This window comes from Erythranthe guttata, chromosome 11, assembly GCF_056151865.1.
Source record: "Erythranthe guttata isolate IM_541 chromosome 11, IM_541, whole genome shotgun sequence".
Taxonomy (NCBI): Eukaryota; Viridiplantae; Streptophyta; class Magnoliopsida; order Lamiales; family Phrymaceae; genus Erythranthe; species Erythranthe guttata.
The window spans coordinates 15,255,015-15,327,103 of NC_142543.1; the positions used below are offsets into that span (position 1 = coordinate 15,255,015).

Below are 72,089 nucleotides of genomic sequence, written 5' to 3' on the forward strand. Positions count from 1 at the left end.
TTATTTTAGAGTTCCAATAAGACATTAATTGCATTTTTATCAATTTTGCCCCATATTATTCTTAGTTAATTAAAAAATAATTAATAACATGAGTATTTTCGTATTTACTATGTTAGTTTTGTTACGGTATAATCTATGTATATTTATTGACTATATTTATTGACTATCTTAATATATGCGTATTTCTTAAAAAAAAATCTTAATATATGTGTAACTATCATAAACGCCATATAATAAGTGACGGACGGAGGGAGTAATTAATATAAAACGTTTACAATAATATATATATATATATATTAGGTTAGTGTTCGATTATGAATTTAATATGTATTCATATTCATTCCAATAGTCAGTATTTTGGTTTGAAACGAAAAATGACAAGTCACAACTTATACTTTTTATATGCCATGCAATATACATCCCATTATATTTTTAGAGAAAATACAAAACACTCGGAAGACTTAGGTAGTGTTTGCATATAAGCTTAAAGAAACAGAACTCAGTAATTGTAAGGTGGTGTTTGCAAGAGGTTTAAAAAAAAAGAGAAAAAATGAAATTGTGAGTTAGTGTTAAATGTTTATTTTTAAAAGGTGTGAATGTTTGCAAACTCCATGAAAAATCAACTATAATCAATATATTTTAAGAGAAGTTCCTTCAAAGATGCTTTTCACATTTCAGTATAAAGCAAGAGAAGTAGAATCAAAATTTAATATTGTAAAATACTTGAAAAGTGATTTTGAATAAAAATGCTCCGGAATCACTTTTTAAAAGTTTTTGCAAACACCACCTACTTAAATTTGTATTAAGTACTTATTACTAAAGTTTTATGGATTTATAAATACGATGGAAAATTACCAAAATAACTTCTAATTAATTACAAAAATGTCATTATATAGAAAAAACACGTTCATGTATGTTTTTCAAATTAAAGTTTAAATCATCTTATTTTAAAAGAAACAAAAACAAAATCTCATACTTCAAACACCCCAAAAACAATATGAGCCAGAAAAGAAGCGTTGAATCTGTTACTAAAACCTTTTGCAGACACCAACCAAATGACATAACTCCTAATTCAAGTTTTGATGTTATCGATGTTGCACAGTTATATCGTAGCGCTTAGATCCAAATTATGACAATAATTGAATAATCATGAATTTCATAAACTTTCAATATTTTCAAGGTAAGAAATTCATAATAATATTCATTCATTTTATTCCCAAGTATTTTAGAATTTATATATTTCAAAATTACATAATGGTGTAAGTCAATAACAAGCATTCTATAGCATTATTTAAATACTGGTAAATCCTCAAGTACTAAAGCGATTTTATAGTTGTATAATAAATAAAATTAGATTATATTATTCCAATATTTCAATGCATAGAAAAATTAAAATTGAGACGTGCAAACATAAAATAATTAACACGACACGTGCAACGCACGTGCACTTGATCATATTGTTAGAGAACCTAATAAATAAGAAAAACATTGACCATCAATAATTTTATGTTCCCCTCAATTGAAGGTGCATGTCTTCATAATTTAAAAAATTGAACTATAAGTGAATACAAAATTTATATCGAACAACTACATATATCGTGGAAATGTGAAACTTATTGCAGCAACTTTTGCTGTCGAAAAGAAGGAAACTCGAGATGAAAAGAAAACAAATAACCAACTTACAAATGATAATCCAAATAACCACAAGCAAAACATGTAAGTTGATCATCCATATAGAAGTAATGTCGTATGTTGAAAACAATTTGACTTGCTTCAAAATGTTTGCAGAGTCTGAACTTTCTGACTTACCTATCATTTTAGGAAGGTAGATCAAATATCCAAAAGATTTACAAAACTTAAATAACTTCTTTTTATGTATTTGTTGTATTTGTTGAATGGATAACACCAAACTGAAATCTTTCCGAGATGATAGGGCTTGATGAAGCTGACATCTTTGAGAATTTTAATTGGAGTCTTTTTTTTTTTTTGGTCTGTATTTTTGAATCCTGAATCGCAAATTTCATAAAATCACAAAATTTCGTCTCGAACTCAACCCTATTTGATCCTACGGAGAACAACACATTAAAAACGAAATAAAATCTTAAGTGAGACAACAAATCTACATTTGCGTGACCTTAATGGCATTTTAATTGCAATGGTTCAACCATTATAAAAATCTGCTAAAAACAGTAAAAGACTACGTACAAACTTAATCGAATATACGAAAAACAAAGGAAAAAACACACACACACACACACAAATTAAGTGCCAAATCGTAACAAACAACAACAAATACTATTTTCAAAGACCAACAAATTTATTTAACAAGGAAATTATACCAATTTTCTTTTTGGCACCGCAAATCAAATCAGCAACATATAAATGTCAGCGGAAATAACTCAAAATGAAAAATGTTATGATAGAGCAATCAGAATGCCAATCTTGATCTTAACTTAGTTGCCATAGTGTAATCATAAAATCCAATCATCTCTATTTATGGGAGAAAATAAAGTATTGTAAGCTCAAGTCAAAATAATATTAGTGATATTATTTGTTCATGAACTTCTTATATTTTTCAATTCATATTTTTTCCCTCTAAATGTTAGGGTCCAGTGGCTATAGATAGTTTCCTTTTCAATTTAATAAGTTTTATTTTACTATAAATTAAAAATCATGACTTAAGTTTTAGGCCCTGATTGAATCATCAGTCTCCTTCTCCTTCCTGCAGACAATGCCTCCCACCTTACGTAAAACACTTGTATTCGTTGTCGTGCTCTCATAAAAAAATTTAATGTTATTAGATATTAAATTCCTTTAACACAAATCTTCGATTTGGTTCCCGTTACTATTCAGGTGAGTTTCAGGGAGATATTATTATAGAAAATCTACGAACCATTCAATGGGCTACTAGAGAGAATTATGCCAGTATACTTTATATGCTTTATCACTGTTATTATTGGAGATATTAGTAACAAATGATACACTTCACTAATAGCTTAATATTTTGGTTGAGGTAGTCATTCTACATGATATCAGAATCAGACCAAATGAAAGGTCATGAGTTCGAATCCCACCGCCATCCATTTCAAATATTTCAAGTGCAAGGCTTCAAATGTAATTTGCTTGAACTTTAGGGGGCGAATTGAAGATATAAGTATTAAATAATAATAACTTAAGTTTTTGGTTGAGGTGGTCATTCAACAGTTTATTTGGTTTTTTTTCCCCTTTATAGCAAGTTGATGTGATCCGTCAAAACTACAAGATAAGAATGTTGGATGTACATCATATGTCTTAGACATAGTAGGCAGAGGAGGTGCAACCGTACAGGTGAAGTCAACAACAAATGAATTTTCCGATCCATGGTGTAGTCACATGATGATGAACTTGATAGATGAAGGACAAAATGAAGCCACCCAAAATGCATAGGCAGAAATTTCAGCTCAATCTTGTATTCTCGAAGGGTTTTACTAAATAGTTAGTTTAAGGAGGCTAAGTGAAGAAATTGTTGTACATGCATTTCAAGGGGCTACTAGAGAGAATTATGCCAGTATACTTTATATGTTTTTTTTTTGATATTTCATGACATACCAATGGTTGAAGACAAACTGTTTTAGTTTCATTAATATATTTCATTATTTTATTTAGAATTGTAGCAGGTTTTACTGTATAAAAGTCAAGATTATGCTCTTGATACGCTCTTTTAGAATGCATTCAAATAGACAATCAACTGAGTGCTCTAGAAGATAGAAGGCACATTTTACTACCATTGAGATACAAGTTCACTTGAGATATATCTTTCAATCTCTGTAACATATCAAATATATCATTGTATGCAAACTTATGGACAATATCTAAAGTTCTTCCATGAATTATTTATTCTTTATAATTAGACATAGTTTCACTTTGTGAAATTATTATGTCATTACTTTGACAGGATGATGGCCTGGTACATAATATGTCAAATCAAAATACACTGAGGTATGTTATTAAAATATGCAAGCCTTTTTTTTGTTTATGAGAACCTCTCTTCTTCAATGTTTCGAATTTAACCAAATTCTCTAACTCTTAAACGATCAAGACCATTATAGAGCTACTCTAGACTTGCGTTCATGTGGAGAGCTAACCTTCTCTTTACACTACTGTGAAGCATATAGACCAACTAAATTTGTGTAGAGTATGTTTGGAACATAATTTACATTCATGCTCATTGCTAGCTGGAAATTATGTTAATGCACCAAGCTTCTGAGTTTTTTGTTTATTTTTTTGATATATGTTTCATCGTTCAATAAGGCAAAAAAATGGAATTGGTTAAGGAGCGGGTAATCCATAATAAACAGAACCTGTTGCAGAAGGACTAGGTGTGCCGTGAGGAACATTGCAATTGGATGATGCATCTTTGTTGTACATTGTTGTCCCACCAGATAGTTATAAGAGTTGTATTAGTTTTCACAGAAAAATTATTTTCACCATATAATAATATTACGACACGTGCACCTTGCTAGTTTTCTAAAAATCATTAATGATATTTCTAATTGTTAAACTTTATATAAATGACAAAAAACTTCTTGGGGTCTTTGAAGTTAGGGGCCCTAAGACACTGCAGGTATGTGGCACCGACTCTCAGTCTGACTTAGTCATTCGTATTTTCTTTTCCTCAAATTATTACATTTCTTCAATCCGAACCATCCTCAATTCGCATTCTCTCTATCGCCTCGATCAACCAAAAATATCCATAAAAGTATTTGTTTACCATTCTCAATTGAGTAAATTGAATTGGTACAGCTGTTTGTGTTGTGAAATCAACAATATCCACTCATTTAGGAAACCGTATATTTGATAGTTCCATTAATTGATTTTGTATTATTTACTTTCTTTAGTATGAAGATTTACCTTAGAGTCAATTATGATAATTTCTTGTATATATATCTCTGTAAAGAGGTTCGGTGAAATCAATATCAACGTAATATATCTTCTTTCTCTACATGGTACCAGAGCAGGATAAAATCCTTGCCTTTTACTTCCGTTTCTTTTTATAATTCTTGTTCTTTGATTTCTTCACCATGGAGGATGATTCAAATAAAAGTAAGTGCATTAACAAAAATGATCCATCCTATCTTTTCTTTATTCATCATTCCGATCACCCCGGAATGATCCTCGTATCCAAACCTCTCAATGGTGATAATTACGGAACATGGAGCCGCTCGATGAAAATTTCTCTCAGCGCAAAGAACAAGTTGGGTTTCATCGACGAATCCGTTCAAGTTCCTTGTCAAATAAAGTCACCAGAAGAGTACTCCTCATGGAAGCGATGCAATGACATGATCCTTTCATGGATTCTAAATTCTTTTGAACCCGATATTGCCGATAGTGTGATATACTCAACTACATCACATGAGATATGGCAGGATCTTGAAGAACGATTTTCTCAAAGTAACGCACCAAGAATCTTTCAACTTCAACATGAAATGGCGTATTTGCAACAAAACCAAATGTCTGTTTCAGCCTATTACACCAAGCTAAAGGGTCTTTGGGATGAATTAACATCCTATAATGAACCTTGTCACTGTACTTGTGGAAAAATAAAGCCACAATCAGAACGTGAGGAGAGAAATGCTTTAATGCAATTTCTCATGGGATTAAATAAATCCTATAGTGCTGTGCGTGGACAGATTCTTTTGATGCAGTCGCTGCCGACTCATCGAAAGGCTTATTCCCTAATATCCCAAGAAGAAAAACAAAGAGAACTTGGAAATACAAGTGGGATAAGTGAAGTGGCAGCCATGGCAGTTGAACGTGGACAAAGAACACTAACTCGGGGCGAAAACCACTTCATTTTGCAGCCACTGTGATAAAGACTTTCATACAAATGAGACGTGTTATAAATTGCACGGCTATGCAGAAGGACACCGACTCCAGAAATCGTCTAATGGTGGTCACCATAGAAAAGGATACACTCCTTCTGCAAATTCGGTAAAAACGGGGTTTTCCGTTAAGGAATTACAGACTACTATGCCCAATCAGTCAGAAGCACAATATCAACAAATTCTCTCGTTTATGTCTGAAAAGGGAAGTGAATCGCAACCTCCTCAGACCAATTCAACCGAGCTTTCCACAGGTTTGTTGGAATCTTTGACAACTCACCTCCGATGGATTATTGACAGTGGTGCGACTGATCACATTACATGTTCTAAGCGATCATTGAAAGTCCACACCAATAATCCATCATTACCGCCTGTTTCGTTGCCTAGTGGAGAGAAGGCCGCTACGACTTCTATTTGCAATTTTTCCTTGAATTCCAATATTCAATTGAAAGATGTTTTATGTGTACCAAATTTCAATGTTAATCTTTTATCTGTGAGCAAACTTACACAAAGTCTCAATTGTTCGATAACCTTTTTTCCTTCTTGGTGTATTTTGCAGGACCAGGTTACGAGGACAACGATTGGTTTGGGTAAGCAGCAAGATGGATTGTATCACCTTGTGGCGTTAGTATCTGCTAAACCACAAACACACCCTCCCGTCAAACAACCAGTTTGCCTTTCTACCTCAGTTTCTGCCGATATTTGGCATCAGCATTTAGGACATTTATCTTTTCCTCGTTTGCAAACCTTGTCTAAAATTTTACCGAATTTTTATCGTCGTTTAGAAAATATATGTGATGTTTGCCCTCTGGCTAAGCAAACTCGTCTTCCTTTTGGAGTTAGTTCTATATCTACTGTCAAACCTTTTGATCTAATCCACATTGATATTTGGGGTCCATATAAAATATCTTCCCTTTCCGGTGCAAATTATTTTTTGACTATAGTGGATGATTTCAGTCGATATACTTGGGTTTTCTTAATGCGTCACAAGCATGAGACACAAAGTCGTCTTAAATCCTTCTTTGCCTTCATTACAACTCAATTCCACACACCAATAAAACAAATTCGAGTTGATAATGGGGGGGGGGGAGTTTGCTTCCATGAAACATTTTTTTTCTGATCAAGGAATTATTCATCAACATACTTGCGTTTACACACCCCAACAAAATGGTGTCGTTGAACGTAAGCATCGCCACATCCTTGATATAGCTCGAGCTTTTACGTTTCAAGCTCATCTGCCTCTTAAATTTTGGGGAGAATGCATTCTTACAGCAACTTACCTCATAAACATATTTCCTACAAAAAAATTATCCCATAGAACACCTTTCGAAGCTCTTTACTCAAAAAAAAACATCCTATAACCATATTCGTGTTTTTGGATGTCTCTCTTTTGCCACCTTAGTTCAACATTCCACCAAATTTGATCTTCGTGCACGAAAGTGCGTGTTTTTGGGGTACCCTCACGGACAAAAAGCTTATAAGTTGTATGACCTTCTTAATCACAAAATTTTTACGTCCCGTGATGTCGTTTTCCACGAAACCACTTTTCCTTTTCAAACTCCATCAATAAAAGAGTCCAATGGTCTAGATTCCACCAATCTCGTGTTACGCGTTCCGTCTGATCATTTTGAAATTCCAGCGTCTGGGGAAACTCTAGATTCTTCTAATCTTTCTTCCTATGTATCACTCCAGCCATCAAGCCCAAGATCTAGTCCGCCAGTTCAACCTATTCGTCGATCCCAACGTCACAAAATCCCTTCTGTTCTTCTCAAGGACTTCATCACCAATCATGTGTCATCTTCGTCGCCTGGTGGTAGCAAAGGAACAAGGTACCCGCTTTGTAATTTTGTTTCTTATAAAAGATTTTCACCCTCTCATCTTTCCTTCATTGCCAATATTAGTAGAGATGTCGAACCTTCCAACTTTTCAGATGCAGCCAAAGATCCTCACTGGGAGCAGGCTATGAAAGTCGAACTTGATGCTTTGGAGACCAATAATACATGGACCCTTACAACTCTACCTTTAGGCAAAGATGCTATAGGGTGCAAATGGGTCTATAAGATTAAGCGTCGTTCTGATGGTTCTATTGAGCGATACAAAGCTCGGCTAGTTGCTAAAGGCTACACTCAAACTGAGGGTGTCGATTACCACGATACTTTTTCTCTGACGGCTAAAATGATCACAGTTCGTTGTCTCCTAGCCATTGATTCAGCCCGTTCTTGGTCTTTACATCAACTTGACGTTCATAATGCATTTCTTCATGGCGATCTACATGAAGAAATCTATATGTCCCTTCCTCCTGGTTTTCACCGACAGGGGGAGAAGTTGGTGTGTCGGCTTAACAAGTCTTTGTACGGTCTTAAGCAAGCATCTCGGCAATGGTTTGCCAAATTTACCGAGGCTATCATAACTGCTGGTTTTGTTCAATCCAAAGCGGACTATTCTCTATTCACGCGTAAAACGGGAAAATCTTTTACAGCCTTACTAATTTATGTGGATGATATCTTGATTACGGGAAATGATGATAATGCAATTCAGTCCATCAAACATTTTCTTCACTCTAAGTTCAAAATTAAGGATCTTGGAGACTTGAAGTTTTTTTTGGGAATTGAAGTATCTCGATCCAATAAGGGGTTATATATTTCTCAAAGAAAGTATTGTCTTGATATTCTTCAAGATGGCGGTGCATTAGGAGTAAAACCCGTTACTTTTCCTATGGAGCAAAATCTCAAACTTTCCGATTCTGGAGAGCTTCTTAATGAACCATCTCGATATCGAAGATTGGTAGGCCGCTTGATTTATCTTACTATCACAAGACCAGATGTCACCTATGCTGTTCATGTACTAAGTCGATTTATGCATGAGCCGCGTAAACCTCACATGGATGCTGCACAACGAGTATTGCGGTACCTTAAGTCAGCACCAGGCCAAGGCCTATGTTTTCCAGCACAAAGTGATTTAAAGTTGCGTGCCTACTGCGATTCCGATTGGGCAGGTTGCCCAACAACCCAAAGATCAACAACGGGATATTGTGTTTTCCTTGGAAAATCGTTGATTTCATGGAGAAGCAAGCGGCAAAAGACAGTATCTTTATCTTCAGCTGAAGCGGAATATCGATCAATGACAGGAGCATGTTGTGAGATTTCTTGGCTTAAAGACCTCCTGAGTGACTTGGAAACTACACAAACTGAAGCTGCTACACTTTATTGTGATAATCAAGCAGCTTTACACATAGCTGCAAACCCGGTCTTCCATGAGAGAACACGACACATTGAGAGGGATTACCATTTTATTAGAGATAAAATTCAAGATGGATCAATTACCACTACTTACGTCGCTTCAAGAAACCAATTGGCCGACGTGTTCACAAAGCCGTTGGGGAAGGATGACTTTGTCGCAATCTTAGTCAAGTTGGGAGTTCTCGATATTCACTCTCCAACTTGAGGGGGAGTGTTGTGAAATCAACAATATCCACTCATTTAGGAAACCGTATATTTGATAGTTCCATTAATTGATTTTGTATTATTAACTTTCCTTAGTATGAAGATTTACCTTAGAGTCAATTATGATAATTTCTTGTATATATATCTCTGTAAAGAGGTTCAATGAAATCAATATCAACGTAATTTATCTTCTTTCTCTACAGTTTGTGGTAAACTTTTATTGTGTGTTTTCAGATTAATCCCTAATTATGTTAACTAATCTTGCTCGGATATTTTGTGTCATCTTGGATGGTTTCATGGAGAAAAGTATCACCTAGAAAGGCCTCCATACTTTCTAATGTGACTAAGCATATGTGTTTTATGACAGATGTAGGAATTTAACAAATTTGGCTGAAGATAAAAGAAAAAAACAAAAAAGAAAAAAAAAAAAAAAGAGAAAATTTAGTAAATATGAATGCTTTAACTTGTTAAGATACGGGGCACTAGGAATTGCACTATGAAAAATGTAAGATTGCAATATAGAATAATCATATGGTTCGTTTAGTTGTTAAGATATGATTAAATAATCTAATAAAATTCGATTTTATTATTGAACCTTGGAAGATTCAATAAAAGAAGCTTGCAAAATAATCTATGACAATATAATATTTTTAGGGCCAACACAGGAAGTTATTGTTGGAAGAAAGAAAACAAAATGGAGAAAGACATAAATATTTGGAATAGTAATGTAACTCACGGCTCTTTTCATTCCTGAAACACCCCCAATTTACTTCCGCATAAATGACTTATTAAATAGAAAAGAGCAATTTTGCTCTATCATTTTTTTTATAGAATTGACAAGACAAGTGTTTGTAGACTCGTACTAAAGATAAGATCCTATTTATAAATACATGAAGAGAGCAACCTGCTTTACCAAAACACCAGTTATATACACATCCACTAATATAAGTGTCCCCTAGTAAGGATAATACTTCAAAGTCAAACATATGTACATATCTTTACCAACATAACTGATTACTCCACAACTGTACAAGAACTACAAACCACAAGAACAACTGAAAAAATGACCATGCGACAACAGACACAATCCAAAACAATGTCGTCATCCAGACACATTGATCATCGGAATCTTGCTAAAGCTCCAACAACCTGCCTCTCGAGCAAGAGGTTAACCTGGATTAAACTCACCTGTAATGCAAAACTATATGAGTTAATGCCCAATCTCATGCATGAACGTGAATGTTATGATGTGACTAATGTACCATGCTACAACACCGACGTCTTACAACCTTAAAATGATGTTCTCTTTACAACTTTTTGGAGGCAACCCGAGCTTTATTGCTTTTTGTATTTTTATTTAAGTTTTCATTTTTGTTTCTATTTTCCTAGGCATGCATTTTAATTACTTTATTTGATTTTTAATTTTCAGGGTCGAAATTATGGTCAGGAGGTCCAGACGGCCGTCCGAAAATACAAGTAGAAATCCAGATGTCCGTCCAAAAGCCTGATGCCCTAATCTCAACTCACGCAGTTTGAGATGGTCGTTAGAATGCTCAAAGTTGAATTTCAACCTACGCATTTTGGAATGGCCGTCACAAACGAAGCACAAAATCTGGGACAGTCGTCCGAAGAGAAAAACGGGCATATTAAAAAAGGGCAGAAACTCATATTTTCCTAACATTCACAACCCCTATAAATCCTCTCTCAAGCCCTATTTTCTCTCTCTCAATTCTTGGAAATTGTAAGTACAAATTTCAAAACCCACACACTCAAACATGTAAATTTGATCATTCATGTTGGTATTGGTAGGCTAGGCTCACGAATCGACAAAACTCTCCACAACCTAATTCTTCAAGTCACGCCCACAAGATGTTCGATAGTTTGCTTGAACCAAGTTTGGGGGTTCGATTATCATCAATTTTTCACCAAAGTTAGTCAAATCCGTCCAACCATGTCGTCCAACAAGAGAGGCCGCACGAGCAAGGCATCTTCTTCAAAGGGGAAAGAGAAAGAAAAGAAGGGATCCACCAAGCAGACGAGTGTTCCCGAACCCGACAAAGACGCCTTTACTGTCGAAGGAACCGCCGCCCTCTTCGAAAAACAAACGAAGAAGACTTGAGAAAGAAAAGAAGGGATCCACCAAAGGGGAAAGAGAAAGAAAAGAAAGGATCCACCAAGCAGACGAGTGTTCCGCAACCAGACAAAGACGCCTTTACTGTCGAAGGAACCGCCGCCCTCTTCGAAAAACAAACGAAGAAAACGATCATCACGGAACGAGCACTAACAGTCACTCTATCACACTTCGCCAACCTAAATCAAGAAATCTTCAACCGAGGGTGGCAAAAGTTGTTTGAGCCCGAACCTTTTTACAACATATCGATCGTCCGCGAATTCTATACCAACACGTTGATACTCAAACCTCCCAACCACGCCTCAAGTGTGGTACGTAAAATTTACATCAATCGGAGGACGAACGACATTAACCACTATTATGGTCTCCGCACCCTTGGTCAAAATTGGGATGCCATGCGAGATGAAGTTACCAAGAAACAAATTGGTGTGGTGTTATGTGGTGGGCACCCTAAGTGGATCGAATATTTGGACAAAAAGATATACGAGCTAAGTTGGAAGAGTGTCAACTACGAGGGAAAATCATGGTTGTCATTAATTTGCGCCAACGTGATTCCGACTATCTTTTTTAGTCGGTTCAACCACCAACGATGTGCTCTCGCCTACTACATTATCACGGGAAAAATGATCGATATAGGGTCCATTATGTACGATCAACTATGGCGGACCATGCACGACAAATCCAAGGGAATTTTTCTTCCCTAGCATCATCACAGGATTGTGCACCAAAGAGAAAGTCCCCAAATAATTGAACGACATCGTGCTAAGCCTCTGAAATCCAATCGACGAGTTTGCCGCCTCACAATTCAAGGAAGCCATCCACAACGAGCCACAAGCTTTGGCAGAAGCCGCTTCTCAACCACAAGTAAGCAACGACAACGAAGCCTCGAGCTCCAACACCGATCGATGATTCTGGAGAAAGATAGAGTGAGAGATGGCAATCACGAGGAACAAATTAGCGACTATCAAGCACAAGGTCAACACAGTGGAGGCGCTCTAAAGGTGGTCGGGCAAAATGCTACAAGCCACCGTACGATACATGAGATGTGGGACGACCGATTGTGTGGAGCCGGGACCTTTACCGGCACCAATTCTTGAGCCCGTGCCCCCTTTCAACGATGAGGAACATGCGAGAGATGGAGAGGAGCACCCTGATCACGTTGACTGCGATTAATTAGGTGGTTTCTATCCTTGAACTTCGTCTTAATTTCATCGAGGGCAACGAAAATTTGAAGTTTGGGGGTGGTAAAACACTTACTTGTACTTTATTTGAGTTTAATTTGCATGCCTTAGGTTTTATTTTATTTTAGATGTTTTTATTTCTTCAGTTGTTTTATATAAAAAAAATTAAATAAAAAAAAATATTACTTGAGTCGAATGCGTCGGTGAGTTGTGATGATGAGAGATGACCAATGTTTGATGATGAGATTGCTTCTTTTTTTGTGACGAGGACCAGATGTTTGGCTAGCTTTCGATTTAAAGGAACTTAATTAGAAATGAATTATTACTAGAAATCACACTTTGTGCATTGCTTTTGTTGGACGTTTTGTATTTTAATTTTGGAATTAATTTATGCTAAATCATGCTATGTTCGGTTGTAGAGCTCACCTTAGGAAATTTATAATACGGAGCATTGAGAAGTGAGTGATTTGGGATATGATTTTAGCATTCTTTGAACCGTTTGAGCCTTTCAAGCATCAAGGAGATGCATAGAACGTACAATAGAGGAAAAAAGGGCACAAAGAGAAGGAAACAGAACGAAAAAGAGAGAGAAATAGGAGAAAATAAAGGAAAACAATATGGAAAGAAATGGTATAATGGGTATTAACCTAAGATTAGGGGGTCACAAAATTCATAAAATATTATATGTGTTTGTTTACAAATGGTCAATTATAAATTGGGCCCACATTTTATTATTTTACGTAACGATGAGGTTATCCCTCATTTTCCCCTTATTTTATATACTCGTTGAAGAATCAAAGTATTTCATTTGCTATATATCATCCAAAGAGTCATAGTTTCAAATAGCCACAAGTCACAAGTCACAAGATGACATATTAAACTATTGCTAGATAATTTATTGGATATTATGTCGTTTTATTTATTTATTTAAGGGTAAATAGCACTTAACCCTCTTGTGGTTTGGACATTTTACACATGACCCTCTTATGGTATGAAATTAAGCATATGACCCCCTTTGTGGTTTTGAATTTTAAAATCGAATAAATTGTCAATCATACAATAACTAGTATCATATACCTTTTGTGTTGTAAAATTAAATAAAAAACACAATAATATATTATATTTCTCATTTTACAAAAAAAATACATTAAGCTTTTCATTTTATAGAATAATTATTTTTAAATTAAAACAAGAATTTTTGACTTGATAGGGGTAATTTAGTCTTTTCCAGTTTTCTATTCAAGGGGGTTATGTGCTAATTTCATACCATAAGGGGGCCGTGTGCGAAATTTCAAAACCACAAGGAAGGTCATCTGCAAAATGTCAAAACCATAAGGGAATTATATACCTAATTTCTAATTTCATACCACATGTTATTCAAAGTTCAAACCATCAATTACTAAATTCATTAACAATCCATATAAGCTAATGCAATAAAAGGAAACTTTTGAATTACTGCTATACATTCATAATCATTAGAATCTGCATTTCAGGGCCGGCCCTAGGCCGGTGCAAACTGGGCAACCGCCCAGGGCCCATTAGTGCTAGGGGGCCCAAATTTTTATGTAGTTTTCCTATATATATATATATATATATATATATATATATATATATATATATATATATATATATATATATATATATATTTATATATACGTATAAATATTTATATTTATTTATATTTTTTCCCTAAACTTCTCAACCACATTAAACGGTTGCAACCCCAAACATACAGTATAACTCTTAATCTTCTGCCCATAAATCTCTCCAACTAAATCCATAAATATCTCCATAAATCTCTTTAATTTTGTTCAATTCCAACGTGCATCTTTTAAATTACCGATATTTTTGCACCCATCTGTCAATTTAAATGAACTCAATTTCAATTTTTACTCACTTATTTTTAGTCGTTTTAACTAAACATTTCTCCATCTTCTCTGATTTTCTCCCGTTCCAAGCCATTCTCGAGTTTTCCACATCTTTCTCAAAATCGAAATCTTTGAAATTGGGTGACTGTAATATTGATTTTATATTATTTGTTTTCAAACCCATGGAGATTATTCTGTGTGTTCAAAGTGCTCAATTCTAAAGCTTGCGTAAATTGTGATTTCATCAATGGGGAAAGGTAACCAATACCCTCACTGTTTTTATTAATAAAATACACTACTTAATTTATATTTACTTTTATTCTTAATATCATTTATGTATTTTTGATTATTTGTTGTATTTTGCATATTAACATATTCAACAATTGAAAGTGTAAGAAGTTGACTCTATCACAATTTACTGGTTAAATACAAGAAGGCTGCGTACATCAGGTTTTATTGTTCTTTTATTTTTTTATTAATATTTTTTTGGTGGTGTCTTTTTTTTCATCTTTCTTTCTGTGTGCTTCTTTTTTATGTATGCTTCTTTTGATTGGGTTGTACTGTTTAATTTACTTCTATAAGCATGAAACAATTATCTGGAGCTCGAAAAAAGCAAAGAAAAAAAAAACAAGAAAAGATTGCCAAAAGTTTAGAGTATTCTTTGAACAGATATTTTGGTCCTGCAAATTTAGTTTGTGGTCAACAAAATAATTTTGATGCAAATGAAGAATTATTAAATAATGAAGATGCCATAAATGTTGAATTTGTAGAAAATGAAAATGTTGTGAATGCTGAATTTGTTGAAAATGAGAATGTTGTGAATGCGGAATTAGTAGAAAATGAGAATCATGTGAATGAAAATGAAGAAAATAAACATATTGATGAGAATGATGGGAATGAAAATGACCATTTGAAAACAAGCTATGTGTTAGACATTTTTGACCCAAGAGTTTGGGATGGTTTGGATACAAAAATGAAAGATTTACTTGTTGAAAAGGGTCCCAAAAAAGAATACGATCTCAAGTTTCCTTTGGATAAAGAATCTAGACATTTTTCATATACATATTATGTGCAGATGCTACCAAACGGTGAAACTCGGGATAGAAAATGGTTGGTTTACTCAAAGGAGTTAGATAAAGTATTTTGTTTTTGTTGCAAGTTGTTCAAAGTAATGCACACTAGAAGTAATTTAGCAAGCGAGGGGGTTAACGATTGGAAACATTTGGGTGATAAGTTGAAACAACATGAACATAGTGTTGAACACCTTACTAATTTGAGAGCTTGTGTTGAATTAGAAATGCGATTAAATAAAAATAAGACAATTGATAAAGATTTGCAAGAACAGATTAGAAAAGACACAAAACATTGGAAACATGTAATGTTGAGAATAATTGCCGTTGTTAAATGTCTTGCTACACAATTTGGCATTTCGTGGTACACATGAAAAAAATTATGAAGATAGTAATGGTAATTTTTTTGGCATGCTTGAAATGATTGCGGATTTTGATCCAATAATGCAAGAGCATTTTCGCCTAATTCGTAATAAAAAGATACATTATCACTATCTCAGTCATAAAATTCAAGATGAGCTGATATCTATCTTATCTTCTAAGGTAAAAACTGCAATAATTAGAAAGATCAAAGAAGCAAAGTATTTTTCAGTGATTCTTGATTGTACACCAGATGCAAGTCATAAAGAACAAATGACTCTGATATTGAGATGTGTAGTTGTCTCATCTTCTCCAATTAAAATAGAAGAGTACTTTCAAGAATTTTTAAATGTTGACGATACAACGGGATTAGGACTTTTTAATGAATTACAAGTTGTCTTACAATCTTTAGGACTTGATATTGATAATGTGAGGGGGCAAGGGTACGATAATGGATCTAATATGAAAGGTAAAAATCAAGGTGTGTAAAGAAGATTGCTTGATATTAATCCTAGAGCATTTTACATGCCATGTGGTTCTCATTGTCTTAATTTAGTTATTTGTGATAAGGAGTGTAAACGAGCCGAGCTCGAGCCGAGCTCGCCTCTTTTGGCTGGCTCGAGCTCGAGCTCGAGTTTATTTTGTTGAGCTCGAGCTCGAGCTCGAGCTCGCGAGCTCCTCTTTTTTTGGCTCGAGCTCGAGCTCGTGTCAATTTTGTCGAGCTCGAGCTCGAGCCCATTGTCTTTATTTTTTTTTTATTTTTTTAAATATTTTTTTAATTATTATTTTATTATTAAAAATTAATTAAAAAAATAAAAAATAAAAACTAAATTGTAATTATATATATTTTTAATATTTGTATTTATTTTTATAATATTTTACATTATTTAAATAAAAATAACATATAAAAAATAAAAAATAATAATAAAAAAATAATAATAAATCCGGCTCGCGAGCTCATGAACAACTGAAAACCGGCTCGAGCTCGAGCTCGAAAATCTCGAGTCCGAGTTCGAGCTTTTTACGAGCCGGCTCTTCAAGCTCACGAGTCGGCTCGGCTCGTTTACACCCCTATTTGTGATATGGCAAATTCTTGTACTCGAGCAAAATCATTTTTTGGAGCATGTCAATGTATATATAATGTGTTTGCTAATTCAACAAATAGATGGAATGTTTTGCTTGATTATATTGATAAATTAACTTTGAAATCATTGTCCATGACAAGATGGGAAAGTCATATTGTATCTGTTAAGGCAATATTGTCCCAAGTCTCCCAAATAAGAGAAGTTTTATTTAAATTAGCAGAAATTAGTGAAGATGCGAAATTAAGTAGGGATGCTTACACTTTGGCCTCCGGTGAACTTTCAAGTTTTGAGTTTATTTTGAGCTTGGTTATTTGGCATGATATATTGCATAAAATTAATTTAGTTAGCAAAAAGTTACAATCCGAGGATATGCGTCTTGATATTGCTATAAAACAATTAACTGGGCTTGTTTCTTTTTTTGAAATGTATAGAGAAAATGGATTTTCTTCTGCTATGATTGACGCTAAAAAAATAGCATCTCAAATGGAAATTGAACCAATTTTTTTCGAGAAACGTAGAATTGCTAGAAAGAGACATTTTGATGAGATTTCTAATACCGAAAGGGAAAATCAATCTGCGGAAGAATCTTTTAGAATTGATTATTTTCTTCTAGTAGTGGATATTGCTATTGGTCAATTGAGAAGCAGGTTTGAACAAATGCAGTGTTTTGAATCAATATTTGGTTTTTTATTTGATGTTGCAAAGTTGATTTCATTGGATGGTAATGAGTTGATGAGTTCTTGTGTGAATCTTGAAAATGCTTTAAGACATGGCGAGAGTTCTGATATTGATGCAAAATATTTATGCTCTGAACTAGAGGTGTTGCAAGTGATGTTACCGAATGAAGCATGTGATGCAAATAAGCCATGGACATCTTTTCAAATTTTAGAGTTTGTAAAAACAATTGATATGTTTCCAAATGCGATGATTGCTTATAGAATTTTGTTGACAATACCCGTCACTGTGGCATCAGCAGAGAGAAGCTTTTCAAAATTAAAATTGTTAAAAAATTATTTACGGACCACAATGTCTCAAGAAAGGTTGAATGGGTTAGCACTTTTAACTATTGAAAAAGATATGTTGGAAAATATTGAGTACGACGATATCATTGATGACTTTGCCTCTAAAAGTGCAACTCGAAAACATTTTCAATGAATTATTTCACTTATTTTGTTTGATATGCAGGTGTTTAGCTATAACATGAGGTGATAATTTCTTTGAAAGCTGATGATGGAAGATTGGGAGAAAAAACATTTTTTTGCTGGGATGGGAGTTCAAACATTTTTTTATCTCATTGTGTTGTGTTAAAATTGAAATGTTATGACAATTTCTTTTTAATATGTGGGTTTTTTCTATTGTTGAATATTTTTAAACAGCATTTTGTTGATATTTAAATTTCTTTTTTTATAATTTATCATTATTTTATAAAAGGATTTATAGAAAAATAAAATCGAGGGCACAATTTATCTTTTTCGGCCCGGGCATTAAAAAGGTCAGGCCCGGCCCTGCTGCATTTGATATGTCAAATAAAGACATAAATTATATTCTATCATGTATATATTTTCTATTCAGCAGGATTCTGTTGACCCTCAGATTCCGTCCACATTCAGTAGGGTATCTCGTGTCTGAAATTATTTCGAATATCGTCATAGAATTCTTTTTTTGCTTGTTACCTCTCGTTCAGGTCAAGCTATATATTGAGTCCAAGACAACCATAACCTTTCGATGCACGAGGCTCTGAAAAACGCCTTTTGTCCCTCTTGCAATAGCTCAGGCGTTTGTGAAGAAGAGAAACGCCAAAATCTACAGAGATTGAGAATCGAAAATGCACGTCTGAAAGAAGAGGTGAGATTGATCGATATATTAAATACTAAACAATCATGATCTTTATTTTTGCAAATGAAAAGTTTCGTCATTTTCCGTATTTAGCAAGTATAGCAACACCTTATGTCCGAGTTTATTTAATTGCACGAGTAAAAGCATATATTCAAGAAACATGCAATCACTACGAGATTGCTTATTTGGGACTTATTTGTTGGCGCCAGATTTCCACGAAGGAAGAAATCCGCCTTACTTGGGAAGTAAAGATTGGCTAAAGATTTGTTCCCATGTTTATTTTGGAAATTTAGAGTCCTACCTTTGTAATACTTTAGGACTTAGATTTATTTCCTTGTACTTTACTCTTGTTAGGAATCTTTTATAGCTATCTAGATTAGAACTAGATATTGACTAGGATTTTGTTTCCTAGTTATTCGATTCCTTTGGAAGACAGGTCTTTTGAGGCCGATCTCACGCCTATATAAGGCTCCTCACCTCACAAAGACCGTGACACTTTTTGTTGGGAGAAAAATCACTCCGTTGCTTTGAAGAATCGCTGAAACGTTCTGCTGAACAGAACTGTGCCATCGTTGGATGTGTCAACATATACAGATTGGCTGTATAGATCTCTTGGGAGATCAACCGCGTCACTGAAGGGAGTTCAGGCCAGAAAGGAGTTCTAGGCACGCGGTGTGGAGCTGCTGTTGGAAGAAACACGGAGTTCGAGTTGTGTACAAGAACGGCATATTACATAAAGAGGGAGTCTTTAGTGTTTTTAATAAGTCCTATTAATGTACACTGTAAATCTGAACTAGTGAAATCGTGTTTGCAGGTCCACGTGGATGTAGGGCACAATTGTGTCTGAACCACATTAATTCTTGTGTTCTGTTTATTTACTTTAAGTAGAGTATAACTGTGCCAACACAAGATTTACAGTTGTAACTAAATACTGTTTCCACAACTTAACTGTTACAACTTAGGTCAACTGATTTCTATAGGCATATAAATCAACAATTGGTATCAGAGCCTCTCACTAGATATACATAGTGTGTGATTTTGGGAATTTGATTTATTTGCCATTTATTATTCGTAGGTACTATGAGTTCTCATATGGAAGGAGGTTCCACGACTCGCCCACCACTACTCACGGGAACCAACTACTCCTATTGGAAGACTAAGATGAAGATGTTCATAAAATCAATGGACGAAGATGCATGGCGAACGGTGTTAATTGGATGGAAGCGACCCGTTGCCACAGATGAGAAAGGGATTGAAACTGAGAAGCATGAGAAAGACTGGAGCAAAGCCGAACAAATTGCAGCAAACATGAATTCCAAGGCCTTGAATGCTATATTCAATGGAATTGATATCAATCAATTCAAGATAATCTCTGCGTGTGAGTGTGCTAAAGAAGCATGGGAGAAACTCCAAACAGCGTACGAGGGAACTGCTTCAGTCAGACTATCCAAACTTCAAATGCTTGCCACCCGGTATGAAGATCTTCGCATGGAAGAAAATGAGACCGTGAGCGAATTTAACTCCAAATTATGTGACATATCAAACGAAGCTCATGGCCTCGGTGAAACTTATCTTGAAGTTAAACTTGTACGAAAAGTGCTCAGATCTATGCCAGACAGATTCGCGTACAAGATCACTGCCATAGAGGAAGCAAGTGATGTGGACTCATTGCGACTTGAGGATCTGATTGGAAATCTACAAACTTTTGAAAACAAGTTGAACATCAGCAGAATGGACAAGGAAAGGAAAATCGCTCTGCAAACTGTATCGGACACCACAACATCTGTGCCTACTGTTCCTATGTCAGCACTTGAAGTCAAGCTCACAAAATCCATGTCCTTAATAGCAAAAAATTTCGGGAGATTCATCAAGAGAAATGGACATCCTACAATCTCTGAGAGAAAACCCAGGATCTCTACAGATAAGCCAGAAGTCAAGAAGGGAATTCGATGTAGAGAATGTCATGGTTATGGTCATATCCAAGCAGAATGTGCTAACACTCTGAAAAAACAAGGAAAATCACTTGCCACAACTTGGAGTGATGACACCTCAGAGTCTGATGATGAAAGTGAAGCTAGTGACGATGATACAAACAATGATTTATGTGGAACTTGCAGAATCACAGATGCCACACTTGAGGACATCACGTGCACAGAACCGCCACATCTCAGGTATGTCACACAGGAAAATGAAAATTACGAAAATCTAAATATGCCCTTTCTGTCCACAGGGAGTGACGAATCAGAAGATGAAGGTGAAGAGTCCATCCAACAATTTCAAAAACAATTGGATGACCTCCTGAAGCAATGTCATGAAGTTAGTAATGAAAATAAACTCCTGAAAGAAAGAATCATAGAACAAGAGGAAGAAAACAAAGGAGTTATCACAAAACTGAATGACAGGATTGATGAACTTGAGATGGAGATTGAAGTCTTTGAAGTGGAACAGGACTTTGCACAAAGAGACATCGACAATCTCAAAGATTTGTTGAAATATTGGCAGGACTACGATGGTGAAAGAGCAAAAAGAATGAGGAAAAATCTTTTTCCAAAAGTGCATGCTGATGATTACCAAGATGTTTCACCGCCTGTTAGCACAATGTTTGAGGCTTCTGTCAGTAAGTTAAATCGCACTGCATTTCTTCCCTCAAATAGATTAGATGAAATCATAAATGCTCATCCTTCCAATTCCAAAAGAGTTGGATTAGGGTATAGTGATGGACAATCTAATGCTAACACAGGGTCAAAACAGAAAATCTGATTTGTCAATTCCACATCTTCTTGTGTGAACAACCAAACCTTTCCTACTAAGTATATTCCTATCTGTCACTTCTGTCACAAATTAGGGCATGTCAGGCCTAAATGCTTTAAAAGATGGAAATTGATAAATAAACAGTTAGCATATCAGACATCCAAATCCGCTGCGTGGGTTACTTACTCTCAAAGTAACAACTCTTATAAACAAAGGATGACAAATGATAGTACTAACTGCTGGTCAGCTATTTTATCTTTAAATGCATGTGCTACTAACTCTTGGTATTTTGACAGTGGATGCTCCAAACACATGACAGGTGAAAGGAATTTCTTATCAAATCTGCATAACATGTCTAGTGGACAGGTTACTTTTGGAGATGGAAATAAGGCTTATGTAAAGGGAAAAGGAGACTTGAATGTTGGAGGATTGCCAAACTTGAACAATGTTCTATATGTGGAAGGTTTGAAATCAAATCTTCTGAGTGTAAGTCAGTTGTGTGATCTATACGACTCTGTATTGTTCACAAAGCGTAAGTGTGAGGGATTTGATGAAAACAAAAATTGTGTTCTAACCGGATACAGGTCGTCAGACAATTGCTACAAAATTGATCAGATTGACAAATCGGATCAATGTCATCACACTTCTTCTGATCTCACTGATCTCTGGCATCGAAAACTAGGTCATTTAAATTTTCATGATCTAATCCGTCTCGTTAATACAGGTTGCGTGAAAGGGGTACCACAACTGAAGACTGACACACCTGAGTCATGTGGTGACTGTCCTCTGGGAAAACAAGTACGGACATCTCACAAGAACACAGATCATGCAGGAACTAGCAGGACCTTGGAACTCATTCACAGCCATTAAATAATTGGAAATGAGATAGAAAAACTAAAATGTATTTATATCTTATTTGCAGTGGGATGTCTTATCCAATGGGAATCCTGTAATTCCTGTTGCACATATCTCAACCGGGACACGTCCCGGAAATCGTATTTCCATTATCCAGGTTAGTTACCGATTTATTTAATTTATTTATTTATTATTTGAAGGCCGATAAATGTACCATAAGCTTCTCAGTCAATGTGATCGATAGTATGAAAATAAAATTAATTAGTGCCTTGATAAATGCTGGGGTGTTATAGTTCGTTTACTCGTGAATTGATTTCGAACAGCGTAGTTTGATTAATTGTTAATTTATCATAAATTGATATCCACCTACATTTGCACTAAAACGGAATTGAAATAAATATTTACGTGTGCACTATTAGATCAAATACGGTGCAGAATTCATCATAAATTGTCGTCGCACTGCATTTGCAATACCAAAACTGGAACTATTGTGCATTTTCAGTGTAGACACGACGCAATTTATCAAACACACAATTAGCACAATAAAGTTTACTTAACAATTTGTTATTATCTTTTTAACTTTAATTTAATATCATTGAACTAATTTTTTATTTATTTTAAATCTGCAGCCTTTTGTACCCAAAGAAAACAAGATGGTGGTGCTGCAAGAGAGTAGCATCGACTCACTAGGGGCAGCAATAATCTACGCCCCGATGGATTTAAAAGCGCTCCTCTCTGCGGTGAATGGGGACGACGCAACAAAAATATCGATTCTGCCGTCGGGTTTTGTGATCTCTACCAATGGCCGTGCTAGAAGAGGCACCAACGGAGCTTCGACCAGTTCTAACACCAGTAGCGGTGGCTCGCTTCTCACAGTTGCTTTCCAGATATTAATTTGTCACAACCAATTGGCACCGCAACTGAATATGGAGTCCGTCGCCACCGTGCATACCCTAATCAGCTCCACCGTTAAAAAGATCAAGGCGGCGCTTGATTATCGTGATTAAATTCGGATTTTTTATCTTCTCGAATTTTATTTTTATTTTTTTTCATTAAATCTTACTTTTTGTTTTGTTTTTTTTCATTTTTATACCGTTAAAACAGTTACTAATATTCATTTATATATTTATTTAGAACTTACTGTTCAATGGTCTGAAATGCATTTAGCTTGAATTCGTACTCTCTTCGTTTCGTAATTATCAGGAATTTTATTGAATAAGCAACTCCTTATGATCCAGTTTATTTAGTTGCACGAGTAAAAGCATATATATTCAAGAAACATGCAATTCACTATCACAACATTGGTCAACAAGTGCGACACACGAGCTGGATAAATCCGTCACTATCGAGACAGCTGTTGCAGCCATGAACGAATTTGTGGAGCTCTTACGTATGAACGAGACACTGTGGATCGAAGCTCCATTGCGCAACGGGAGATATACTTTGCATCGAGATAGTTATGATAAAATAGTTTCCATCGGCAATATATATAATTTAATTAAATGTTAAGCTTATAATTTTGATTAAACTTCTGATTTCCGACTTTTTTTTTATAAATAAAAATTAAAATTTGAATGATTTGCAAATATGACTGTTGGTTTTCAACGGTAAGAAAAAAATGAAAAAAAAACATAAATAACTCTAATTGTTCTTGATCTTCTTCACCACTTCTAAATTTTCAGATTGTGAGTTTTATTTTCTTTCTTTTCTTTTCAATGATTGTAGAAATTTAAGGGAATTTGATTGGATTTAGGTGTAGTGAATGAGAATTGAAGAAATTAGAAGTAGAAGGTTGAGTTTTTTAGAGAATAATCGATCAATATTATTGGGCAATATCCGCCAAGTCCGAAGGTAGGGTTGCTCCCTCGCTACAAGAATGACCATAGCTCGACACAAACATATGAATCAATTTATTACCAGATCGTCGAATAAAATCAAACGTACAAGATACAAAGACTCTAGATAAAGACAGACTTTGTTCAATGAATGGCCCATACGGGAAGAACCGAATGATTCTTGTCCCAAAGCGCTGTTATCACCTGTAAATTGTCCCCTTCCACAATAATGTTCGGCCACTCCTTTTCTTGTGTTGTGATTAATGCCCTGAGAATAGCATGGGCTTCTCCATCTACCACCGTAGGCCATCCGACGAACTTGTGAACCATTCAAAACACGCATTCGCCCCTAGAATTGTGAGCGACAAGTGAAGTAGCATAATATGTCTCACCTTGCGGAAAGCTTGCATCCACATTAATTTTGATCACTCCATAGTCCGGTGGCTTCCACTTCATAGGGAGTCGTTGAGGTTGTGTGACAGACGAACACAGTTGATGTTCTGAATGCTCCTTGAGGTAGTCTCTACACTAACCCAAAACTGTGACCGCTTGTAGACTGTTCTCCCCGTCCATTTCCTTGTTTTGTTGGTCCTAACACTTCCACATAATCGTAGTGGCCAAGTTTAGCGAATCCTAGTCGAGGTTGGTTACTAGAAGCTCAAATAATTGCAAATAAGATTGGATTGAATGCACTTTTAGTTGATCAAATGGCGGGCATATCCAAATATCGCCCACAGCTCGACAAGATTGGAAAGATTGGAGAACATGTAATGCTGATTCAACCCCAACTCTACATCTCATGCACTGTGGAGAAAAAGATATTTTACGACGATAAAGATTCTCGTTCGTGGGCAATATATCTGAACAGAAATGCCAGAGAAAGATTTTTATTTTTGGGGGAATTTGAAGTTTCCAGGCGTATTTCCACCACTCCCAGGCCTCACCACTTCGGCCAACTTCCTGCTTCGACGGTCTCTTATTTTTCTGATCTCCATATGTAGAAGGTTGAGTTGGCTGTCAATACTTGAAAAGTTTTATAGCGAAGAACATGGAGAAAAATGAATTGAGGGCAGGAGGGATAATTGCACCAAAAGGCGAAATTCCTCGCCCCCAGGGCCTTGGCCCTGGTAACTAAACGGCTCGTTAAGGTAGCGGATCCGGACCTTGTGCCCACAAGGAACCAACCCTCATTGGAGTTGAAATTCCCATATTGGGGCTGCCAGGATTCGATCCTAGGACCTTGCACCAACTTGATACCTCCGGAACCAGTTGAGCTACACCCATGGGGGCTACTAATATTTTAATTGAAACCATATCTAATGGTTGTAGTTCAACATTTCATATCTCTTAAAAAAAATATTTTTTTGGATCGATATATATATATAAATAATTAAGGTTGTTCAAAAAAATTTAATTTTCTACAACATTGTATATGAGTAAAACTTGAGCCATAATCTAAAGGCTATATAAAATGGCAGCGACTATTTGGAATCACAAATTTACTTAGGGCAAGACCAAATTAATTTTTTTTATCAAATTAAGTATAAAAAGACTATAATAACCTTAATAAAATACAAACAAAATAAAAATTATTTTATTAATTTACTTTTGCAAGACCAATTTAAAAAAAGAAAAATTAATAAAAAAAGAAAGAAAAAACAAATTGAAAAACGAGAATTGAAAAACGAGGAGGAGGGAAGAAGGGAAGAAAACAAAAAAAAAATCAATTGCAGCACTCGCCGTCGCCCTTCGTCGTCGCCCCGTCGCCGTCGCCGTCGTCGTTGAAGTCCACCACCTTCCACGTCGCCGTTGCAGTCGACAACCACTAGAACCTCCCACCTGCAACTGTTGTTGTCCCAACCCCGCCACAACAATATCACGAAAAGCAAGTAAGGAAATTACTTTTTGAATTAACTTTTTTGAGAAATAAAATGTGATAAACATAATTTTATTGTTAGAATAATGAATACAAGTCATTTTAGAACATAGTTGATAATTTTAGGGTTCGATTCTAACACTATTGTTGAAGGAGTTGCGGTTTTACAAAAAATGACCTGTACTTGTCGATTTTTTGGAAATATTTCGACATATTGGTGTCGATTTTTTCATCTAATTTTGACAACACACAATTGTTGATTATTGGAACTTTTTTCAACATCTCAATGTCGATATTTGTACAAAAATTCGACATAAACCTAATGTCGTGTTTTGAGAGAAAATTCGATATTGCTGTGTCGATTTTTTTTACAATTTTCGGCACAGAGCTTATGTCGACTTTTTGTACAAATAGCGACATTGAGATGTCGAAAAAAGACTGGTAAACTGATTTTTTTTTGCAAACTTTTTTTTTTATTCTATATAAATGATTAATATTTTATTTATAATTTTTCAGTGGAACCGCGTATTCCCCAAACTGCTCCACCATCGTCGACCGCTCCACTACCGTTACTAACATTTCAGAGGAATAAACTTAGAAAGAAGTAGATAGTTGGATGATTTTGATTATTTTTTGGATGTTTTTAATTTTTAGATGATTTTAGATATTTTTGTTGATTTTGGATGTTTTTATTGATTTTGGATGTTTTGGATAAAAAATTATAATGGACGAGTTAACTAATTATTTCATCAAAAAAAAATTATATATATATATATATATATATATATATATATATATATATATATATATATATATATATATTTCATCAAAAATATATTTAATGCACCAATTCTACATATCAATACATATGGTCTCTTGTAGTGATACGTAATTACGATTAACTAACTCTTTAAAAGCAATAATTCTAGACTCCATATCAATAGTTTTCCAAGCACTAGCTCTAGGGTGGTGGTATCGCCTCCAATAATCTGCTACAGGGGGCAGAGGACAATTCTTCTTCAAAACAAGATGCACAAAATGATTTCCATCAACAAGCGCTATCCCATGCTCTTGTCTTTGCTCATCTGGCACGGGGTCACTAGAGAGTGGGAGAAATGTAAGACACTGCAGCTGCGTTATCAATACGAGCACAATGTCATATTTAGACGCAATAAAGTGACCCATATCCGGAAACGACATCCAATTTTCATAAGGGGCAGGTGTAACCGAACACCTCATTTTCGCTTCCAATTCATCAAGCGTATCTCGAACTTTTTGGATATTCATGTAGATAGCATCATTCATAATGAGCTCATCGACCAAATCTCTTCGTACTAGACTCCAATTATCTTCCCCAAAGCCCATCATTGATGCAACCGCCCGAAATCCACAATGACCATTCGACGCAACATTTTTTATATCTCCAACATATCTTCGGAACTTCAGATGTATTTGTTTAATATATATATCATTGGTAGTTTTTTTTCGAACCTGCACAAAAGAAGGTTAAATTAGTAATATAGAATGGGAAAAAAAATTACAGTGAAATATCGACATATTGATGTTGAAAAATATGATAAATATTGACATGTTGATGTCGAAAAATGTGACATATTTCGACGCTAATTCGTCGAGAATTGTTGTTTTTTTCGACACGGAGGTGTCGATATTCTACTGATATATTTTTACGCCTTACTATATATTACCGGTAGTTTTTCCAACACCGTCGATTTACCGGTGCTTCGATTGAAGATGTCGGTTACCATTGATACAGTGATCGGCTGCAGCATAAGCTATTCACGTTGCTTTTGGATACCAGAAATAGGAGTGCAACTCTCAGGAGTCATAATCTACAATGTTTAACCAATATCACGTATTACTAAATGAGAAACCAAAAAATGAACTATGAGATAAAAACTTCAAAAAAACTATCTTTGGGGAACAACTATCTTTGCTTGAATTAAGCTCGTACTCAAATTTGGATGGGTTGCGTCGGGTTGATTTATCAATACGCAATATTTTTCCGGGACGACATTTGGTAACAACCTTTTGCATTGGCTCAATGAGAGAGTTACTCTCGGGCTGAGTAATCTCCCGCAATTTCATAAGCAATTGAACCCTTTTCTAGGACGTTTTATTCGTAGAAGTAATACCCACAATCTCTAGGAATGGGAGTCCTAAATTGTCATTCCTAGTCGCATACCCACTTTACCGTCATTATCATTCCTAGTCGCATACCAACTTCGCGCACCCATGTGACTAAATTGTCCCTTGTTGCAAACTCCTCATGGATGGTAAATTCATGTGAATAATCCAAAGCTAATTCCCTACATGCATTAGGTCCACTACACGCGCTAGGTACAAAACTCTGCAAGAAAAATCGGAAATTTGGTTACACAATTGTAACAGTGAAAAATCGACACACCAGTGTCGAAATATGCTCCGAATATCGACACACTAGTGTCGGAAAATTCAATAAAAATCGACAGTAAAAGAGTACTGTCGATTTATGTTGAAATTTTCGACACTAGTGTGTCGATATTCGGAGCATATTTCGACCTGTACACGTTGAATTTTTTGTACGTGAAATGAGGTGCGAAAAACGAGAAAAACGATCACAAAGTACAATATTTCTTACCACTTTGTGTTCTTCGACCTTAGAATCCTCCATATATATGTCTTTTGTATCCATAATGTCCTTTTCAAGTTTTAGTAAGATTTGAGGGTTTTGTGTGATGAGGGTTTTAGAGAATATGGAAGATTTTTTTGTGGAAAAAAGTGTGTAAAGTGAGTGTGAAGAAGAAGATGTTGGGGTTTTGTTGGGGGAGTGAGTTCCCTCTCGTTTTTTCCTTTTTTTTTATTCTATTTTTTTTTTGTTTTTTTTTGATCTTGCAATAGCAATTAGCCTAATTTGAATTAATAATATCTAAATTAATATTGGGGTTATATTTGTAATTTCCAATCTTGATCTTAGTAAGTTTATTTATATTTAGGTCTTGCACTTAGTAATTTCCATCTTGCATATATTCGTTGCCATATAAAATACTACGTAACATGATTCAGAGACTTATAATCAGATCCTTCATTGTGAGATTTTGCTTTTAGAAACTCTAAAATTTTATCGGGTCTTTACTAAGAAAAAAAAAATCTATCGAGTCTCCAAAACAGAATTTAAAGACTCGATTTGCTTCTCCATTGGAGATGCTCTAATTCTGGTTTACAGCAGAAGTTCGATATGGAGACCTGATTTGCTTACTTCACTGGACTCGTATGACTTTGTTTTATAGTAGAACTTCGATACATTAATAATCTCGCGTAAATAATATTTTTTTCTAATCCTCATTCCGTAAAAAGACATATTAAATTTTTAGTTCGGTATTTAAAATTCCATTAAATTAATAGAATTTTATCAATTCTAACTATATTAATTTATAGATGTTTATCTATATTTTTATTTTGACAAATATATGGATGGGGTTTTGGTCCGGATTGGAATTTAAAAAGGGAAAAAATAAAAACAATAATAAATTTAATTGTTAATAGAGTTTTAGAATGTTACTCAAAACGATCGAAGTTTTTTTGTCGTGTCGAACAAAGCATAATTATAATCGTCCATTTTTCACCTGTTGGAGATGAGGCAGCCGGAGGAAGAAGAAGCCGCTGACTGGCGGCGCAGTGGTGAAAACTGCCTATTGGACGCCGCCAGAACGGTGGCGCAGCCCTTGCCCTATTGTCGCGGTAATTTTTTTTTGTGTTTTTCAGTTTCTTCTCCGCGGGGGAGATGGGAAAGAAAAATAAAAGCGAAGAAGTGAAGATGAAGAAGAAAAAAGAGGGAAAAATGCTGCTTGATGTTTGTACATCGCGCTGCAACAGGTTGTACCTTTGGGCATTGCGAGCTCTTCTGCAATTTATCTTCCTAATTTGAAATGCCTATTAGACGCTGCCAGAACGGAGATGGGAAAGAAAAATAAAAGGGAAAAAGTGAAGATTTTACATCACTACCTACTTTGAAGTTCTATTGTTAGTTTTTTTTTTTTTTTTTTTTTTTTTTGTGTGTGTGTGTGTGTGCCGTAGGTAGTGATGATTTTACTGCAATAGTTATTTGTTACATGATTGATGCTCGAATAAAACTACTTCCATCAACCGAAACCCCGATCGATTATTCATTACGTGTCGTAGTGCTTCGTCATCGAGAATTTATTGATACGGACATTGCATACATTTTTCTGCGTTGGAGGAGATTAGATTTCAACATTTCACCTTAATTAGGTTAATAGTGAAATTTTGATAAATTTGATAAACTAATATATATCTCGGGATTAGGTTTTTACGTTTTCACCTTACGATTAGACTTCAGCATACTATATTGGAACTCATAGTGTTTCGTACTGTTAGTTTTAATCGAAATTGGATGGACTAAGGGATAGTTTAAATGAAGTATATTCCCGATTTTCATGCAAGGAGCTTTGAGGAAAAAAAGATATGTATCAATTTACAAAAGGATGGAGCGTGATGTGTAATTAATGGTTAATTAAAGCCATGTTGGAGATAATGTATACGGCTTGTTCATTATAGGAAAGTCGAATGCGTAGCTACGTTGATTTTTCTTGATGAATTGTAAAATAAAGAAAGAAAATAACTTCGTTCACAAGGTACGTAAATGTCTATTAATAGATGTTTTCAGAAACTAGCTTGTGTTTTTTACTTAGGTAGTGATAATTTTACTGCAATACTACTTGTTGCATGATTCATATTTGCATATAACTATTTCCATCAGCTGAAACCCCGATTAATTATTCGTTGCTTGTCGAAGTGTTTCGCGATTGGGAATATGTTTATTGATACATTTTTCTATGTGGGATATGATTAGATTTCAATGTTTCACCGTAAGTTAGTAATTAAATTTTGCTAAAAAATATAGGTATGATTTGTGCATGGTAGATGCAAGAATCAGAGAATATATGCTACTCTTTGTGACCTTGCATGAAACGAAGGGCTTAATCATCGAAAGTTCAGACAACTCGACTGGTATAAAGTCGTCAAAAAATATGGCTCAAATTCATTGTTTTCATAATTTTAGTTACCAACTTGCAATTATTGAAGTATGATAGCATAAGATCTTGTTATTATCTTTTACACCTCGGAAAAGATATTCCGAGGTAAAGTACTCTAGCATAATATGTTTGGAACTAATAGTATATTTAATTGAAACTTAATGGACTGAGTTGTTATTTAATAGAAAGAAGGAAGCACTTGTTCCCGATTTACGTGCATGGAGCATCGAGGAAATAAATGTATCAATTTAGATGGAACATGATGTTAAATGATTCAGCTGTTGGTAACTTTTATTCAACCTTTATGTTTTAGGAAGTCGAAGGCCATATATATTATATATATATATATATATATATATATATATATATATATATATATATATATATATATATATATATATATATATATATATATATATATATAGGCATGTTTATTTTTTCTCGATGAACTAGTAGAAAAGGAAAGGAAATAACTTTGTTTACAAGGTGCGTAATGTCGATGAATAACCGATTAGCACTCTCGGCAATATGAAACTGAGGGAAACTGAGATCTTCTCTGTGATTATTAATAGTGTATATAAATGTTCGTTTTAGGAAACCGAGGTCTTCTCCGTAATATTGAATTCATGACAACGAATACGCGATAAATATATATTTTGCTTTTCGCGTTGATTAAGCTATTGGTCTTCAGTCTCGTTGCAGATAAGAACAATCAGAATCAAGAAATGTCAGATTCTGAATAAATGTTATTCAAACCATCAATTACTAAATTCATTAACAATCCATATAAGCTAATTGAATAAAAGGAAACTTTCGAATTACTTAATCATTACTTAATCATTAGAATCTGCATTTGATATTTCAAATAAAGACATAAATTGTATTCTATGATGTATATATTTTCTACTCAGCAGGATTCTGTTGACCCTGAGATTCCGTCCACATTCAGTAGAGTATCTCGTATCTGAAATTATTTCGAATATCGTCATAGAATTCTTTTTTTGCTTGTTAGTCCTCGTTTAGGTCAAGCTATATATTGAGTCCAAGATAACCATATTCTCATATAGCAGAATTATTTACATATTTTTTTTATTCATACTTTGTTTTCCAGAGTTTTTCGACTTAGGTGAGTCCGTTTTTTCGGTTTTTATATGAAGTCTTTGTATATATATATATATATATATATATATATATATATATATATATATATATATATATATATATATATAATGAATAATATTTTTTTTTGTTTTTTTTTTGTGGTGTAAGGAATAATATATACATATATATATATATATATATATATATATATATATATATATATATATATATATATATATATATATATATATATATATATATAATGATAATATTTTTTTTTTTTTTTTTTTTTTTTTTTTTTTTTTTGTGGTGTTAGGAATAAAAAAAGAGCTGTTGTGTTTGATACGAAGAGATGGATTTGTCTAACAGAGGAAATGGATCGGGCGACGAAGAAAACTGCAACTCACGAGAGGGCAAGAAGCAATACCACCGTCACACTACCGAACAAATTCAGCAGCTCGAGGCGTACGAATAATTTCTGTCTAAATAATTTTATTCCATTTACATTTCGATTTTTCATAAACCTTCATTTGCATGGCTGAAAATTTCTCTGTACATTCGAAAGACACGACACTTGAAATAGAATTTCTCTATATAATATTTTTCCGTTTCCCGATTTATGATATTTACGCAGTTTCTATAACGAATGTCCGCACCCGGACAAGAACCAGAGGCAACAATTGAGCAGAGAACTCGGCCTTGACCAAAAGCAGATAAAGTTCTGGTTTCAAAATAAAAGAACTCAGATAAAGGTGCTTTATTCTTTATACAGAGCACGCAAATATTTTTCTACGGTCGTTTTACGACGATTTATTTACATGTTTCTATATTATGTTTTGTAGGCTCAAAACGAGAGAGCAGACAGCAATTCCCTCCGCTCGGAGAACGAAAGAATTCATTTCGAGAACCTTTCGATGCACGAGGCTCTGAAAAACGCCTTTTGTCCCTCTTGCAATAGCTCAGGCGTTTGTGAAGAAGAGAAACGCGAAAATCTGCAGAGATTGAGAATCGAAAATGCACGTCTGAAAGAAGAGGTGTGATTGATCGATCGATATATTATATACTAAATAATCGAGATCTTTATATTTTGCACATGAAAAGTTTCGTCGTTTTCCTTATGTCCGAGTTTATTTAATTGCACGAGTAGAAGCATATATTCAAGAAACATGTAATCACTACGAGATTACTTATTTGGGACATTTATTAATTATCGATTTTCGTAAACCTTTTCTTTCAGCACGAACGAGCGGTCAACTTCTTAACCAATTACATGGGAAATCTAATTCTGCCTTCCGTTGGAACGGAGCCCAGTGCTAGTGCACCTGGTCAACAATATATGTCACAACATTGGTCAACAAGTGTGACGCATGTGGATAAATCTGTCATTATCGAGACAGCTGTCGCTGCAATGAACGAACTTCTTGAGCTGTTACGTGTGAACGAGCCACTGTGGTTCGAAGCTCCATCGGATCATGGGAGATATACTTTACGTCGGGATAGTTATGATATGATTTTCCCCAAGTCAAACCAGGTCAACACTTCTAGTGCTCGGTTTGAGTCTTCGAAAGATTCGGGCGAGGTGGCAATGTCTGCCACACATTTAATCGAAACGCTTGTTGATGTGGTATGTATGCTACACATTGGAGTTGTGTGTGTGTGTTTTTTTTTTTTTTTTTTTTATTTTTTTTTTTAAATCTAAGTGAAAATTTATTTGCTAATAATTTGCAGAACAAATGGAAGGAAAATTTTCCTACTATCGTCACAAAAGCGACGACCCTTGAAGCGATCGATACTGGAATATTTGGTGGTTTGTTACATTTGGTAAGGACCTCAAAAAATCCATATTATTATTATTATTATCATTGTTTTTTTGGGGATATCTGAATGGATAAAAAATTGAATGTTTTGACTTATTTTGGTGCGCAGATGTATCAAAAAATTCACATTTTGTCGCCTCTTGTTGCTCCCCGGGAATTTTTCTTCATTCGATATTCCCGCCAAATTAATTCGAGCACTTGGGTGTTGGTGGACGTGTCCTACAATTTCATAACACAGCTCCAAGATTCCGTTCCCACTCGTTCTTGGAGGTTTCCTTCAGGGTGTATTATTCAAGATATTTCAAATGGAAAATCAACAGTGAGTTCTCTATATAAAAACCCATTTGTTTCTTTTTAAGTGCATCTTTATCTCATATTATGTGTCGATTTAGAGTTTCGAGGCAGAACTCATGGGTGTTTTTTAGCAATTCGATATAATACGGGGTGCCGAATGCTATTAACTCTATACTTTTTACGCTGTCTACATACTGAATATCAATTTTCTTGAATAGGTTACATGGATTGAACATGTGCAAGTGGACGACAAATTATCGACTCATCGTCTGTACAGAGACTTCGTTTGTGGTTCTCAAGCATATGGAGCCAAACGATGGATTACTACTCTTCAAAGAATGTGCGAGAGATTTGCATTCTCAAATGGGCTAATCGCCACACCTACAAACGAACTCGAAGGAGGTATATTATTATTATATTATTATATTCCGACGACTTCGATAAATGGAAATTGTAGTTAAACCCGATAATTACTATTTCCTTTCATTTGTCATTCAGTTATCGAGTCACTTGAAGGAAAGAGAAACGTAATGAATCTTTCCCAAAGAATGGTGGAGAGTTTTTTCGAAGTATTGTGCATGTCGGATAAACTCGATTTTCCGAATCCGTCGGAATATCAATATAGCGGAGTTTGTGTCGCTCTCCGAAAAAGTGACGGACCTCATCAACCTGATGGATTCATCGTTAGCGCAGCTACCTCGCTTTGGCTTCCCTTTTCGAAGGAGCATCTCTTTAACTTCTTCCAAGACGAGAAAAGAAGAGCTCAGGTACGTAACAAAAAAAGTTACCGACTTTTGTCTCGATTGTCAATTTGCAACTTTTTTTTCTTTTAATTAAATAATTGGACCTTATAAGATTATGTAATCTTGTCCTGACTAATCCTATCTTGGCAACCAAACGATGCCTTAATGGATTGGAAATAATATTGAAAAACTAAAATGTGTTTTTATCTTATGTGCAGTGGGATGTCTTATCCAATGGGAGTCCTGTAATTCCTGTTGCACATATCTCAACCGGGACACGTCCCGGAAATCGTATTTCCATTATCCAGGTTAGTTACCGATTTATTTAATTAATTAATTTATTATTTGAAGGCCGATAAATGTACCATAAGCTTCTGACTCAATGTGATCTATAGAATGAAAATAAAATTAATTAGTGCCCTGATAAAAGCTGGGGTGCTATGTCCGTTTACTCGTAATTTGATTTTGAATGGCGTATAATTTGATTAAGTGTTAATTTATCATAAATTTGCACTAAAACTTGAATCAATATATTTATTTACGTGTGCACGATTAGTTAAAATACGACACAGAATTTATGTAGCACGCAACTAGCACAATAAAGTCGTTAATTTATCATAAATTGTCATCCCACTGCATTTGCACTACCGAAACTGGAACTATTGTGCATTGTTAGTGTAGACACGACGCAATTTATCGAGCACACAATTAGCACTATAAAGTTTATTGAATAATTTGTTATTACAATTATTATCTTTTTAACTTCACTTTAATATCATTGAATTTTTTTTTTTTTTTTTAAATATGCAGCCTTTTGTACCCAAAGAAAACAAGATGTTGGTGCTGCAAGAGAGTAGCATCGACTCACTAGGGGCAGCAATAATCTACGCCCCGATGGATTTAAAAGCTCTCCTCTCTGTGGTGAATGGGGACGACACAATGAAAATACCGATTCTGCCGTCGGGTTTTGTGATCTCTACCGATGGCCGTGCTAGCAGCAGAGGCACCAACGGAGCGTCAACCAGTTCCAACACCGGTAGCGGTGGCTCGCTTCTCACAGTTGCTTTCCAGATATTAATTTGTCACAGCCAATTGACATCGCAACTGAATATGGAGTCGGTCGCCACCGTGCATACCCTAATCAGCTCCAGCATTAAAAAGATCAAAGAGGCGCTTGATTATTATGATTAATTTCGGATTTTATCTTCTTGATTTTTTTTTCCTTAAATCATACTTTATGTTTTGCTTGTTTTATTTTTATACTTAAATCAGTTACTAATATTCATATATACAGTCGAATTCTTTTTGCACATGAAAAGTTTTGTCGTTTTCCGTATTTAACAATTATTACAACTCCTTGCGATCGAGTTTATTTAATTGCACGAGTAAAATCATATATTCAAGAAACACGCAATCAGTACGAGATGCTTATTTGGGACATTTATTGATATCGGTTATCGTAACACTTTTTTTTTGCAGCACGAACGAGCGATCGACTTGTTCACCAATTATATGGGAAATCCAACTTTGCCTTTTGCTGGAACATAGCCCTTACAAGCACACCTGTTCAACAATATATATCACTGCATTGGTCAACAAGCGTGACACACGAGATGGATAAATCCGTCATTATCGAGACAGATGTCGCAGACATGAACGAACTTGTGGAGCTCTTACGTATGAACGAGGCACGGATCGAAGCTCCATTGGGTAATGGGAGATATACTTTGCATCGAGATAGTTATGATAAGATTTTCCGTTGGCAATAGTTTCTCCGTTTTTTTACTGGATAGAACAAAATTGTTTGTTGCTGCAAAAGACTTCTGATTTTGAACAGCTTATAAGTTGATTAAATGTTAATTTATGATAAATTGATATCCACTACATTTGCACAACTCAAACTGGAATGGACATAAATATTTGTGCGCGAGGTTAGTTCGAACGCGGGCAATTTATTTAACGCGGCGCAATTTATTTAACACGCAATTAGCACAATAATGTTGTTAATTTATATTATCCACTACATTTGCACTACTAAAACCAGAACGGATACAGATACGTGTATGCGTGCACTGTTTGTTTAAATACGGCGCAATTTATTTAGCATGAAATCAACACTATAAAGTTTATCAAACAATTTGTTATTATTATTGTTATCGAACTAATTTCTTCATATTTGCAGCCTTTTGTAGCGAAAGAAAACAAATTAGCATCGACTCTCTAAGGGATGACGCAAGGGAAATACGGATTTTGCCCTAGGGATTTTTGATTACGTATCGCCCGGAAATTATGTTAAGCAAATGATTGCAATATTTAGCGTTTACGTATACTAAAATAGGGGTGTGTGTGTGTGTTTTTGTGTGCGAATAATGATAACCATTTACTCGGTGTATTTCATTTACTTGGTGTAATATCAAATAAACCGGTGCTATATGCGTTACTCGGTGTTTTCATTGGTAGTGCAACTACCTCCTTCCTATTTCGAAAGAGAATCATCTTTTTAACTTCTTCCAAGATGAGAAAATAACAATAAAAATACATAAAAAGGTTACCGACTTTCGTGTTGATTGTAAATTTACAATTTGTTTTGTTTAGTCCTCGTTTGGTTATGCAGATCAGCCCTGGGTAATTGTTAGATGTTTGATTGGATTGCACAAGAGTAGATAATCTTATCTTGACTAATCATGGATTGGCAACCATACAAGGTTTTAATGGACATCATGTACTACTTATTCATAAAGGGGTGCAGACAAAAAATTCTTTAAAAAAAATTCAAACAATGTCATATTTTAATAGGCTCCAATTTCATCATTTAAATCAATTTAACCTTAATTTGACATCAACTTTCATCAATAATTCAATTTTGACCCATAATCCAATTTTGACTACAATTTCGCCCGTCATTGTCGGTTCCGGCGTTGAATTTTTTATTAATATTATTATTTTTTCCCGCCACTGATTGGCGGCGTTGACCTTTTTTTTTTGCCCGTTTAAACAGTAATATTGTTGTGGTAGACAGTTATATTAACTACACTACTACTTGTTTTTTGATTAAATTCAAGTCATTTGGGGGGGACTCGAAGGCCTTTTACCCTATTGCAAAGGCTATGTACCAACTATGCTAATAAGGGTTGATAACTATATTACTGTTTAACACAGTATTATTAACTATATTACTGTTTAACACTATAATATGATATATTACTCTCTAGCGCAATAATATCAACACAACAAAAATCACTATTATTGTGTAATAGAGTAATATTAATATGTCGACCGTTCAACAAAAATAAACATAATAGAAAATCAAAATAATTAATGTTGATGAGATTGACCAATAATATTATTGGAACGACAGTAATATTACCGTCAATCACAGTAACATTATTGTGTTTACAATAATATTACTATAGTAGACAGTAATATTATTACGTTAATCGGTCAATAAACCAAACAAAATAAAAACCAAAACAAAAAAATATTGATGTGGTTGACAGTAATATTATTGTGTTTACAGTAATTTACCGTCAACGACAGTAATATTATTACGTTGACACGTCAACAAATCAAGCAAAATAAAAAAAAAGCCAAAAAAAAAAATAATATTGATGTGGTTGACAGTAATATTGTGTTTACAGTAATTGTACTGTCAACGACAGTACAATTACTGTCGGCGAGGAGTCCCATCTCCTCGGCAACGGACCTGAATCTGCCCTCCACAAATTGGGGCAGATCATCCAACGATCTTGACAAACGATCGAGTTCTTGCTTCCCATCAGCAAGTCGTTGCAAGATTGGTGGATCCGTTGGATCTAGGGGCGGTCCAACCAAGGCTTCAAGACGTTGCATCCTTGATTCCATTTCTAGTATCATCACATGAGTAGGATTTGGATTTGTCGAAGATCTAGAATCTTCAGCCATTCCGAACATTAACACATTCAGAACCCTTGAACCAGGCTCTGATACCAACTGTCACAGGGGTTTCTTTGATTAAGAAATTTTCGCCCGTGCGGCCTGATTTGCCCACCAAATCAGTCAGCCTTCCTCTCGATTCTCTTCGAACAAAACGCACAAACACGAGTCTTTTAAGTCAACATAAACAAACACAAGAGTATGCAGCGGAAAACAACACACAAGCACGTTTACGGGCAAAGCCCAACCTTTATATTAATTTCTCACAAAGAATACAAAGGAGACTAAGGTGCACACACAAAATCCTCACTCAGAATGCCCACAATTGCAATCCGAACTCTCTAATGCTAGATGGGTCGGGTTTGTGCACTCATAGCCATATAAATACAAGGAAGAAGGTAATTTTCACATAAAACTACCTAGGGACACTTTGCGGCATACTTGCTTGACACTTGGCTAACTATTACAAGTAATAAGGGGCAGTTTTTCATGCTTTCCAGGCCTCAACCGCTCTGCAACTTCCCTCAAGACCGCTCACATGGCTGGTTTTCGAGGCCCATCTTGATTGGGTGCGCGCGTGCGCACCAAACGGCTCAAAACAGCCCGGCCGGTTGCTAGGCATCTGCCTTGCCTTTTCCGCACATTTTGCTTGCCTTGCCAATTACTTGCCAGTTCTTTGCCCACACGGTCATTAGAATGCCCGCACATCGGGCTGCCTTCTTTGACTTGCCAACCGGTCGTGCCAACTTGCCCACACTTGTCAAGTCGTGGTCGATTTCCTTCGAACGTTCGTTTGCCCAAGTTCTCGGCCACATGCCGGTTACTGCCCACGCTTGTCCGCATTCGCTGCCGAGCAACGCCCGTGCCAGCCGTAAGTACTTTCGATCACCGTTCCCACTTGGATAAAGTCGTTCCTTGTTTTCTCGGACAAACACCCCAAATTCTTGCCCAACACTCGACCACTCATTGGCCGATTGTGTGGCTGTCTTGTGCCAATTCTTGCTTGGCATCATTTCTTGGCCATGACTCGGCCACACTCGAGTCATAGCCGATGTCACCGACTAAGGGGGTAACATTAGCCGTAGTGCTGCATGGGGTGACGGTTAGTGCTGCGACCTCCGCGATGATTGAATCGGCCACCCCCGCGCTGATAGTGCGAAGAACCACCTCCGCGGGAACTGTTGCCACTGTTGGATGGACAGTTCGCATTGGAGGCCTAGAAAACAGCAACAGCCTGATCCTGTAGCGATGAAAGAGTGGACGAGTATTCCTTCGGAACTTGGCGCATGGCCGCAACCAGTGTTCTAAAAATCGGCCGAGGCGGCCGATTAATCGGTCTTCGAGGCGGAGGCGGTCCAAAACCTTTACGATTTTGGTGTAAAGGTTTGAAAAATCGGGTTTTTGCCTGTGAGGCGGTTTTAGGCGGTCTGAGGCGGTCAAACCTTTAAGGCGGGTCAAACTCGGTGGCAAAAATCGGTCAAAAATCGGTCAAAAATCGGTTAAAATCGGTTAAAATCGTTTTTTTTTTTTTTTTTTTTTTTTATAATTCAAAATAAAAGTTGGATTTTAATAAAAAAAAATAGGAGTTTATGCCTTATTTTGTTTATGTTAATTGTTATTGTTAAAGAACTAATGATGTATGCCACGAATGTTCAAGAATAAATGTAAATTAAAAAAAAAAAAAAATTATATTTATAAGGATATTTATGTATTATGATCTTATGATTATTAATCTTTTATTATGTTATTAGGATATATACATGATGGAGATATAACTATGTTTAAATATTTTTTTATATATGTTTGGAGTATTTATAAATAGTTTTTAGAAATATATTATATTAAATTTTAAAAACCGATTTATTTCCGATTTATCACCGATTAATCACCGCCGCACCGATTAATCGTGAGTCGGTGCCTGACCGACTCGGACCCGATTACCAATTTTTACAACCTTGGCCGCAACAAAATGGCCTGCTTTGACATAGAAACCTTTGTTGGCATCGCATAATTTTAGGATCCTGTCTGTTGACCGTTAATGAATCTTAAAAACCACAAAACATCAAATTGACTATAACCTTCACACAGCAAGAGCATAAAACCAAGAATTGGAAAACACAAGATAACATTATTGATGAAAGATCGTTTACCAATCACTGAAAAAAATGGCCTGCAAGAAACTTATTTTGACAACGAGCAACATGTTTGGGTATTTTATTAATATGATTTTAGTGTGAGAAATTAAATCTATTAAAGGATCTAAATATTGTCACTAATGTATTATGATCTACACACTAGAATTACAAGAATCAAATAACCAATACATATATAAATTGTACCTATTCGATCGAAATTATCAATTTTACCAGCTATCTGGTTATAGACAACATGTTGTTCATGACGGTGAAAAGTAAGAGCAAGTAAATGCAAGAAGAGAAAAGATTGGACAGTGTTGAGAGTTCTACAATAAATAAAAAAAAAATGATAACCTACTATACAAAGAAGGAAATATCTGTAAAATCTACATAAATTACATTTTTACCCTCTAAAACTCTTAGCAGTCGAAGCTGCTCCGTAAACCTCTAAATTGCATCACCTTACCCCACCATCACCACCACCACAAAACAAAAGGAAAAAAAGAAGAAAGAGCGCTTAAAACTGCTTCAAATGTTGAGTGTGTTTCAACTAGCTATACAATTTATTCAGTCGGCATTTCGGTCATCTAAATCAATAACAATACACGGAGGATAGATAACTAGTGGAGATATGACATTCAAACGTTTTACGGAAAACAAATGCTATGATATATTATTCCTGCGACCAGTACCTACATTTACAGATTGTCATTCACAAATAAACCATACAAAATTATTCACAAAACTTGCACACTAATCATACAAAATTAGGCCAAAAAAAAAAAAAAACAGAAAATAAAAATACAACTAGGAAGATAAAAACAAAACCTTAACTGCCAAACCTCGGATAGTGCGCCTTCATACTCGTCGGAACTTGGGGATACACCGTGAAGTGAATACTTGTAATCGACCACGCAAGAAGTAATCTCCAAAATTGAAAACATACCCAATTAAAAAAAAACAAAAATGCTTGTTAATAATAAACAAGAGAAATATGAAGAAGAAAAAAAGTGTGGTAATCGTATCGATACTTACAGAGAAGATGGCGCGAGAGGAGCGGACGATGCCGTTTAAGAAGGTGGAGGGGAAATCGAGAGCGGTGGTGGTATTGGAGTTGAAAGAATCGTATGCGAGGGCTGCGACGCCGGTGGCGGTGAGAAGATACACTGAGGTTTTGGCGCCTAATTTTAAAACTCCATACTTCCTCATCTCAGGTGATCTTGTTGTATCGATGAGTGATCGGTTCTGGTAGGTTCACCAGTTTAGTTAGTATAGGAGAAATAGATTTGGAGAAAAGAGAGAATGAATATCTCTCACGTATATTAATCATATATATAGTTACATATAGGAAACCCTAACCTATTACACAAGGTAACCTAGTATACAAGGTAACTATAATAAATAAGAATAATAATAATATACGTAATATATATATATATAATATATACGCTAATACACCCCCGCAGTCGAAACGGGAAAGGAGAGGACGTGGAGTCTGGAGACAAACTGTTGGAACAGTTGAGTAGGGAGTCCTTTCGTGAAGATATCGGCAAACTGGTAGGCGGATGGGACGTGAAGAACTCGAACGTGTCCCAAAGCAACTTTGTCTCTGACAAAGTGGATATCGATCTCCACATGTTTAGTACGAGAGTGTTGAATAGGATTGCTGGATAGGTAGACGGCACTGACGTTGTCAAAGTAGACAATAGTGGCTTTCGAAAGTGGGTAGAGCAACTCAGAAAGTAGGTTGCGTAACCAAGTCGTTTCGGCGACGACATTTGCGACAACTCAATATTCGGCCTCCGCACTCGATCGAGAAGTAGTGACCTGTCGTTTGGAGGACCAAGAGATGAGGTTGTTGCCGAGGAAAATACAATAGCCCGATGTCGAACGATGAGTGTCAGGGCAGCCACCCCAATCGGCGTCGGAGTAAGCGATAAGGGAGAGGTCCGGATTGGGGGAGAGCTGAAGGCCGTGATCGAGAGTGCCACGAATATAGCGAAGGATACGCTTGAGAGCAGCCATATGAGGTTCCCTCGGATCATGCATGAATAGACATATTTGTTGCACAGCATAGCAGATGTCTGGACGAGTAAACGTGAGGTATTGCAGTGCACCGGCAAGGCTGCGATAAAGAGTAGGGTCAGCAACGGGGGGTCCAGTGGTCGAAGACAACTTGCTCTTTGTGTCAGCCGGCGTAAGACAAGGGTTGCAGGAAGCCATGTGTGCACGCTCTAGTATCTCGTCGGCATACTTGCGTTGAGAGAGAAATAGCCCATTCAACGAGCGGGTAACTGAGATGCCGAGAAAATAGTGAAGATCGCCAAGATCCTTCATTGCGAACTCTTGATGAAGGGCAGCGATGATAGAGTGGAGCAATTCAGGTGTGGAGGCCGTAAGTACAATGTCATCGACATACAGCAGAAGATAGGCGCATGAACTGTTGCGACAGTCGCGTGAACTGTTGCGATAGTCGCGTGAACTGTTGCGACAGTACACAAAGAGTGAAGTGTAGGACTTGCATTCTCTGAACCCCATGGTAGTAATGTGAGATGCAAAAAGCTTGTTCCAAGTACGTGGTGCCTGCTTGAGACCGTAGAGTGCTTTGTTGAGACGACACACGTGAGTGGGGCGAGATGGATCGACGAATCCGGGAGGTTGCTCACAGTAGACAGTTTCAGAGAGATTGCCATGTAAGAAGGCATTTTTCACATCAAGCTGGTGGATTGGCCATGATCGCGAGAGAGCAATACTGAGAACTGTTCGAACAGTGGCTGGTTCGACAACTGGGCTAAAAGTCTCGTCAAAATCGATGCCAGTCTGCTGGTGAAACCCACAAACAACCCACCGTGCTTTGTATCGCTCAAGGGAGCTATCAGACTTGAGTTTCTGTTTGTATATCCACTTACCAGAAATAACATTAGTGAACGGGGGGCGGGGCACTACATTCCAAGTATTGCTTTTAATTAAAGCAGTATATTCCTCAATCATGGCGTTTCGCCAATTTTGGTCAAGAAGAGCTTGGCGATAGTTGGTGGGAATGGAAGAGGTAGAGGACGCAACGAGAGAGAAAGGGACTTTGGGTTTGTGGATGCCCACTTTACTGCAAGTCACCATAGGGTGAGCAGGGGAGGTGGGGGAGGTGTGGGAGTAGGAGAAGGAGATGTGGAAGTAGGAGAAGGGGTTGTGAGCTGGTCGTGGTCGAGAGGTGGTGCTGCAGGTGAAACAAGTGTTGGTTGTGTTATAGGACTGTTGGACGAACTGTTGGAACATGGTGGTTCACTGTTGGAACAGTTGGAGGAACTGTTGTAACATTTAGACGAAGTCTGAGGGAGGAGGAACATGGAGGGTGTGTTTTCGTCCAAGGCAGAGGTATGAAGTGTGTTTTTGGGGGGAGTTGACTCAGCAAAAGGAAAGTGAGTTTCATCGAAGGTAACATGACGAGAAATTATGATTCGGACAGTGGATCTATCAAGGCAACGATAGCCTTTGTGAGAGGAAGGGTGACCGAGATAGGCACAAGGAGTAGAACGGGGGACGAGTTTATGTGGTGTGGTGGCGGTGAGGTTGGGATAGCAGAGACAGCCGAATACTCGAATATGAGAGTATGTAGGTTTGATGAGGTAAAGAGCTTCGTGAGGAGTCCGGTTTTGTGTGGTTTTGGTAGGTAAGATATTGAGTAGGTGTGTGGCCATATGAAGGGCTTCGACCCAATAAGTATGAGGAAGATGAGCTTGAAAGATGAGGGATCGAATCATGTTAGTTATAGTGCGGATCATTCGTTCTGCGTGCCCGTTTTGAGGGGAGGTGTGGGGACACGAAAAACAATTTAGGATGCCGTGTTTAGTGAAGTAGTTTTGAAAATCCACATTTTTTAATTCACGACCATTATCACTTTGTAAGGCTTTCAGGGGATGTTGGAATTGAGTTTTGAGAAGTGTATGAAAATTGACAAACGTTGTAAAAACGTCAGATTTATTTCGAAGAGGAAAAGTCCATAAATAATGGGTAAAATCATCAACTAACACAAGATAATATTTGAAACCCGAAAGACTATAAACAGGAGAAGTCCATAAATCAGCATGAATAATTTGAAATGGAGCAACAGTAGTAGATTTTTGAGAAAAAAATGGTAGACGAAAATGTTTGCCTAATTGACAGGCATTACAAAGAGACTCCCTATGGTCTTTATTATGGGAAAAAAAGTGCTAGAAAATAAACGGGACATGATGTGTTTGCCGGGATGGCCTAGACGCCGATGCCAAAGAGTGCGAGACAAAGGTGTTGCGACAGTGAGGAAAGCAGCGGGAGGTGAGGTGGGAGGAGGGACGCCAAATGGATATAGGTCACCGGAGCTATTGCACCTGAAAATCTCGACTCGACTCCGAAGATCCTTCACAGAAAAACCAAACGGGTCAAATTCAACCGAACATGAGTTATCGCGGGTGAACTTTCGAACAGAGATAAGGTGTTTGACGATATTGGGTGTGACATAGACATTTGTGAGGCGGGAAGGAGTGGTCGGAAGAATTGTGTGGCCTATGTGGGTTATAAGGTGGGTGGAATCATTACCGATGACGACATGTTTGGGAAAATTACTGCCAGGATTAAAAACAAAATTGAAATTACCTGAGTGTGGTGCCATATGAGAGGTCGCCCCGCTGTCCATGAACCACTGTGACTCGGTAGGCTGCTGAAGTGTCACCGTATTCAAACGGTTTGCGAGATCCACCTCGTTGGCACTGTTGCAGGAACTGTTGCAACTGTTGATGGAACTGTTAGAGCTGTGGCATGGTTGCTGGTGCGGATGAACTTGAGTAGGAGCCGAGTGGCCGGTGTAGGGTTCATGGGGATAATTACAGTTTTGGTCCCCCAAGTTTGCACGTTTTTCACTTTTGGTCCCCCATTTACCGTCGTCAACAAAATACACACTAATGTTGTCACATTTTAACACATTTGGTCCCTCCGTCTGTTTGACCGTCAAGAAGTAACGGTCAACTATTGAATTATGGCTGAATTTGGGATTTTTCATAAATAAAAATTGCACTCAGACCCCTGCATTCTTTTAAAATATTCTAAAAATCCCTAAAATTTTATTCAACCCTAATTTAACCCCAATTTCATCATTTAATCAATTTTGACAAACGACCCCGATTTTTACCAGCATTTCCGCTGACCATTGACCGACGTTTTTTTTTAATAGTTGTTTTTCTTTTTTTTTTCGGCATTGACTTTTTTTATTTAATATTGATTTTGACGCCGTTCACCGCCATTGTATTCTAAGTTAACAATGTTGACTTTTTTTATTTTATTTTATTTTTTATGAACCTTTTCTTGTGACTTTTTTTTTTCTAATCAACATAATTACCGTAGAACACAATAATAATACTATATTAATATCTAGTATCATAATATTAAAATTTCAAACTGCTAATAAAGTTTTTATCTAAAACTCTAGGGCACAATTTAAAAAAAATCTAAAATTCATAATTTGTTCCCCTCAAAATTTTCTTCGTGGAACCGCCTGTGCATCCCAAATTTCTTCCCAAAAAAAATATGAAGAAGATGAATTAGACAGGTGCGGAATAATTTGGAATGAGATAACCACTCTAGTACAACGATTTTTGGGGCTAGCAACGGCGGTTAATTTTTATTTTTTTTTGTTTTTGTCTTAATAAATTTCCGTTATTGAGATGCGTTGACTTTTTCTTTTTTTCTTTATTTGGACTTTTTTTATGATATTTTTTTCTTGCCGATTATCAGTTTTGAATTTTTTTAAAATTATATTTTCCCATTACTCAACAATTTAAATAAAAATAAAATAAAAATCAAGAGAAAAATGTCAACGCTGTTAACCCGACATTCAACATCGGTCAACAGTGGGAAAAAAAGATCAATCGAAAAAAGAGTCAACCGAGTTAAAAATAAAGTCAACGTCGGGTTATCCAATTTTGAAAAATTGGGGTCATTGGTTAAAATTGGTTAATTGATGAAATTGGGGTTAAATTATGGTTGGATAAAATTTTAGAGGTTTTTATAATATTTTGAAAGAATACAGGGGTCTTATTGCAATTTTCTCAAAGAAAAACCCCAAATTCAGCCGTTGACCGTTACTACTTAATGGTCAAACAAACGGAGGGACTAAATGTGTTAAAACGTGACAACATTAATGTGTATTACAAAATAAAGAAATATATAATGTTTATAAAACTAAAAGTAACTATATTATAAAATTCGGTACAATTAAATTACTTATAGAACTGTTCAAAAAAATACAAAATAAAGTTTTATAACGTGAAATAATTAATATGAAATCTTGATTTATTTATATTTAATACATATTTATTTCATAAAATTCCAACTAAAAGGACTAAAAATTAAAATTTATTAAAGGATATAAAATAAATAAACATTCAAAAATTTAAACATAAGAAATTGGTTTTTGGTATTTTTTTTGGGTGGGGTGTTTTTTTGCTTTATCTTTTTTAGGGGCATTTTAGTCGTTTCACTACAGTCAACGGGTTTCATATGGATAAGGGGGCGGTAGGCTAAATAAAGTCCATCACATGGGGGTATATGATAATTTTTTTAATACAAGGACTTTTTCGGCAATTAGACTTTTTACAGGGGGGTGTATGCAATTAACTCTAAAATTTTAGAGGTTTTCATAATATTTTGAAAGAATACAGGGGTCTTATTGCAATTTTCTCAAAGAAAAACCCCAAATTCAGCCGTTGACCGTTACTACTTAATGGTCAAACAAACGGAGGGACTAAATGTGTTAAAACGTGACAACATTAATGTGTATTTTGTTGACTGCGGTAAATGGGGGACCAAAAATAAAAAAACGTACAAACTTGGGGGACCAAAACTGTAATTATCCCGGGTTCATGTGGTCCAGTAAAGTAGGCTTGAGCCGCTGGAGTGGATGGGTGGCCCGATGTATTTGGAGCGGATCCCAGAATTGACGGTTGTCGGTGAGGTACGCGCCAGAGTTGAGATGCGCCATGAGCACTATGGTAGCCGTAGTGCTGCATGGGGTGACGGTTAGTGCTGCGACCTCCGCGACGGTTGGATCGGCCACCCCCGCGTTGATAGCGCGAAGAACTACCTCCGCGGGAACTGTTGCAGGAATCGTTGCACCTGTTGGATGGACAGTTCGCGTTGGAGGCGTAGAAACAACAGCGGTCTGCTCCGGTTCAGCAATTCTTGTTTCTTCCATCTGAAGAAGCGATCGAGTTTGTAGAAAGGTGGGAAGGGGATTCTGAAAGGAGATGAGGTTGGCGACGGCCCCGTAATTTTTTTGGAAGGCCGTGTAGGGTTTGTAGGACGAGTTGTTTGTCGGAGATTGGATTTCCGACATCGGCCAAGTTGTCCGCCGTGGTTTTGATTATTTGGCAATAATCGTGAATGGAGAGAGTGCCTTTCTTGAGGGACTTGAATTTTTCTTCAAGTTGAATGGCTCGATAATCTTTGTTATCGGTGAAGAGAGAAGAGATGGCGGTCCATAGATCACTGACGGTGGAGGTTTTTGAGAGAACCATGCTGGACAAATCATCGGAGATGGTGCCGTAGATCCAAGATTGGAGGAGATAGTCGGCACGCTGCCATTCATCGGCGGAAATCGAATCCGGTCGGGGTTTTCCATTTAGAAGATCGGAGAGGCAGAAACGACCGACGATAATTGTGAAAAAGTGGCTCCACTTTTGATAATTGAGATTTTTCAGATCTAGAGTAACGGGGATAAGAGATTTGATATTAGAGATGGCATGAGCAAGGTGAAAAGGATTGAGAGGGGCGTTGGAGGGAGAAGAAGTGTCGCCGGCCATGGAGAAGAAGGGGGGGCGACGGCTATGGAGAAGAAGGGGGGGCGACGGCTATGGAGAAGAAGGGGTGGTGACGTAGTGTCTGATACCATATAGTAGAAATAGATTTGGAGAAAAGAGAGAATGAATATCTCTCACGTATATTAATCATATATATAGTTACATGTAGGAAACCCTAATCTACTACACAAGGTAACCTATTATACAAGGTAACTATAATAAATAAGAATAATAATAATATACGTAATATATATAATATATACGCTAATAGTTAGACATTTCAATTGTTTGGTTTCAGATCCGGGTCATGTTCTTGAATCAGGTTCATGGCTTGGGTTATTCGAACCCTACCCAAGTCCTAGGTTACCGCTAAAATTTCCAATTTCCTCCATCAAAAAAAAAAAATTGGAACAATTTTTTTCATTTCGATTTTCGAAACTCCATTTTTGACTTTCCAATTCTTTTTGGACTGAAATTGGAACTATATAAAAAGCGTGTAATTTTCAATTTCGATTTCATTTAATTCTTGAAATTAATTTAAAAAAATGCGGATTTTTACCGAAAATACACCTTTAAATAATATGATTATATATCTTAATTATTTTAATTAGAACAATATAAATTAAATGCTTAATTATATTCTTACAGTAGTATTACAAATATTAGTAATGTTACAGTTCTAGATACTAATATTATTGCATGAGATAGTAATATTATGATCGAAGACAATACTATTATGGTCGAAGACAGTATGGTCATAGTCGGAGATAGTAATACTATGGTTAAAAGCAACAAAATTGCAGCAGGGCAAGACGATAAAATTAATTAATCAGTAATTTTATTATTTTCGAGACAGTACTATTACAGACCAAGATAGTAATATTAATGAAAATATTTTTTCTTAAGAAAAAAAAATCAACGTCAGAGACCAGAAGGTTGACCTGCTCTTATCATGGACTTATTTGTCATTTAGCCATATTTTCTTCAAGGGAAAATTAGAGAAAACCCCCCTATCTAGGAAAATGAGTTAAGGAAACACCCCCTCCTAAAAAATAATTAGAGAAAACTCCCTTAGCTAATATTCCGCCCAAGTGATATTTTCATAATTCCAAAACTACCCTTAATTGTCTACTATACTCTTTCAAAACCCTAATCTTATTTTCTCTTCTCTCCCTTCGCTTCTTCTCCAGTCTCTTCTCTGTTTTTTTTCCCTCTCTATTATACTTTTCTCGCTCAATTCTTTAGATTATCCTCTCTTGATCGGATTGGAAGATGAATAACCAACCACCAACATCACCGCCAGAACGACGATGCCAATTCCGTTGAAGCCATCGTCGTCGTCGTCGTTGCAAATCGTAACAAAAGACACAAAGATGATGATGATTTTGATAGCGATTCTGAGTTCGAATACCACGATTGCTACATCGGAGGCGAATAGAGGTAAATTAAATTGTCGATTTATCGCCGGAATCGGATTTTGATGGGTGGTGGTTCTGATTTGGTTGGTGGTGCGAGTTGTGATTTTATTTATTTATTTGTAATAAAAAAACCGTCATAATATCAAAGTAAGGTGGTGATGGTGTTGTGGCGGCGGTGTGGTGACGATGGGGAGGCAGATTTAGGGTTTTTTGGTGGATTGAGAGGATGACGGCGCGTGTAGAGAATTCCGCGCATGCTGAAACCTTAATCGACTATGTACATCTTCATAGTCGATTAAGCTAATCGACTATGCTCTGGTAGTCGATTAAGGTTCATCGACTCCAATTTTTTTTTATTTTTTTTTGGATTTTTTTTTATTGATTCAAATTGTATAAAGCATTTATAATGTATGTATATTTTTTGTTTTTGTAATATATAGTTGATTTTGCATTTTTTCGCAGTTGTGATTTGTTTTTTTTAGTAGCAAATTCTTAATCGACTATGTTTCACATCATACTCGATTAATATGCTTCATTGACTCTATTTTTTTTTTATTTTTTTTTATATTTTTGTTTATTGATTCCAATTGCATAAATCAATTATAATGTTTGTATATTGTTTGTTTTTGTAAAATATAGTTGAGTTTGCATTTTTGTAGTTGTGATTTGTTATTTTTAGTAGTCGGTTCCTTAAACGACTATAGTTCATCATAGTCGATTTAATATGCTTCATAGTCGATTAACATACCTGATAGCGAAAAAAAGTTTAAAAACGAAAAAAAAAAATTAAAAAAAAACTTAAAAAAAAAAATTAGAAAAATTATTTTTTTTTAAATAATAATAATAATAATATCAAAAAACAAAAAGAGAGAGAAAGACCCAGTCATGGGATAGTGGGCTGATGGGTCATGAAGATGCGTAAGTGGCTGAAATTTGGAATATTTTTTTCTCAAATGGTGCAAAATAGTTTGGACCTTTCTTTATTCAAAGAAATATTGAAGGGTTCTATCAAACAAACCCCTATTTTCAAATAAGATATCTTACTGATTTCCCAGTATTTATTTATAAGAAGAAATGCTAATTTTTATTTTTTTTATAAGAAAGAAGAAATGCTGAAATAGCCAAATAGTATGGGACATGTATTAATACTTGAGTTAATTTTTGTTAGGCCAAGTCGATAAGAAAGCTGCCCCTAGGTAGGGATGGCAATGGGGTGGGTCTTGAGTTTATATATTTTTCGTGGGTCGGGTCTTGGGTTTAGACAAACTCGGTCCAGAACCGACCCGTTGCCATCCCTACCCCTACGAGCACTAAATTAAATTAATCTTAGATGGTGGATAAGAAAGGAATATATAACTAGGACTTGGGTTATCTTTTTTGGAGGGTAAACTTGGACGTATAAGATATCGATAGTATTAATGGTCAATTTGTTGAATATCCTTTTAAGTCTAATTTCTTTTCATATTAGAGAATTTATGTTTTCGCATTCTGCTAAAAGTTCAATCGGCAGATGGAAAATAGATATTTTAGACCGAAAATAATTTTCTCCTCCATCTTCTCCAGTCTCAAAACCCCACATCCAAATGTTTCTTCAACCTCTGACCCCGACCACTCCTTAATGTTGATTTAATTTTGTTTTGTTACTATTTAAATTTTACGTTCGATTAATTTACTGTCGAACTGATACTAAAATTAGGTATTTTTTACTATGTGTTTTATTTTACTAACAACTTTCGCATTACAAGTCGAATTGCATTACTTCAGTTTGCATTAAAAACTAGATGGCAAGTCCTTCACCCAATATTACATAGAATAGACCATCGCCATCTATTCCATCACTACAACAACTTCTATAAATACCATTCGTTTATTTCGTCATCGATGAATCACACTTATTCAAGACAACCTCCGCAATGGCTACCAAATATACATTGTTCTACAAACGCACTTTATCCGCTAGATTTTCTCAACGCATATATCAACCGATCTATACACTTACTAGAGCTTTAACTTTCAAAGTAACGAGGCAAAACCCAGAGCTAATCCCTCCAGCAAAGCCCACACCACATGAATTCAAACCTCTATCCGATTTCGATAATTATGAAGGCCTCCGTTTTCAAGTTCCGATCATACAATTCTACCGTAAAAATCCCTCCGTCGAAGCGGACCCCGTTGAGGTTATCCGTAAAGCTATCGCTAAGGCGTTGGTTTCCTACTACCCGTTTGCCGGGCGGCTAAGGGAACACGCCGCCAGGAAGCTGGCGGTGGAGTGCACCGGTGAGGGGGTTATGTTCATTGAGGCGGATGCTGATGTGGCGTTGGAGCAGTTTGGTGACGAACTTAAGCCGCCGGTGCCGTGCCTTGAAGAGCTGCTTTATGACGTCCCTGGTTCCGGTGGAATCATCAATGCTCCGTTACTGCTTATACAAGTATGTATTTGGAATATATATATATATATATATATATATATATATATATATATATATATATATATGTGGTTGTTTATGTTGTGGTTCACTAAAATAAAAAAAACAACAATATTACTGTATGACACAATAATTTATTATGTAACCAGGTAATTTTGTTGTTTAATATTACTGTGTTAGATAGTAATGTAACAACATTATTACTGTGTTAAACAGTAATTAGTTATATTATTGCTAAACACAATATTGTTATTGTTTTACCGGGGCAAAAAAAAGGTTTTGAAAAAAAAATAAAAATAAATGAACGGACAGGTGTTGACCGGTGGTTAGAGGCGGCGGAAAAAAACTAGAAAGAAAAATTTGGAAAAAAAAAAAGAAAAGAAAGATTCAACGTCGTCTGAGACCAGCGTTGACCATCGGCCAACGACTGGCTGATCCGCGGCGACAGTTAAATTGGAGTCAAAATTGAGTTAGTCAAAACTGAATAATTAGTGGAATTAGGGTTAAATGTACTAAATTGGATTGTATTAAAATTTGAGAGGTATTTTAGACCTAATCTGTTTTTGTAAAAAAAAAGTTTTGGTTGGAACAAAATGGTATTATTTGGTAATAGCCAAAGAGATAAATCATACATTCATATTGCCATCTTATTACTTGAACATATGAGGCAATCCTTTTTGAATTCTTTTCTCGGATTGCAAAGATTTTTCAATCTTCAAAACCTAATCACGTGCAGGTCACGCGCTTGAAATGTGGCGGGTTCATCTTCTCCCTCCGCTTCAACCACACAATGAGCGATGGCGCAGGGATTGCCCAGTTCGTGTCCGCCGTCGGGGAGCTCGCCCGCGGCGCCGGATTCCCTTCGACACCCCCGGTTTGGGAAAGACACCTCCTCAACATGTCATGCACGCATCACGAGCACAAAGACATACCGGACATCATAAAAACCCTCACCACGCTCAACAAAGTGGTGCACCGTTCCTTCTCGTTCGGTACCAACCAGATCTCAGCCCTCCGCAGCCATCTCCCGCCGCACCTCCGCCATTGTACCACCACGTTTGAAATCGTGACCGCATGCCTCTGGCGGTGCCGTACAATCGCCCTCTCTCTGCACCCTGACGAAGAGGTTGGAATCCTATGGGCCATGGATTCTCGAAGACGGTTCAATCCACCAATCCCCGATGGGTACTACGGCAACTGTTGCATTTACCCCACAGCCACAACCACGAGTGAAATCTTATCGAAAAACCCGTATCACTATGCGGTGGAGCTCTTGAGGAAGGCGAAACTCGAGGCAATGGCGGATCCAATGATAATCAAACGTCTGTCCCGTTTTTCGTTTGTTGGGGGTTATGCAGTATCTGATGCAAGGCATTTGGGCTTCGAGGATGTGGATTTCGGGTGGGGAAAGGCCGTTTATGGAGGCGTGGCCAAAGGAAACATTGGTTTCGTTCGTGAGCTATTGAGTCTTTACGTGCCATGCAAAAATGACAAGGGTGAGAATGGAATAGTTGTTTCCATTTATTTACCCGAAAACGCAATGGAAGTGTTCACGAAGGAGCTTGAAATGTTGGTGGAAAAAAACAATGATAATAATCCAATGCTTGCATGAAAAAGCTAGAGGCGATATATTTGTTCAACTTTCCAAATAATTTTGTATTTTCATTTCGAGACTTGTGCTTGTTAAGTTTTTCAATCTTACATATATTAACTGAAATGCTCATTGTAGTAGGACTTTTACTGAAATTGACTTATTTGAAATTGGCTTATTTGCAGCGGTAGTCTCATTTCATTTTTTTTCCAACTTTCTAAACAACCCAAAACTCTCTCAACTCAAAAAAGTCGAAAAAAGAGAATTCAGTTTTGTTTGATAAACAAACTGCCCATCGACAACAAATAAGATAATGGCCGATTTGGATGATTTCTACGAGGTAAAAAACAAAGAAATTTTGGATTTTTTTTAACGGAGCAATGGTGTTGTGTAGCACGAGAACTCAAAATATTTGAGGTTCCCGTGCTACACCACACGGGAGATTAAAAAAAAATTGTCCTCTGCAGCACGGAAACTTGGATTTCCGTGCCCTAGAGGACGGAAATCGTGACCCCCCTAAACTATGGGGTTGTACTAAATACCCCCCTAAATTATCAAACGCGACAATTCAACCCCTCTTTTTTCTGGTCAAATGTTAGAAACTTAACACCGTTAATGTAAACGTTTAATTACTTATTTACCCCTATGAGTGTAACATAATGTTGACGTGGACAAGCTTCTCATTTAACTGTGCAATTATTTCTCTCTCCTATCCTTCTTCTTCATCTTTTGTAGCCAATTATTATCAACATAGTTCTCTCTCTCTCTCTCTCTCTCTCTCTCTCTCCTCCTCCTCTAATTTTACGGTTAAATCACAAGGCTCTTCATATTCCATCGCGAGCTTCTATTTTCCATTCTCGCCGCCTGGCGGTGTTGAATCCTACGGCGGCGCTAGGGTTTCACATGGGTTGCGATTTTTTTGTTTTGGGCTTCAATTGATAAAGATTTCCTCCTTCAATTTAGGGCGTGATTTGGGTTTAGTTGGGGCAATGTTCTTGATCTTGTTTTATGAGAGAATGAGAGTGGTGGAGTGCAGTTGCGGCTACAACCTAGCACCGCCGCCGCTGGTTCTGTTGGGGGTGATGGTGGCGTGGTGGTTGTGTTAACAGTGAAGAAGGTTTCGCAGAGCAGCGATTGCTTAATTTTGTATAATTCATTGAAGGGGATTTTGGGTGAAACGTGGAAATAGATAAGGGGTGTATATTTTTGGTGGAGATGACGATGCGTACTGTGATAATTGAGAGAATTGGGTTCCATTTTGGTTCAGGTGAGGTAAAAAAGTGAGTGTGAAAGCTCTGTTTTGTGATAACAGAGAAGACCAAATATCTCTGCCAATTATTTTACCAGAGATTTTTTTTCCTTTTCTTTTTCTAATTCATTTACATTTAATAATATCATTCTTTTGTATTTTGATTTTTTTAAAATATATATATAATTGAACTTTTAATAAGAAACAACGAAAATATTTACAAAGTTAAATAATAAATATTTGAGTTTTTAATTTAAGATTTATTTATACTTAATATACATGTTTTAATCCTTTAATATACTGAGGGGTAAAATTGTCCGAAAAATGTGAAACAATTAAAATGCAGTTATAAAAGAGAAAGTGAATGTGCCACATCATCATTCACTAACAGATCCAAAATGGAGGGACCATTTTGTCTCGTTTGGTAGTCCAAGGGGGTATTTGGTACAATCCCCATAGTTCAGGGGTGCAAAATGTACTGTCTCCTTATTATACTTTTTTTTTTTATTATTTTTTTTTTAACTCATAGTGTTGTTAATATACTAATTATTATTTGTTATACTTTGGTAGGCTAGTGAAGGTGATTTTGATATTATTAATGTAGAAGTGCTTGAGTGAGTCCAGGCCAGATGCATAGCTCTAACTCATCGTGCCCGTGAGGAGTCATGTAATCCTTCAGATCAACCTTCTTAAGCTCCCTTAGCACGTGAATCCTAAACTCACATTGTCCGACAGGCGCTCCTGTAGAATTTCTTATTTAATTAAAAAATGTATATTAATAAAAAAAGAAAAAAATATATAAAAAGAAATATATATATATATATATATATATATATATATATATATATATATATATATATATATATATATATATATATATATATGTATAAATTTACATCTCCTTCCCAAATGTAGTGGGCGATATGACTCTTGAAGTTAGGAATCAGCCTCCAATCAGTCGGTCCTCCTGGAGCCGGACCATGTAATACAATTCCACCACTGAAAGTATCGAACTCGTACGGAAACTTGCGTGGGCGCGGAGCTGGGATGGGAACATCATCAGAATCGCTCACTACAGGGTCCTGCTCGTCGTCGTGTTCCTCGTAGGGGATATGGGAATCCTCACCCATAGATCCAATGCTACCCGCCATAGCTCTCGAACTCCGGTCTACATCGGGTATCTCATCCACGACGGGTAAATCAGCAGCGCCAGCAACTCGCTCAATAACTCTCCTACGTTGATGAGATGCAGTCATACAAATGCGCTCCGCTTCCGCCCCGGCTTCCCCGCCTCCCCCGCCATATCGAAATTTAATCTTCGGGACTTTTTCCGAACTCGAAACAGCACCCATAATCCCTTTCCCCTTGCCGTGACGTGTCATCTATATAAAAAAAACATCTTAATTAATTAATAAAAAAAAAATTAAAAAAAAAATCAAAAAAAATAAAATCCAATGCTTGCATGAAAAAGCTAGACATATATTTGTTAAACTTCCCAAACAATTTTCTCTTTTCATTTCCAAAACTTGTGCTTGTTAAGTTTTCAATCTTACATATATTAAAGATGCATTCTTCTCTGAAATAACCTATGGTATTATCAGTTATTTACTTCAAATTCAGTTTATTTGCCCTGTATATTGTATTCCAATTTATGCCAAAACAATCTCAGATATTAATTCTTCATAGTGCTTCAATTTGTTAGTTTTAATCTTCAAATATTTTTTTACGATTCTTATTGCTACCATTTATATATTTTTGTTGATGTAATTTTATTTCTTGATCAAAGTATGTTGAACCCTATTTCAGTCTCCATCTCAGCAAATAAGGTCTTCTCCAAAAATGGGAATCGGGATTCGCTCAAGGGTTGCGGACGTGGACCAAGAGCATGTATAAATTGATTGATCATGGATCATGTACATGGCTAAAGTTTCCCAATCTTTAGATGTCGTAATTTTGCTTTGTAGATGGGCAATATTTTGATGCTTTTATTTTCAGAATCTAGTAGGCTTATGTTTTACAGGTCACAAAATATTCAGTTTTAATTATTTTTAAAAATTTCACCTGCTGATAAGGGAGTGTAAACTAAAAGTGAAGCTCAATGGGCGTCTATGATTCCCTATGTTTGCGGAATTTTTGTAATTACAATAACGCTCAATGATAAATCTTTTCCCCCCTTTCCACGAGTCCCTATCATCCTCTCAAGATATGGAGTTGTATAATGTAAGTGGTTCGCCTCTCTTTTTATTGGTTTGCAAATTTACTTTTGAGAAACTTGCGAATCTTATGTCTGTGACTTAGTCTAATGGGAATCCCTTTTGTATTGTCAACTTACCTAATTCCTTATTTGTAATAACGATTCACTTTTTTTTTTCAATTTTGATCATATTTCGTTTGAGTTATTACTTGTAATAACGATTCACTTTTTTTTTTCAATTTTGATCATATTGTTGAATGACCATCTCAACCAAAAGCTTAAGCTGTTAGTGAAATGCATCATTTAATATTAATATCTTCAACACGCCCCCTCAAGTGCAGGCGAATTACATTTGAAGCCTTGCACTTGAAATATTTGAATTGGGTGGCGGTGGGATTCGAACTCAGGACCTTTCATTTAACCTGGCTCTGATACCATGTTGAATGACCATCTCAACCAAAAGCTTAAGCTGTTAGTGAAATGCATCATTTAATATTAATATCTTCAACACATATTTCGTTTGAGGTACTGTTTAAAGTTTATAAGAGTTATTGCTCGATGGCTTTATAAATGGGGTATTTGAAAAAAAAAAAAAAATTGTACCCTTTGTACCTTACCCAAGTCCCAGGTTTCGGCTAAAATTTCCAATTTCCTCCATCAAAAAAAAAAAACAAAAAAAAAAAAATTTGGAACAATTTTTTTCATTTCGATTTTCGAAACTCCAATTTTGACTTTCCAATTCTTTTTGGATTGAAGTTGGAACTATATATAAAAAAGCGTGTAATTTTCAATTTCAATTTAATTTAATTCTTGAAATTAATTTAAAAAAATGCCGATTTTTACCGAAAATACACCTTTAAATAATATGATTATATATCTTAATTATTTTAATTAGGACAATATAAATTAAATACTTAATTATATTCTTACGGTAGTATTACAAATATTAGTAATGTTACTGTCCTAGATATTAATATTAGAGTCATGATATTTCCACCCTTACCTATATTATATATAAAACTAAGATACACAATAAAAGTTATCCACTTAAGGAGATTGAGTCCATATTATTTTATAAATTTCAAAATAACCCCACTTACCATATTCAACCATATTATTAATGAATTAATTTCACGTTATTGGTTTTTAAATTTTATCTCTCCTACATGTCAAAATAGTGTATTTTTATTGGTTATTGAGTTTCCTTTTTTCCATTGCTTCATATTAAAAACGTAAATATATAAATGGACATTCCACTCAATTTGGATTAATTAAATTTTATGCACAGTCTTATATTAATTACCAAAAAATCTCAATTATCATAATCATCTATATTATTAATTAATTAATTTCACATTATTGGTTTTCAAATTTCGTCTCTCCTACATGTCAAAATAGTGTATTTTTATTGGTTAATGATCAGTTTCTTTTTCTATAAACAATATTTTGATTAAAAAAACGTAGGACTTAAATGAAATTTTTTTAATTTCACAATTGAGTAAATTATAAAACTAAGATACACAATCAAAGTTTTATAATTGAGGACATTGAGTCCACATTGTTTCATTATTTTCAAAAAAAACCCTAACTTCCATAAACAACCACCTAATTATCTATTTATTAAAACAAAAAACGTGGTTACCTAATTTGAATTGCACACATGGCCAATTTGTGCATTTTAATTGATTGATTTTTACCATTTGGCAAACTATCCATATATACAAAAAAATAATAAAATCCAAATTTCATATATGGACAAATTATGCATTTTCATTGGATGATTGTTTTCAACTTTTAATTTTAATTGCACACATGGACAATTCGTGCATTTTAATTGGTTGATTACATATTTATATTTAATTTATTACATCGTATTCGTTTATCTAATTTTATGTTTTCTTAATAAATATTTTAATTTTTAATCTATTTTTAATAGTTATTTTGCATATCACTATTTTATGGAAAATATTTACCAACCTATTAACTATATATTAATATAGATAAATTAAAATATTATTTAATAATTGGTACATGGTAATGAAATCATCTATTATAACCGTAAGATCAATTCTGAAAATGATTGATTTGATTGAATATAAATATGATAGGTAATTGTAAATATGGAGGTAAATATGCAATTATAGGGGTAATTAGAAATTTCATAAAATTTGAATTTATTAACTAATTAGTTTTCAAATTTTGAATATTGACTAATTAGTTTCTAAAAAAATATTAACTCTATATTAATTACTTTGTTTTTTTTCCCTTTATTATATTACTGAACCACCTATAAATTCACCATTCAACACATTCACTTTCTTCATCTTTCTCACACAACTTTTTTTTTTTCTTTTGCAATTTAATGTAATTCGAATTATTCAATTTAATTTCGTATTGAGTATTGACTTATTGTTTCGTAATCTTTTGTCGTAATTCTTTCGATTTATCAATTATTGTTTTATTCGTTATTTTTAGTGTTTCGGAGATATGGCGAAGATCATGTTTCAAAAAGAATTGCATTGGCATCACATACCTACAATTGTTGAAACATCTTAGCCTTTTTTATACTATATGTTTAAGTTATTGATTTATTTTGTATTTAATTTCTTTATTCAATTGTATTTGCAACATTTGAGTAATTCTTTCATTGAAGCTGCAGGACTGTATCAACCTTTGGTAGGAGTGTAGAACTCATCTTCAAGTTGTTATATATGTTCGCGAAAAATACATGGGGAAAAAAAGTTTCAATTGACCGAGAGTTGGAGAGAGTTTTGTATATCAAACAACATGACGTGCGACAACAAGTACTCTTTTTATCTACATCTATATTATATATGAAACTAAGATACACAATTAAATTCTTCCAATTGAGGAGATTGAGTCCACATTTTTACATAATTTCAAAAAAAACCCCACTTACCATAATCACCTACATAATTAATTAATTGATTTCATATTATTAGTTTTCAAAATTTATCTCTCCTAGAAGTCAAAATATTGTCTTTTATTGGTTAACCAGTTTCCTTTTTTTTTAATCAATTGTTTGATAATAAATACGTAAAAACATAAATGCACGTAATTCTTTTTTTTTTTTTTTGGTTAATGAGATTTTATGCACAATATTTATATTAATTGCAAAACAACCCCACTTACAAGAACCACCCATATTAATGAAATAATTTTATATTATTGATTTTCAAATTTGATCTCTCCTACACGTCAAAATATTGTATTTTTTGATTAAAAAACGTTCGAGCTATATGCAATATTTGTAATTTCCCAATTGAGGAAATTTTATGTACTATGTATATATTAATTGAAAAAAACCCCACTTACAATATTCACCCATATTATTAGTAAAATAATTTTACAGTATTGGTTTTTAAATTTTATCTCTCCTGCATGTAAATAGAATTTCACAGTATTGGTTAATGAGTTTCCTTTTTATAAACAATATTTTGATTAAAAAAACATAGGACTTAAATGTTTTTTTTTTTTAATTTCCCAATTGAGAATTTATTTTGCACAATATTATATTAATTGCAAAAAAACTCAACTTACCATAATCACCCATATTATAAATGAAATAATTTCACAATATTGGTTTTCAAAATTTATCTCCCCTACATATCAAAATAGTGTCTCTTTATTGGTTAATGAGTTTCCTTTTTATATACAATATTTTGAATAAAAAAAAACGTAGGTCTTAAATGCAATTTTTTTAATTTTCACACATTATTGTATTTAAATTAATTTAGATATATCCGAAAATTATATCAATTTAAATTAATTACTTTATTTGTTACCTTTATTACATTCCTTAACTCTCCTATAAATTACCATTCAACACATTTACCTTCTTCAGCTTTTCCACATACATTTTTTCTGTTTCGGAGATATGGAGAGGATTCTTGAGAAAGAATTGCATTGGTATCACCTACATGCAATGATATATTTCATTATTATCCCTTTTGTAGTATAATTTTACTTTATTGCTTTACTTTGTAATTGAATTTCTTCATTCAATTCTATTTGCAACATTTGAGTAATGCTTTTGTTGAAACTTCTCGGTTGACAAGATTGTCTACTATCAACCTTCACTACGATGAAGGCAATCATTTTCAAGTTGTTGTGTGTTCGCGACAAAAAAAAAATGGAAACATGTATGTGCTGTTGACTAAGGATTGGACACAATTTTGTTACGCAAATAACATGGTTTGCGGCAACAAGTACTCTTTTTATTTTAACCAATGGGATGATGTACTTGAGGCCTGTCTTGGCCCAGCCTTTTAAATGTTATGATATGTCTTTGGCATTCCATAAAGCTTTATTAATAATAAGAGTTGCATCGATTGTCAAATAATTTTGATTTTTTTATTATGTTATATATCATTTATACATTAAACAAACATATTTATTCATATAAATCGAATGCATATACTAGCCGCGTGGAAAGAACATTGTATTCCATTAACGTAACTGTGCGCATCCACACGGAAACGAGTGCCCATAAGATAAACCGAATAAATGTATGGAAGGGAAAAACTATTATAATATATTACAAAAGAGCCACAAAATTGGGCCAAAAAGGAAATTTGAAAAATATCTAAATAACAAATCTTTACATAGATGTTATATATTCGATACATAGATATGTATTGCTTTGATAGTTGTGAAACTAATGTTATATACATCTAAGCCCATATAATGTTAATATTTATCGTTAAAAACTATGTATTTACTGTCTTTATTGTTTAAATAAATACCGCATAATCTATGCAACAATTAAATGTAAAAGTGTAAAATTCTGTACATAATTATATTTAATTATTATTGTAATAATGTACAATAAGCAAATCGGATATATACAAATTTTGACATGTACAATAATGTACAAAATTATATATTGTTTCCATATCATATATGTAAAATTTATTAACCATATATAAAATACATATGGATATTTTATATATCGGATATATATTTTCGTAATGTATCTATGGATATTTATTTTATATGTATTTTCGCACAATATATATTTTGTGTCCTTAATATTAAGTAATAATGATGTAAAATTTTAGAATTATGTATCGGATATATAATTAATTCTAATGAAGAATATAAATCTATTTAAATCGACATTTAATTTGTGCAAATTATTTATAGAAAATTGTTTAATTGTATTTCATTACATAGAATATGAATATTTGTTGCAAGACAAAATTTCGTAAATTAATTCTTCTTCCCACATGTTTCCAAAATATAAAGTAAAATTATTGCTAATGTTAAATCAATATATATTTTTCCGGTATGTCAACCGCCGTTGACCGTCGGGTCTCCGGCGTTGACTTTTTTTTTTTATAATTTTTTTTTTACTTAAAAAAATATTTTAATTAATATTACTGTCTTGGCTACTAAATTACTGTCTCCAACAGTTATTTAACTGTCGGAGACAGTAATTTAACTGTTTATTGATTTTTTTTTTCTTCAAAAATATTTTAATTAATATTATTGTGTTGGCTGCTAAATTACTGTCTCCAGTAGTTATTTAACCGTCGGAGACAGTAATTTAACTGTTAATTGAGTTTTTTTTTTTAATATTTTAATTAATATTACTGTATTCGTTGCTAAATTACTGTCTCCAACAGTTACTTAACTGTCGGAGACAGTAATTTAACTATTAATTGACTTTTTTTTCTTAAAAAAATATTTTTAATTAATATTACTGTCTCCAGCAGTTATTTAACTATCAGAGTCAGTAATTTAACTGTTAATTGACTTTTTTTTTTAATTTTTTTTTCTTAAAATAAATTATTTTAATTAATATTATTGTCTTTGCTGCTAAATTACTATCTCCAACAGTAACTTAACTGTCTAAGACAGTAATATTAATAATATTACTGTTCGGGAAAATAATATTCATAATATTACTGTCCCAAACAGTAATATAACTGTCTGAGACGGTAATTTAGTAGCCAAGACAGTAATATTAATTAAAACATTTTTTCTAAGAAAAAAAAATTCAACGCCAGAGACTGCTGGCCGGAAAAAAAATTTAGAAAAAAAAATTCAACGCCGGAGATCGGCGGTCTCCGACTGTCAACGCCGGAATCTGGCCGGAAAAAAAAATTCAGAAAAAAAATTATTTTCTGAAAAAAAAATATATTTTCAAAAAATTATTATTTTGGGGGTTAATGTGATATACTTGTTTAAATCCGGGGTCAATATGTAATATTAAGAAAGTTAGAGCATAATGGATGGAATTGATAAGAATTATATTATGGAGGGTATTTTAGACTAAAGACATGGGGATGAGTTTATTTGAAAGACTGTTTTTTTTCAATGTGCATTTAAGTCCCTTGTGATGGACATTTTTGCCATTCGCCCTATATACATATATATATATACATATATATATATATATATATATATATATATATATATATATATATATATATATATATATATATATATATATATATATATATATATATATATATATATATATATATATATATATATATATATATATATATATATATATATATATATATATATATATATGAGTATACGATAGGTATTAGTTATTTATATGATTTCTTTTTCTTTCTATTTAGCATTTATTTATAAAGTGTTTTCTTACAATGTTTTAATATTGATTACAAATGTTATTGGTTCACTTTTGTCGATAGGTTCATTGGCTCACCTAGCCGGTGGAACCAAACAGAACATTCCATTTGAACTTGAAGATATTGAGTAATTTAAAACTCACTGAAATATATTCTATAGATTTTACATATGTTTTTCATATCCATCATCATTTTCTTTGACATGCAAGTGATTGTTTGCTAGGGAGAAAGTTTGCTGACTACATACTTCAACGAATTCATGATATTAGTGTAGGGCCGTATATTGTTGTTATACAATTTGCAAGTACTGAGATTAAAAATAGTATTGATTTGTTCAATATTTCTCTTATGTATTTGGTTTAATGAATGTGAATGACATTTATTACATTTCATGACTATTCTTATGTTTTCTTAGGTGAAGTCCAGGTATCTAACCATTGGCATTCATCGCGTGTACTTATAAATGAGGATATTCCTGCAATTAACGAATTCAAATCGAGGTTATTATTTTATCTTTAAATAAATTAATTACTTTGTTTTTACATTTATTTCGTTCATTGCGATTTATTAGCATGTAGTTTTATTTTAGTTTCATTCGAAGTAAACCAAATAGTGGTCAAGTGATAAGTCAGATGTCGTCGCAGTCTTTTAACTCGATGCAAGATGATTTCATACGTAAGACTGTTAGAAAAATATTGGACGAATTGAGTGACACAAATGAGGTAATAACAATGTATTTGCTACATTATTTATTCGTACATTTTCAATAAAATACAAATATGAACCATTTATCAAATATGATTATAACTATATTTAACTATTGTTTATTTTCACATTATAGGATTTCCAACTCTCTTCATCACCATCACATGCAAATCCTCAATGGCCTGAAATACAAAGGGTGTTGAAAGATACAAATCTCAGGCCGGGGGATCGGCCAAACATTCTATGTCGTGTGTTCAAGATGAAGCACGATAGTATGATGACATAAATTAAGAAATAGCGTGTATCCGGGCGTATTAGAGCATGCAAGTATTTAATTAGATCTCAATTTATAATTATACATTTACTACATTCATAGGAATTAGAGATATAGATCATGTGTGAGTTTTAATACTTATTTATTCATTATTTAATTAGATCTCAATTTATAATTATACATTTACTACATTCATAGGAATTAAAGATATAGATCATGTGTGAGTTTTAATACTTATTTATTCATTAACTAAATTAATGCATATTGTTTAATATCATTTGTTTACAGTTCCTCTCCAATGCGTGCACTACTGAATTTCAGAAACGAAGTCTATCGCATGCACATATTTTATTGTGGTTGCATAATGATGACAAGCCCAAGACCCCAGAAGAAATTGACAAGATTATATGTGCTGAAATTCTTGACGAAGAAACCGACAGAAAGATGTACCAGTTGGTGGAGAAGTATATGATACATGGACCGTGCGGTGAGGCGAATTTGAAATATCCCTGTATGAAGGATCGAGTTTGCACGAAGCGATTTCCAAAGCCATTTGTGCAGCGAACTGAGTCAGATGCAGATGGTTATACCGTGTACAGGAGAAGGGAATTGGCATAACGGTTATGAAGAAGAAGACTACTCTTGACAATGGGTTTGTAGTTCCGTACAATTGAGTATTATTGAGTAAATACATATCTCACATTAATATAGAGCTATGCAACCAAAACATGTCAATCAAATACCTGTTCAAATACGTCTCAAGGGTCATAATCGAGTTACGACGACATCTTATGAAAGACGAAATATAGATGGCGGTGGTGAGATTCGTGACGAGGTAAAGATGTACTACGACTGCAGATATCTTTCGGCATGTGAGGCAATATGGAGGCTGTTTAATTTGATATTCATTACAGAGACCCATCTATAATTAGGCTAAGCTTTTATTTCCCAGATCATCAAACGCTTGTCCTCAATGAAAACAAGTCATGACAAAGTGTTCTGGATAGGCCATCTGCCAAGCAAACAATATTCTTAGCGTTGTTTGAGGTAAGCAAAAGTTATCCACATGCCAGGGACTTGAGGTACGGAGATTTTTCACAGCAGTTTGTGTATAAGGAGGATTCTTGCACTTGGAAGCCAAGAAAAAATGAATTTTCTATTGGTAGGATTGCAAATATCCCCCCTTCAAAGGGGGAAGACTATTACCTTAGGTTGCTACTTAACATTCAGAGGGTTGCAGGTGCTACGAGGACATCAGAAAAGTTGCTGACTATGTCTACCCTACGTTCAGGGATGCGTGTTATGTGTTGGGTTTGTTAGACGACGACAAAGAATACATAGATGCGGTAAGAGAAGTGAATGCTTGGGCATATAGGGATTATATAAGGAGGTTATTTGCGGTTATGCTGCTTTTCAATAGCTTAAGCCGGCCTGAACATGTTTGGCAAAGTTGTTGGTCGGGTTTGGCGGAGGGTATTGCTTACAGAGAACAACGGCTTCATAATAATCCAGGTATGGCAATTTGTATAGAACAAAATTAGATTTTAAATATTACTCACTTTTTTAATAGTCTCTTTAAGTTTTGAACTAAATGCATATAATGTATCAAATTTTTGTGTAGATTTATTTATATCGGATGAAAGCTTGATGAATTATAATCTCACTAAAGTAGAGAAAATATTGCAAAGTAATGGTAAAAGTCTACGTAATTACGTGCCCATGCTATTTGCAATTGAATTCGCGGTGGAGGACACAGTAAAAATATTGGTCTTAGATGAACTGGATTACGACGGTTTGAAATGGGTAAAGAACTTCAACGGTGTCTTGCCCCAATTACAGATGAGCAAACAAAGGTTTATGATGTAGGATGTTGTATCCAATGACCGTGGTGGAATGTTCTTTCTGTATGGTCATGGTGGAACGGGAAATACATTTCTCTGGAAAACTCTTTCGGCTGCAGTCCGTTCCAAGGGAGAGATTGTAATTAATGTGGCATCGAGTGGTATATCATCGCTATTGCTCCTCGGTGGAAGAACAACTCATTTTCGATTTCGACTTCCCATAAATGTACACGAGACTTCCACCTGCAGCATAACGCAACAAAGTCCACAGGTGGAGTTGGTGATTAGGGCTGAGCTTATTATGTGAAACGAGGCTCCTATGATGCATATGAACTGTTTTGAAGCGCTTGACAAGACAATGAAGTCAATATTACAGGTAGACAAACCGTTTGGAGGTAAGGTGGTTGTTCTTGGAGGAGATTTTAGGCAGATTTTACCAATTATACTGAAAGCATCAAGGCATGACATAGTACATGCTACGGTAAACTCCTCTCCGTTGTGGCATTTCTGTCGTGTCATGAAGTTGAGTAAGAACATGAGATTGCAGTCATGTTCTTCTCCATCTAATGTGGACGAGGTAATATAATTCAGGGACTGGATACTGAAGGTTGGTAATGGGGATGTTAGGGAACAATATGATGGTGAAGCTTCGCTAGAGATTCCCGAAGACATGTTGATTATTGGTGATTCAGAAGATCTATTCAGAGACCTACTGAACCTCGTCTATCCCGATTTGTTGAGTAACATGTATGATCCAGATTATTTTCAAGGGAGGGCAATTCTAGCACCAACTAATGAACGCGTCGAGTCTATGAACGATCACTTAATGCCTCTCCTTCCAGATGAGGAGAAGGTGTACCTGAGCTCCGATAGTATGTGTAGGGACGAGCGAACAACGGATCGGAGGATAATGCAAAAATCTATTCGACTGAATTTCTCAACACAATAAGTTGCTCGGGGGTTCCTTCTCATGTATTGAAGTCCAAGGTCGGTGCACCAGTTATGTTATAAGAAACATCGATCAAGCAGAGGATTGTGCAACGGGACCAGACTTCAAATTACTATAATCGGCATTCACGTTCTGCATTGTAAACTTCTTTCCGGTAAAAATATCGGTGACATTGTGTTCATTCATCAGATGAGTTTAATACCATCTAACTTCGGATTGTCAATTAAATTTCAGAGAAGACAATTTTCGTTGATTGTTTCTTTTGCAATGACGATCAACAAAAGCCAAGGCCAAACTCTTTCGCGTGTTGGTTTGTATCTTCCTCGGCCTGTCTTCAGCCATGATCAACTATATATTACACTGTCCAGAGTTAAGAGGAGAGGTGACATTAAGATAGTCATCAAGTGGGATTCGGGCGAACTCACCGATGTTACTAAAAATGCTGTGTACAAGGAAGTATTTCATCGAATTTGCAGGTTGAATATAGTTTTATATTTATGAGTTCTTCATGTAACATGTCTTGGTTTTTATTTATCTTTTAACACCTTACTCTTTGGCAGGTCTATCTTTCCTATATGTTTTCCCCCATGCGATGTTATTTTCAGTCATGTCCCTAAGATGCTCAGCGCAAATCTTATTATCTTTAAGATTTATGTTTGTCGATATACTAATATTTAATATTATTGTTACATTGTAACTATGAAGAACATGTTACTGATAACATATTTTTAATATTGTTAGTCGATAACGTTTTGTACTTAAATTAATGAGCGTAATAATTGATATCTATGTAAATTTGTTTTACAGACATGTATTTCCAGTTGAAAATATGCCGGCCCGTGCATCGCACGGGTGAATACTAGTATAAGAGCATAGACAATGCTCATCCCTAAAACCCCTCCCCAAAATGTGGATCTCACATGCCACCTACACATTTAAATCCCTCTTTAAACAATGGGTCCCACTTAAACACTCCCCAAACTTCAATTTACTCCAATGGCTTGATTTTTGTTCCTCCGTAAAATGTCCCCAACTATTAAATTCTAATAAAATATTCATTATATATATAATAATTATGAAATTATATTTTTAATTTTGTTTTATATTTATTTGGTAAAATATATAACTATCATCAATTTATATTAATTTTTGAATGAAACTATTTTAATTAATTATAAATTAATAAAATAAATATTCACAAATAACATAAAATTATTTTGTAGTACAATAAAATAGAAAAGAAATTTATGGATGTAATACATTTTTTTATTTACAAAATAATAGCTATAAATGGTTTCATAAATTATAAAAACAAAGAAAACAAAAGGAACCGAAGTAACAGTACAAAACGTAGGAAAATTTAAATAAATCACATGACCCCACAATGCTTTGTTAAGTGACTCCTATCTGTGAGGAGTTAGTTGGAATTTTTCAAAATTTAGGGAGCCATAAAGAGGCCTAAAATTTCCCTCCCTTCCTCTTCAAAATTTAAAGATGGCCCAAAATCTGACACAAATAATGTGTTTCAAGGGCCCATTGTAGATGCTCTAATCTCATTTCACCATCAAATTTTTAAATATGTAAAATAATGCCATATAAATGTCCTAAAAGCCCTTACTACTAATTTATTTACACGACCAATTTAATCCACCACCATCGGTTTCATCTTGTTCATTATTTTTATTTTCTTTCGAAAGATTCACTACGAAAACATTTGTACATTAAAAAGGGAAAAAAAAAATCAATACTGTCAAGATAAATAATGTTTAAGTTAACCCTAATCCTCTCCTCTATATACCATAAAAACTCTTACATTCAATGAGTCGACTCACATAATCAACATAAATTTCACATGTATAAGACATTGAAAGGAGGGAAGTGACAATTTTCCAATTTCACTACTCACGTGCGTTAAAAAAAATTAAAATTAAAAAAATTAGAAAAGAAGACAGGATGAATTTTGAGGTTTGTTAGCCTATGTTTCCTCATTTTCTCGTAATATTTGTTCTTCGTTTCTCGCACTTTGGATTTTCTATAAAACTATTGCCCTAAATTTGTTATCCAGAATCGAACTACGATTGTTTTCAAATGGAATGAAAACTGATAATGTTTTTGTTTTTGATTTAACTGTTGCTAATGGAAATATAGATGTTTGTGACGGGGTGTTTTGGAAAAACAGAACGAAATAAATGAGAAGATGAAATGAGTAATGTGATGGGAGTGGATTATAATTAGTGATGTAAGGGTAATTATGATATTTTATATTATTTTATTTTATTTTTTTCATATTTGGTGGTGAAATGAGACAATTTGAGGGTGGAAATAGCACCTCTCTAATATTATTGCATGAGATAATAATATTATGGTCGAAGATAATAATATTATGGTCGAAGACAGTATGGTCATAGTCGGAGATAGTAATACTATGGTAAAAAACAACAAAATTGCAGCAGGGCAGGACGATAAAATTAATTAATACAGTAATTTTACTATTTCCGAGACAGTACTATTACAGACCAAAATAGTAATATTAATGAAAATATTTTTCCTTAAGAAAAAAAAAATCAACGTCAGGGACCAGAAGGTTGACCTGCTCTTGTCATGGACTTATTTGTCATTTAGCCATATTTTTTCCAAGGGAAAATTAGAGAAAACCCCCCTATCTAGGAAAATGAGTTAAAGAAACACCCTCTCCTAAAAAATAATAAGAGAAAACTCCCTTAACTAATATTCCACCCAAGTGATATTTTCATAATTCCAAAACTACCCAATTAATTGTCTACTATATACTCTTTCAAAACCCTAATCTTATTTTCTCTTCTCTCCCTCCTCTTCTTCTCCAGTCTCTTCTCTGTTTTTTTCCCTCTCTATTATACTTTTTTCGCTCAATTCTTTAGATTATTCTCTCTTGATCGGAAGATGAAGAACCAACCACCAACATCATCGCCAGAACAACGACGCCAATTCTGTTGAAGCCATTGTCGTTGTTACCGTCGTCGTCGCCGTCGGGGTCGTCGTCGTTGCAGATCGTAACAAAAGACACAAAGATGATGATGATTTTGATAGCGATTCTGAGTTCGAATGCCACGATTGCTACATCAAAGGCGAATAGAGGTAAAATTGTCGATTTATCGCCGGAACTGAATTTTGATGGGTGGTGGTTCTGATTTGGTTGGTGGTGCGAGTTGTGATTTTATTTATTTATCTGTAATAGAAAAACCGTCATAATATCAAAGTAAGGTGGTGATGGTGTGTTGTGGCGGCGGTGTGGTGACGATGGGGAGGCAAATTTAGGGTTTTTTGGTGGATTGGGAGGATGACGGCGCGTGTAGAGAATTTCGCGCATGCTGAAACCTTAATCGACTATGTACATGTTCATAGTCGATTAAGCTAATCGACTATGCTCTGGTAGTCGATTAAGGTTCATCGACTCCAATATTTTTTATTTTTTTGGATTTTTTTTTATTGATTCAAATTGTGTAAAGCATTTATAATGTATGTATATTTTTTGTTTTTGTAATATATAGTTGATTTTGCATTTTTTCGCAGCTCTGATTTGTTATTTTTAGTAGCAAATTCTTAATCGACTATGTTTCACATCATACTCGATTAATATGCTTCATTGATTCTATTTTATTTTTTATTTTTTGTTTATTGATCCCAATTGCATAAATCAATTATAATGTTTGTATATTGTTTGTTTTTGTAAAATATAGTTGAGTTTGCATTTTTGTAGTTGTGATTTGTTATTTTTAGTAGTCGGTTCCTTAAACGACTAT

At 34.9% G+C, this 72,089-nt stretch overlaps 4 protein-coding genes and 1 pseudogene across 6 annotated transcripts; 4 read left to right on the forward strand and 1 right to left on the reverse strand.

The window, feature by feature from the left end:
* The first annotated feature begins 5,060 nt into the window (after positions 1–5,060).
* Positions 5,061–9,305, forward strand: LOC105976236 (uncharacterized; annotated as a pseudogene).
* Positions 9,306–17,131: 7,826 nt separating this feature from the next.
* On the forward strand, positions 17,132–18,266 carry LOC148767076 (uncharacterized). Its single transcript, XM_088825943.1, has one exon. It carries the CDS (start codon positions 17,132–17,134, stop codon positions 18,152–18,154), a length of 1,023 nt encoding a protein of 340 aa, XP_088682069.1. The 3' UTR covers positions 18,155–18,266.
* An 8,738-nt stretch (positions 18,267–27,004) lies between these two features.
* LOC148767077 (uncharacterized) lies at positions 27,005–27,918 on the reverse strand. The gene is made up of 2 exons (XM_088825945.1): positions 27,859–27,918; positions 27,005–27,643 (listed from the first exon to the last, which is right to left on the reverse strand). Exons 1-2 carry the CDS (start codon positions 27,916–27,918, stop codon positions 27,005–27,007), a joined length of 699 nt encoding a protein of 232 aa, XP_088682071.1.
* Positions 27,919–29,701: 1,783 nt separating this feature from the next.
* LOC105953393 (homeobox-leucine zipper protein HDG11) lies at positions 29,702–36,479 on the forward strand. 3 transcript variants are annotated; one of them, XM_012977052.2, is made up of 11 exons: positions 29,702–30,025; positions 32,624–32,772; positions 32,942–33,059; positions 33,150–33,341; positions 33,545–33,931; positions 34,036–34,128; positions 34,234–34,443; positions 34,637–34,820; positions 34,917–35,185; positions 35,380–35,469; positions 35,972–36,479. In XM_012977052.2, exons 2-11 carry the CDS (start codon positions 32,660–32,662, stop codon positions 36,350–36,352), a joined length of 2,037 nt encoding a protein of 678 aa, XP_012832506.1. In that variant the 5' UTR covers positions 29,702–30,025; positions 32,624–32,659; the 3' UTR covers positions 36,353–36,479. The 3 variants fall into 3 exon arrangements, with proteins under 3 accessions (XP_012832506.1, XP_088681476.1, XP_088681477.1); XM_088825350.1 differs by having other exon boundaries at positions 29,982–30,043; XM_088825351.1 differs by lacking the exon at positions 29,702–30,025 and adding an exon at positions 31,072–31,180.
* A 15,815-nt stretch (positions 36,480–52,294) lies between these two features.
* LOC105953381 (benzyl alcohol O-benzoyltransferase) lies at positions 52,295–54,653 on the forward strand. The gene is made up of 2 exons (XM_012977042.2): positions 52,295–52,881; positions 53,615–54,653. Exons 1-2 carry the CDS (start codon positions 52,366–52,368, stop codon positions 54,488–54,490), a joined length of 1,392 nt encoding a protein of 463 aa, XP_012832496.1. The 5' UTR covers positions 52,295–52,365; the 3' UTR covers positions 54,491–54,653.
* Positions 54,654–72,089: the final 17,436 nt, after the last annotated feature.

Coding starts and splice junctions, on each gene's coding strand:
- LOC148767076 (XM_088825943.1), top strand. CDS start 17,132: ATGACAAGATGGGAAAGTCATATTGTATCTGTTAAGGCAATATTGTCC.
- LOC105953393 (XM_012977052.2), top strand. CDS start 32,660: ATGGATTTGTCTAACAGAGGAAATGGATCGGGCGACGAAGAAAACTGC. Junction 32,773..32,941: donor CAAATTCAGCAGCTCGAGGC/GTACGAATAATT, acceptor ATATTTACGCAG/TTTCTATAACGAATGTCCGC. Junction 34,444..34,636: donor TTTCAAATGGAAAATCAACA/GTGAGTTCTCTA, acceptor TTTCTTGAATAG/GTTACATGGATTGAACATGT.
- LOC105953381 (XM_012977042.2), top strand. CDS start 52,366: ATGGCTACCAAATATACATTGTTCTACAAACGCACTTTATCCGCTAGA. Junction 52,882..53,614: donor CTCCGTTACTGCTTATACAA/GTATGTATTTGG, acceptor AATCACGTGCAG/GTCACGCGCTTGAAATGTGG.
- LOC148767077 (XM_088825945.1), bottom strand. CDS start 27,918: ATGGTAACCGACATCTTCAATCGAAGCACCGGTAAATCGACGGTGTTG. Junction 27,644..27,858: donor CGGTGTTGGAAAAACTACCG/GTAATATATAGT, acceptor TCTTTTGTGCAG/GTTCGAAAAAAAACTACCAA.